The sequence below is a fragment of the Triticum aestivum genome, chromosome 7A (assembly GCF_018294505.1).
Source record: "Triticum aestivum cultivar Chinese Spring chromosome 7A, IWGSC CS RefSeq v2.1, whole genome shotgun sequence".
Lineage (NCBI taxonomy): Eukaryota > Viridiplantae > Streptophyta > Magnoliopsida > Poales > Poaceae > Triticum > Triticum aestivum.
In genome coordinates, this window is record NC_057812.1 from 302,824,156 (window position 1) to 302,896,244 (window position 72,089).

At 44.4% G+C, this 72,089-nt stretch overlaps 1 protein-coding gene and 1 long non-coding RNA gene across 3 annotated transcripts; one reads left to right on the forward strand and one right to left on the reverse strand.

Moving 5' to 3' along the window:
• Nucleotides 1–38,930: 38,930 nt before the first annotated feature.
• Nucleotides 38,931–41,039, reverse strand: LOC123153325 (uncharacterized protein At2g27730, mitochondrial). The gene is made up of 3 exons (XM_044572502.1): nucleotides 40,751–41,039; nucleotides 40,541–40,633; nucleotides 38,931–39,224 (listed from the first exon to the last, which is right to left on the reverse strand). The coding sequence occupies exons 1-3, from the start codon at nucleotides 40,895–40,897 to the stop codon at nucleotides 39,204–39,206; spliced, it is 261 nt and encodes an 86-aa protein (XP_044428437.1). The 5' UTR covers nucleotides 40,898–41,039; the 3' UTR covers nucleotides 38,931–39,203.
• A 31-nt stretch (nucleotides 41,040–41,070) lies between these two features.
• Nucleotides 41,071–43,192, forward strand: LOC123153326 (uncharacterized). 2 transcript variants are annotated; one of them, XR_006476433.1, is made up of 3 exons: nucleotides 41,078–42,145; nucleotides 42,504–42,851; nucleotides 42,922–43,192. It is a non-coding gene; the product is annotated as an uncharacterized lncRNA (long non-coding RNA). The 2 variants fall into 2 exon arrangements; XR_006476432.1 differs by having other exon boundaries at nucleotides 41,071–42,145; nucleotides 42,504–43,192.
• Nucleotides 43,193–72,089: the final 28,897 nt, after the last annotated feature.

The window sequence follows — 72,089 nt, forward strand, 5'->3', positions numbered from 1 at the left end:
AGTTTTTGCGAAAAGCCAATTTTTCCCTACTACAAAGGAAGAAATTTTATTTAACTATCATGGTGGTTGTTGAACATTGAGAATGGTTGACAGCATTCTCAATCCCAATTAAATAACATCATTAAACCCAACAAACTTAATTTAAAGTAACGTGATGAGATCAACATGATAATCCAGGTACTAGATACTCAAATTGTCCATAACCGAGGACACGGCTAATCATGATTAGTTTATACACTCTGTGGAGGTTTGCGCACTTTTCCCCATAAGACTCGATCGCCTCCGTTTGGTTTCTCGCACTACATGGTGTTTGAGAAGACGGCTGACCGAGACATAGTCTTTCAGAAGTGCTAGCACCTTACGATCGGGTAGACCGTACCACCTACATCCCCTACATCTGCTAGTCTACCACTGTAAGAGTTCGCACGACTTAGTCAACTATGCTAGAGCCCATAATAGCTTGTGGCTGCACACGGAAGTTTCTAGCATGAATAATCTCATGATCCCTTTGAGCCTGGGTGGCGGTCCAAAAGAAAACAGGCAATCCTGGTCTACCCAGGTGCCTAGACAGGCAATCCTAGAATAACCAGGTGCCTCAATCCACCCAGATGTGTGTTTAAGTTGCCACCTTAATTAAACCATTAATTAACAATCTCACATCTGTCATGAATACTCTCAAAACCCAATCCACGTCTACGAGCATAGCATGGCACTATAAGCATAACGTAATAGTAACTCCCAAGGTTTGATAATAAACAGGTAATAGGTACTACCTCAACTACTTCCCATCCCACAATTTAATTAGATCCTAATCATGCAATGTTGGAGGTTTTGATCTAATGCAATAAAAACTGGGTATGAAAAGGTATGATCAAAGTGTGAACTTGCCTGCAATGTTGATGAAGATGATTCGCACTCAAAACTCTTGATAGATCTACTCATCTCACTCCGGTCAATCTATCGTAAGCAAACAATAGTAACCACACATAAGCAATCACTCAAAAGATCAGAAAGAACGAAGAAGACGATTCGGAAACATCAAAACCAAGCAAATAACTCTTGCAACATAAAACAATTTATAACAGTACCAAAATTATGTGAATTTGGCCTTATCAGAAAGTTTAGGTCAAGAGCTTCGATTTGCAAAAAGAATCAACTCAAACGGAGCTACGAAACTCAAGTTATGATCAAACGAAGTTTGAATTCAAATCTGATCTAATTTAAATTTTAAACTTTTCAAAAACATGTTTGAGTTGGATTAGTGGATAGAGGGGATCATAACGAAGATGTGAGCGTTGGTTTCGTTGGATTTGGACTAACGAGTAAAAAGTTACGGTGTTTTGAAGATCAGGGGCTATTCTGTAAATAAGTTATTCACAAACGGGTCCCTGGCCGAAAATAACTGAAAAAAAGAAAAAGACTAAAAAGCGAAAGTTCGCTCTAGAAGCTTATAAGACAAAAACCGTTCGCTGCAAACACTAAACAATGAACGTTCACTACTTAAAGAAAACGGTTGGAGAGAAAAAACAACAGCATGATCTAATCCTATCCGTTGACCCTAGATCTAACGGGCGAGGGAGGAGCCGGGCTTACCGCGGCGGTGGCCGTCGGCGTCGCCGGAGAAGATGGTGGCGGCGGTTTCGAGCGGGCGGCGGCTCCGGTGGTCAGGGGCGACGGCGGAGCGGTCGGGGAGGGGCGGAGCGGAGCGGCGGAGTCGTCGGCGGGGCCAGCTGCGGTCGAGGGCGACGGGACGGTGCGAGGCGACAGCGGCGGATCTCGAACTCCGGCGAGTGCGGGCGGTGGCTGCAAACGGCGCGGCGGCGGCTCGGCTTCGAGCGGCGAGATGCGGGAGAGAGAGGGGTGTCCGGGCGGCGGCTTTATAGGAGGAGGGAAGGCCCGGTGGCGTGGGAAGGGGCGGCCAGTGATGGGGCGGCGTCGGACTCCGGGAGGAGTGCCGGTCGGGGACGATGGGCGAGGCGGCGCGGAGCTGGGCCTTGGCCTGGCTTCGGCTGGGCCGGCCCAGTGGGCGGAGAAAGAGATTTTTTTAAACATTTTTTTTGCAGGCAGTGAAATACAAAATAAACTATACAAAATAAATCATACTATAGGCATATAATATATCAAAATTTGTAGAAAAAGATTTCCTGCAACATGGACATTTTTATAATGCCAAATAAAATCCTCACAAATTCAGATAAATCAAAGAGTGCTACTGGTCTATTAAAATCCAACAAAAATCATTTTTAAAATACCAAAATGATTTCAAATTAATTTTTCTCCAATTCTCTATTGTAGGGAATCATGTTACCCTAATTTCCATATATTTTATTTTTGGAGAAAAACAATTTGATTAAAACTCAAATAACTCCAAATTGAAAATAAATTCAAAAGAACTTTGAATTTAATTCTTTGAAACTCCCAACTCATATTTCATATAATTTGAAGAAGTCATTTTATCTTCTCTCATGAAAATCATTGAGCTTCATGAAGTTTCTGAATTGGAAATATTTTCCAAATGAAATTCAAATATTTTCAACACCCCGTGTCATCTTCTCTCCAGGGTTTTGTGATTGAAAAGAATTTGAATTCAAGAGATCATAAAAATGCAAATGTGAAAGTTTGGGAAAGTCCTTTTATTCCCTCTCATTTAACTTTCAAAAAGTTTCGAATTTCACTCAATCAGACTCAATCAAACAAATCTATCTATTTAGTATAACATTCCAAAATTTAGAATTTTGGGATGTTACAGTGCCAAATCCATTGCTTGTCATCAATTTAAATTGGTGAAGGATAATCATAACATAATTCTTATTCTTGTTTTATGCAAGTGATAAATCCCTTCCTTCGGAGTTTGTTCATGATGAATAAATTCTTGATTTTCTTTTGTTCATCTTTTCTTTCTCAGAGTTCCATGCTCTAATTATCACGGGGGTCCATCTAAATCATTACAAGGTTTCACCTTGTGTTTTCAACTTCTCTTTCCTTTAGTTTGATCATCCTTTTATTACCGGAGTTCTTCATGGAGGTTCTACATGATGGTTCACCAAGGATTTAGTTCTTTCTCGAAGTGCTCATCAAGATTCTTTTCAGAGGAGTTCAAGCATTCTTCATCTTGCTATCTGGAGTGCAATTCTTTCTTCCATATCATTTGAGGTGGTGTGATGTCATTCTTGATAATTTGAGTTCATGTTTCATGATTCACATGTTATTAAGAATGAGGTATTTTAAATCCATCAATCTCATCATTGGAGTTATCTTGGGTTATATTTCAACTAAAGCTTTCCCTAAGGACTGTTGCTATTTATGGTGCTTATAAATGATCCAAGTTCTTCATTTATCCTCCCGGTGAGATAAGTTTCTCGTCTCCTCATTCATATCAATCCAATTCTTTTCCCGTAAGTGGCTGGTTCTCACCTCATAATTTGAGATGTATTCCATAAGACCATATCAAGGTTATTCTTTTCATTGTTGGTGTTCCAACAACTCCGTTCGACCCGTCTCCTAAGGATGCCTTCTCAAGCTCTTTTGTGGCATAAGTTGGCATTTTCTTCTCAATTCTCCTATTCAATTATCTATCTTCTATTTTTTCGTTTCGGAGGCATTGCGATGTTGTTCTTTTCACCCATCATCTCGTTTTATCTAAGACCTTGTTTTTACCTAAGTTCATGCCATTCCATTCTTTCTTTTGTTCCGGAGGCATTGTGATGTTGCTCTCTTCAACCCATCTTCTTGTTTTGTCAGGATCGTGTTCTTTTATTGGTTTATCCATTTAACCGGAGTATTGTGCCCTTTGCTCAAGCTCTTTCATTTTATCAAGTCTTTCACCTCTTTTCAACCGGAGTGCTACTCGAATCGGTTCTTTCTTTTCCTCTTCCTTAACGGAGTGCTTTCATTTTCGTTCATCGTTGTTGCTTTCTTTGTTTCAATTTGTGTAACCTTTTCAAGGTTCTTTGGTTTCACTCGTTGTCAAAGAAGCAACTTAGTTTTACCCCTTCTCTTTCTCTTCCATTTGCCCTCCGGTGCCATTCTAGATCTCGGGACGAGATCCTCTCGTAGTGGTGGAGTGTTGTGACGCCCCGAGACCGTTGCACTAGGTGTCGTCCAGTTATTCACTGTTGTTGCCTTGTCATTTGCTTGTGTGTCATGCATTCCATATCATGTCATCATGTGCATTTCATTTGCATACATGTTCGTCTCATGCATCCGAGCATTTTCCCCGTTGTCCGTTTTGCAATCCGGCGCTCCTATCTCCTCCGGTGCCCCTTTCTACCTCTTTTCGTGTGTGGGCATTAAACATTTCCGGATTGGACCGAGACTTGCCAAGCGGCCTTGGTTTACTACCGGTAGACCGCCTGTCAAGTTTCGTGCCATTTGGACTTCGTTTGATACTCCAACAGTTAACCGAGGGACCGAAAAGACCTCGTGCATGTTGCAGCCCAACACCCTTCCAATTTGGCCCAATACCTACCTAAACCTCCTCCATCATCTCAGTCGTTCGATCATGATCGCGTGGCCGAAAACCGCACCTCATTTGGACTCTCCTAGCTCCCTCTACCTATATATATGTGATCTTCTCCAAAAATTCGCGGTACAACCCTACCCTAACCTTCCCCGCCGCCGCTGGACATTTCATCCCGCGCCGCCGGACATGTCCGCGCCGCCGGCCACCTCACCTCCACCAATCCGGACTCGCCACGTCGCCCTTCACCGCCGCCGCAGCCAATAGGCACCCGCCATCTGGCGCGCGCCGCCTCCCACCACCACACTGCACCGCGCCCGGCCCGCTGAGGCCCGGATCTGGCCCTCCGGCCCCGTGCCGCCCATCCCGTCGCCGCCGGCTGCCCGCGGCCGCCTCTTGTGCGTAGCGCCCCGCGCCGGGGAGCGCCTCGGCCGCCAGCTCCTTCCTCAAGTCCGGTCGGCACCGGTCGGCGCCACCGCTCCGCCGCCTCGCCATCAACGCCCCACCGCGGCAAGCTCCGCCGACCGCCCGAGCCGGTCGCCGCACCACCGTGCACCGCCGCCCTTCGCGACCACCGCTGGCGACTGCCGCTCCAGCGACCTCGCCGCACCACCGCGTCCCTCGACGTCCAGTGACCTCCAGCTTCCTCTCCGGTGAGTTCGACATTCCGGCAAACCTCGTTTTCCGCGCCGGCCCGATCTGGATCTCAAATCCAAAATCACCTCGAGTTGACTTTTTCCTCTGAACCCTAATCTTTTTGCATATTTCATCACATCGTAACTCATTATCCGTAGCTCCGTTTTGTGCGTGTAGCATATCAAAATGTTCATCTCGACGAGTACATCATTTCATCTCATTGTATCATTTTCATTTGAGCTCACCTTGATGCCCGAAATGTTGTTGGAAGAGGGCTATGTGAGTCTGTTGTCAGATCTGTTTCAGCAAATAGCTATTTGTCATTTTTGCCATGATTAATGTGTGCATGATATGATCCTGAGCTCTACATGTGTTTTGTTATATGCCATGCCATCTTTATAGGGGTGTATGCCATGTATTTTTGTGATATTTGTGGTACTAGCACAAGCTTGCACAGTAGCGTAATCGGTAATGCTGATTTCAGGGACTTAGAATTTCTCTAAGTCCTTGTCCTGATTTTGTCGTTATGCCATATGTTCATGTTGTTTCCTAGTGATTCGTGCCTCTTTTGAGGATGATCAGTAAGAATGATTTGTTAATATTGTGGTGCTCTATCCATCCATGTCTTTATTTGCATTTATGGAGCACCGTAGTTTGAGTCAATCGAGCTCTGCTTTTGATATATCGTGAATCCTGGCAGATTGTTGACTTGTTAGCGATTTTGCCGAGGATGTTGCTATTGATCCGTGCATGCTATGTTGTTGTTCTTGCCATGTCTAGCTTCTATGCCATGCATTCTTGATGGGTGTATGCTTAGTTTGTCATGTCATGCTCTGTAGTGAGTGCATCGAGCTCGTAAACATGCCTACTCGTTAACTGTTTTCCATGCTCCAGTTTTTCACAAAGTGTGAGATTTGTTTATGTTTTTGCCATGTTCACATGCTTGCAATTGTATTGTCTGATCCCTTTTAGCTCAAGATCACTAAGGGACTTTTGTTAAGTTCTTTGAGTAGATCTGTGCCATGCCTTGATTTTTCATGTTAAGTTCCTGTAGCATGTACTTTTCATGCTCTAAAGTGTGCTTCCTGATGATAAATTCCAGACTTGTGTTAATTTCACTAAGTCTGAAACCTGTTATCATTTGCACTTTTGCCATGCTTGTTTGAACCTGTTAATGGATGAATTAGCCATAGCTCAGTGTTCATCTTTTGTCAAGCATCATGAGTGGATCCCTGCCAGGTATTGTGTTGTCTTGTTTGGGTGCTATAGCTTATTTATCTTGATGCATTTAGATGGCTACTTGCTGTTTACCGCAGACCGGTGCCATATTTGTTTTGCTTGCCATTTCCAAACCGTGCATCCGATTCCGGTGATCTTTATATCGTTTTAAACTAAAATCACCTCACCTTTCTAGTGGCACTCTTGGATTTCCATGTTGAGGCCAGGTTAAATCATTCCTTTCCAAATCATGCATATGCATCGCATATCGCATCCCGCATATCATACCATGTTCATGTGTTGGTTGTTTACTATGTTGTGTGCTTCTTTCCGGTGTTGCTTCTTCGGGTTGGTTCCGATAACGTCGCGTTTGTGAGGACCCGTTCGACCACGTCCGTTTGTCTTCTTCATGGACTCGTTCTTCTTCCTTGCGGGATTTCAGGCAAGATGACCATACCCTCGAAATCACTTCTATCTTTGCTTGCTAGTTGCTTGCTCTTTTGCTATGCCTATGCTGCGATACCTACCACTTGCTTATCATGCCTCCCATATTGTTGAACCAAGCCTCTAACCCACCTTGTCCTAGCAAACCATTGTTTGGCTATGTTACCGCTTTGCTCAGCCCCTCTTATACCGTTGTTAGTTGCACGTGAAGACTGAAGTTTGTTCCTTGTTGGAACATGGAGATGTTGTTCTTTGTGGGAACATGTTTACTTGTTGGGATATCACAATATCTCTTATCTAATTAATGCATCTATATACTTGGTAAAGGGTGGAAGGCTCGGCCTTATGCCTGGTGTTTTGATCCACTCTTGCCGCCCTAGTTTCCGTCATATCGGATTTATGTTCCTGGATTTTGCGTTCCTTACGCGGTTGGGTTATAATGGGAACCCTTTTACAGTTCGCCTTGAATAAAACTCCTCCAGCAAGGCCCAACATTGGTTTTACCATTCGCCACCTAGCATTTTCTTTCCCTTGGGTTCTGCAGACTCAAGGGTCATCTTTATTTAAACCCATGGGCCAGTGCTCCTCTGAGTGTTGGTCCAACCTGTCAGCTGCCGGTGGCCACCAGGGGCAACTCTGGGCTGGCCTACCGGAACCTTGGACAATCCGGTGTGCCCTGAGAAAGAGATATGTGCAGCTCCTATCGGGATTTGTCGGCACATTTGGGTGGCTTTGCTGGTCTTGTTTTACCATTGTCGAAATGTCTTGTAACCGGGATTCCAAGTCTGATCGGGTCTTCCCGCTAGAAGGAATATCCTTCGTTGATCGTGAGAGCTTGTGATGGGCTAAGTTGGGACACCCCTGCAGGGATTTGAACTTTCGAAAGCCGTGCCCGCGGTTATGGGCAGATGGGAATTTGTTAATGTCCGGTTGTAGAAAACCTGAAGTTGACCTTAATTAAAATACATCAACTGCATGTGTAACCGTGATGGTCTCTTCTCGGCGGGGTCTGGGAAGTGAACACGGTGTTGGAGTTATGCTTGATGTGGGTTGTTCTAGGATCACTTCTTGATCATAGTTTCTCGACCGTGCTTTTGCCTTCTCGTCTCTCTCTCTTTTGCGAATATGTTAGCCACCAAATATGCTAGTCACTTGCTGCAGTTCCACCTCATACCTTTTCCCTACCCATAAGCTTAAATAGTCTTGATCGTGAGGGTGCGAGATTGCTGAGTCCCCGTGACTCACAGATACTTCCAAAACCAGCTTGCAGGTGGCGTTGAACCGTGCAGATGACGCAACCAAGCTCAAGGAGGAGCTTGTTGAAGATCTTGCCCTTTATGTGGTTTCGTTCTAGTTGATCAGTAGTGGAGCCCAGTTGGGGTCGATCGGGGACCGTGTCACTTTTGGGGTACTCTTCTTTTATTTTGGTTCCATAGTCGGACCTTGATTGAATTTGGATGTTGTAATGCTTTGTTCATGTAATTGTGTGAAGTGGCGATTGTAAGCCAACTATGTTTCTCTTTCCCTTTATGTATCACATGGGTTGTGTGAAGATTACCTCACTTGCGACATTGCTATCAATGCGGTTATGCCTCTAAGTCGTGCTTCAACACGTGGGAGATATAGCCGCATCGAGGGCGTTACACCATGGCATGATGTCATGTTGCCAAAGCGTGTCAACAGATTAAGATTTGTGGAAATATTATTCTCTCTACGGTGGTATGTGGAATTTATTTTGCAGGGTCGGACACTATCCTGGTATTCAAACTCTTCTGTGATATGTTCGGAGGAGGAACCCACCTTGCAATGCCGAAGACAACACTGCGCGCCGGACTCATCGTCATTGAAGCCTAGTTCAGGGGCTACTGAGGGAGTCCGGGATTAGGGGTCTCCGGACAGCCGGATTATATCCTTTGGCCGGACTGTTGGACTATGAAGATACAAGATTGAAGACTTCGTCTCGTGTCCGGATGGGACTCTACTTGGCGTGGAAGGCAAGCTAGGTAGTACGGATATGGATATCTCCTCCTTTGTAACCGACCTTGTGTAACCCTAGCCCCCTCCGGTGTCTATATAAACCGGAGGGTTTTAGTCCGTAGGACACAATAACATACAATCATACCATAGGCTAGCTTCTAGGGTTTAGCCTCTCCGATCTCGTGGTAGATCAACTCTTGTAATACCCATATCATCAAGAATAAATCAAGCATGACGTAGGGTTTTACCTCCATCAAGAGGGCCCGAACCTGGGTAAAACATCGTGTCCCCTGCCTCTTGTTACCATCCGCCTTAGACGCACAGTTCGGGACCCCCTACCCGAGATCCGCCGGTTTTGACACCGACAATGGGCATCTCCATAGCCCGTTGATATGCCTAGTTGATGTGAGACTATGTTCTCCATTTTGTCTTCTCCACAACCACCATTCTATTCCACCTATAGTGCTATATCCATGGCTCAAGCTCACGTATTGCGTGAAGATTGAAAAAGTTTGAGAACATAAAAAGTATGAAACAATTGCTTGTCTTCTCATCGGGGTTGTGCATGATTTAAATATTTTGTGTGATGAAGATAGAGCATAGCTAGACTATATGATTTTGTAGGGATTGCTTTCTTTGGCCATGTCAATATTAAACTTTTGTCTTGAATCTTTCGGATCTGAATATTCATGCCACAATAAAGAGAATTACATTGCAAATTATGTTAGGTAGCATTCCACATCAAAAATTCTATTTTTATCATTTACCTACTCAAGGACGAGCAGGAATTAAGCTTGGGGATGCTTGATGCGTCTCCAACGTATCTATAATTTTTTTATTGTTCCATGCTATTATATTATCTGTTTTGGATGTTTAATGGGCTTTAATATGTACTTTTATATATTTTTGGGACTAACCTATTAACCGAAGGCCCAATGCAAATTGATGTTTTTTGCCTATTTCAGTGTTTCGCAGAAAAGGAATATCAAACGGAATCCAAATGGAACGAAACTTTCGCGAGGATATTTTTTGGAAGAAACGCAATCCAGGAGACTTGGAGTGGAGGTCAAGGAAGCAACAAGGCGGTCACGAGGTAGGGCGGCGCGCCCAGGGGGGTAGGCGTGCCCCCCACCCTCGTGGGCCCCACGGAGATCCACCGACCTACTTCTTTTGCCTATATATACTCTTATACCCTGAAAACATCCAGTGGCGCCATGAAACCACTTTTCCACCGCTGCAACTGATGCGGAGCATCCTACCGTCATCCCCATGGACCTACCATCGCCTCAACAAGAGCCAAAAGGACCCATGACACGAGCTAGAGCTAGAGCTGTCGAGAATGAGGTGACTTCCTTCAGTGATATTACATATGATCCTCTCGAGACATGGCTACTACCTAAGTCCGAGATGTTGTGCATGATTAGGTACCAAGAGGACCCTCCCGAAGATGAACGTGAAGGTGAACAAGTCCCCAAGTTCATGGATGAAGAGAACTCGTGGAAGGAGTCAAGAACACCTCCCAGGACCCGGACATCCGGCCACGACCCCGGACGTCCGGCCCCTAGAGCGTCGTCCACCACTAGCTGCACAGCCGCCAAGCATCTACAAGCCCCGGACATTCGGCCCCGCCAACCCGGACATCCGGCCATTCCCGAGCTCCCGGATATCCAGCCTCCAGCCCAGAAATTCGAACCCCTCCGAACCCGAGAGCAACAAAGCCCACCGCTCCAGCCTAGACATCCGGCCTCCCCAGCCCGGACATCTGGCCCGACGCCCGGACGTCCGGCCTCCCCTGTCTGCGCATAGTGAAGGGTCGAGGCCCGTGTACCCCTTCAACCCCCTAGACTATATATACACCTCCTCGTCCCTCATTTTAGGGTTAGCATTGGTTTAGCTCATATTTAGGGATAGAGCATTGCTCATCCACATCGGATCTACTCCACGAGAGAGACTGCGACCCCTCGACAGAGAAGATCCCTTTGGATTCAAGACCCCGCTACGGGAAGATCCCCTTGTCGATTCAAGACCTCCTCACGGAGAAGACCGGCTACCTTTGTATCGTCCTTAGTTATCCGTGGATCGTGTGATTTCCTATGTACTTGAGGATCTAGCACATGTGTGACTATTTCTTGTTGGTTTAGTGTTTCTCTTGTGTTTCCCCCGTGTTTTCCCTCATTTCCCTCCTCGTGTTCTTAGTGTTCTTCGCGGGATCCGCTCCTTTCGTGAAAGATCGGCCGATTAGGGTTCTACCCTACATCATCTTGGTATCAGAGCCACATTGATCATGATTTCGGAGCCTCCCCATTGCGTTTCTAGCCTTGTTTTTGTTGATTTTGTCCCTAATTCGAAAATTCCCCACAAAAATAGCCCCAAATTTTTTTGTGATTTGTTGGTGTGATGAAGTTTTGCTGGATTAGATCCGCGGATTTCGTGTGTTGCAGGTAGATCTAGATTTCCTTCCACTTTTCCCCAATTTCCATCCACAAATTCCTCCGAATTTTGCCCGGATTTGACCTCTCCACGCGGTGTTCCTCACGTTCGTCCCTAGATCCAGAGCCCGGACATCCGGCACCCTGGACATCCGACCATCAAGCCCGGACATCCGGCCCCTGGCAGCATCACTTCCTCTCCACCACCCGCTTTCCATCCATATTTCGCCAAATTTGTTCCGGTGCCCACATATATGTAACGCCTCCGATGTAACTTGTCATATTTGCATTCCAACTCTTGCCATTTTCAGCTCTAAGTTATGATATTCCCTCGTGGTTGGGTTTTGGCTTCGTTTTGCTTTTTGTCCATGTCATGCATCTCATATCATGTCATCATGTGCATCGCATTTGCATACGTGTTCGTCTCATGCATCCGAGCATTTTCCCCATTGTCCGTTTTGCATTCCGACACTCCTACGTCCTCTGGCGCCCCCGTTTGCCTCTTTTCGTGAGCGGGCGTTAAACATTCTTGGATTGGACCGAGACTTGCCAAGCAGCCTTGGAACACCACCGGTAGACCTCCTGTCAAGTTTCGTGTCATTTGGAGTTCGTTTGATACTCCAACGTTTAACCAGGGAACCGTAAAGGCCTCGTATGTGTTGCAGCCCAACACCCCTCCAAAGTGGCCCAAAACCCATCCAAATCCCCTCCATCCTCTCGGTCGTTTGATCGCGATCGCGTGGCCGAAAACCACACCTAATTTGGACTCTCCTAGCTCCCAGAATCTATAAATAGGTGCTTCTCCCTGAAAATCCGGTGATCCTCAATTTCCGCGCCGCCCAGATCTAGATCAGGTCAAACCCTAGGTTGACCCTGAAATATCTAAGTCCTTTTATTTTTGCATTTTCAAGCACTTTTCATCATGTCATATATCTGCCATCGAAGCTCCGTTTTGGGCGTGCCATATATCAAAATGTTTGTTAGGATGTCCTCTTCATTTTGTTCCATTGCACCATGCTTGTTTGAGTCCATCTTGATGCCCAAATGTCTGTTGCAAGAGTGCTATAAAATGTTAGTTTCAGTTTCTTATCAGATTATGAGCATTTGTCATTTTTGCCATGATTATTGTGTGTTGCATATGGACTTGAGCTCTACATGTGTTTTGGGCTATGTCATGCCATCTTTACAGGGGTGTATTCCATGTATTTTTGTGATCAATGTGGTGACTAGCACAAGCATGCAAAGTAGCTCTCGTGATGTTGCTGATTTCAGGGCCCTAGATTTTCACCAAGTCATTTCCCTGCTGTTATTTTAATGACATGTATTCATGTTGCTACAGAGTGAATCATGCTTCTTTTGAGTATGTTCAGTAAGGATGATTTGGGCATATGGTTATGCTATATCCATCCATGTCCTTGTTTTCATTTATGGAGTACCCTAGCATGACTCAATCTTGCTCTACTTTTGCTATAAAATGTTCCTGGCAGATTGTTTACATGTTATTCAATTTTGCCAAGGTTGTTGTAGTTGATCCATGCATGCTATGAGATGGATTTTGCCATGGTTAGCTTCTAGAACATGTCTTCTTGCAGGGTGTATGCTTAGTTTGTCATGCAATGCCTTGTGGTGAGTGCATTGAGCTCGCAAATGTGCCTACTTAACTCTATTTTTGCCATGTCCAGTTTTCTTCTAAGTCTGAATCTGTTAATGAAACTTGCTATGTTTACATGGGTGCCATCATGTTTTTCTGTGCCCTTTTGGCTTATGGTCAGTAAGGGACTTTTGTTATATGCTTTGAGTAGATTCATGCAATGCCTTTGTTTGCTATGTCCTGTTCCTGTAGCATGTTGTTATCTTGCTCTAAACATTGCTTGCTGATGTTAAATCCTGACATGTTAGTATTTTCACTAAGTCTGTGATGCTGTTATCTTTTGCACTTTTGCCATGCTTGTTTGAACCTGCTATTGTGTGATTTAGCCGTAGCTCAGTGTTCATCTTTTGTCAAGCATCTTGATTAGATCACTGCCATTTGCTTTGTTGCTATGTTAGAGTGCAGTAGCTTAGTTTATTGTTGCATTCTAGATGGCATCGTGCTGTTAATCGCAGAATCGTGCCATTATTGTTTTGCTTGCCATTTGCAAACCGTGCATCCGATTCCGGTGATCTTTATACCGATTTAGACCAAAATCAACTCATCTTTCCAGCGGCACTCTTGGTTTGCCAAGTTGAGGCCTGGTTCAATCTTTTCCTTCCGGAGCACGCATATGCATTGCATATTACATCCCGCATATCATGCCATGTTTTGCATCATGTTGCTTGTGCATTGCACCGTGGTTGATTGTGGTTTCCTTTGCTTGTGTTCTTGTCTTGGGTAGAGCCGGGAGACGAGTTCGTGGTCGTGGAACCCGTTGAGTACGCTTACGAGGATCAAGCTTATGTCAACTCGGAGAACTTTGCAGGCAAGATGACCATACCCTCGAAATCACTTCTATCTTTGCTTGGTAGTTGCTCGCTCTATTGCTATGCCTATGCCGTGATACTTACCACTTAGTATATCATACCTCCCACATTACCATGTCAAGCCTCTAACCCACCTTGTCCTAGCAAACCGTTGTTTGGCTATGTTACCGCTTTGCTCAGCCCCTCTTATAGCGTTTCTAGTTGCAGGTGAAGGTGGAGTTTGTTCCTTGTTTGGAACATGATTATTGTTGGGATATATTATTATATCTTGTTTACTTTAATGCACCTATATACTTGGTAAAGGGTGGAAGGCTCGGCCTTATGTCTGGTGTTTTGTTCCACTCTTGCTGCCCTAGTTTCCGTCATACCGGTGTTATGTTCCGTGATTTTGCGTTCCTTACGCGGTTGGGTTATAATGGGAACCCCTTGACAGTTCGCCTTGAATAAAACTCCTCCAGCAAGGTCCAACCTTGGTTTTACCATTTGCCACCTAAGCCTTTTTCCCTTGGGTTCCGCGGCCTCAAGGGTCATTATTTTAAACCCCCGGCCCAGTGCTCCTCTGAGTGTTGGTCCAACTTGCCAGCCGTCGGTGGCCACCAGTGGCCAACTCTGGGTTGGCCTACCAGAAGTTTGGACAATCCGGTGTGCCCTGAGAACGAGATATGTGCAGCTCCTATCGGGATTTGTCGGCACATCCGGGTGGTTATGCTGGACTTGTTTTACCATTGCCGAGATGTCTTGTAACCGGGATTCCGAGTCTGATCAGGTCGTCCTGGGAGAAGGAATATCCTTCGTTGACCGTAAGAGCTTGTGATGGGCTAAGTTGGGACACCCCTGCAGGGTTTTGAAATTTCGAAAGCCGTGCCCGCGGTTATGGGCATATGGGAATTTGTTAATATTCGGTTGTAGAAAACCTGACACTTAACTTAATTAAAATGAATCAACCGTGTGTGTAGCCGTGATGGTCTCTTTTCGGCGGAGTTCGGGAAGAGGACACGGTCTTGTGTTATGCTTGAACGTAAGTAGTTCTACGATCACTTCTTGATCATAGTTTATCAACTGTGCTTTGCTCCTTTTCTCGCTCTCATTTGCGTATGTTAGCCACCATATATGCTAGTGCTTGCTGCAGCTCCACCTCACTACCTTTTCCTACCCATGAGCTTAAATAGTCTTGATCGCGAGGGTGTGAGATTGCTGAGTCCCCGTGACTCATAGATGACTTTCAAAACCAGATGTAGGTGCTGGTGATGCCATTACAGGGGATGCGACCGAACTCAAGTGGGAGTTCGACGAGGATTCGGGACGTTACTATGTTTCCTTTCTAGACGATCAGTAGTGGAGCCCAGTTGGGGTGATCAGGGATCTTATGCATTTGGGGTTGTCTTTATTTTGGTTCCGTAGTCGGACCTTGATTCTATTCTGGATGATGTAATGCTATATTTATGTATTGTGTGAAGTGGCGATTGTAAGCCAATTCCTTATCTCTTTCTTATTCAGTACATGGGATGTGTAAAGGTTACCCCTCTTGCGACATGCCTACAATGCGGTTATGCCTCTAAGTCGTGCTTCGACATGTGGGAGATATAGCCGCATCGTGGGTGTTACAAGTTGGTATCAGAGCCTTTCCCGACTTTGGAGCCCCCTACTTGATCGAATCGTTGGCGTTGTTGAGTCTAGAAAAATGTTTTGAGTCTTATAGGATTATATATCTGAGAGTAGGATTCTTTTACTCCTCAGTCCCTTCATCGCTCTGGTGAGGCTTCCTGGCGTAGAGTTTTGACTCTTCTCTTCTCAAATTTCACGAAAAAAAATTAGGATCATGCGGGTATTTTGGAATCATTCTGATGGTTTTGTGACGAGAACATTGTTCTTCGTGCCTCCTAACATTTAGGGTTGTGGCAGTGGCCCGGGGAGTTGAGATCCGAGGTGTTGTCATCACAATTTTATCGTTGCAGTTCTGGAATATCTGAGTTTCGTCGACATCGAAAATCTCTTTTATGCAGTTGTTGGTGAGATAACCTCGATGCCACCCAGTACTGGGGCGGGAGTTCGGGAGTATTGCCATAACTCGTATAACGTATGCTTTTCAAAGGTTGAGGTAAATGATTTCCGAAGGTTTCTTGGTTATGTGTTGAAGGATGGATATAGCTGGATGTAGGATTTGCTAGTTTTGGGTGAGATATTATGCTTCCCCTGTATCCCCAACACCTGATTGCATAACCGGAAAGTTTCGGGAGTTTCATAGGTGGGAATTCATGTAGCTCTAGTATTTCTTCCGCAGATATTTGGTTTGTGATTGGGTAATCCTTACCAATTATTTGTTCATATGCGTACGTTGTTGTTTTATTCATGTACCTCTATCTAAGTGGCTTCTCAATTTATGGAAGTGTGATCATTTACTTTGGAATTCATTCGTTCATTCTTGTTCGAATGTTAAGGCTATATGTTGCAATTTCGATCCATTTGATTCAACTTGAATATGTCTTTCCAGATGCTAACGGATGTCACCCTCTTCAGGATGGCTCCTCCAACGTGTCAGAATCTGGAACCTCCGCCACCACCTCCACCTCCGGAGGCATGGCAAGCTGTGATGGCCACCACCAACGCCAACACGTAGATGCTTTTGCAACTCTTGCAAGAGCGTAACCAAGGAAATCAAGGCCATGGCAACAATCAAACTCAGTTTCCTGCCCTCAACCAGTTCCTCGCAAACCAATCGAAGTCTTTCAGTAACTGTGTCGAGGCCACAGACGTTGACGATTGGCTCGTGGATATCGGCAAACAATTTGAGTGTAGCAACGTCAGGCCTGAGGACTTTGTCAAGTTTGCTTCGTTCCAACTCAAAGACCAAGCTGCTGAGTGGTGTCAACAATACAAAGATTCCAGAGGAGGTCGTGTGATTACCTAGGATGATTTCCGCCAAGACTTCAAAGCTCACCACATTCCTCATAGCGTTGTTGAGAGTAAACGTGAGGAGTTCCACAATCTGAAGCAAGGCAGCTTGTCTGTTTACCAATACAACATCATGTTCTAGAGGCTCGCTCGCTTCACCAAACAAGACGTCCCTGATGAGAAGATCATGATTTATCAATTCAGAGGTGGCCTCAGAGAAGATCTGCAACTAGCTCTCGTGCTTTTTGAGCCGAAACAGTATGATGAGTTCTACAACATGGCACTAAAGCAAGAGGCTGCTCAGCTCAAGTGCGATGCTTCCAAGAAGAGAGTCAGGGATGCAACTCCTTCTTCTTCTTCAACTCAAGTGGTAGCTAAGCAGCAAAAGTACTGGTTGCCTCCTCCTCCTCCGTTCCGTCAGCCTTATCAGCAGAAGAGCAAAGGTGGCAATGGATCTTCCCACCCACCCAACCCAGCCTTTCAGAACAAAGCTTCGTCTCATGCTCCAAGGTCAAGTGCTCTGTATCATCGTCCGCTTTCAGAGGTTACGTGCAACAAGTGTCAGCAGAAGGGTCACTATGCAAACAAATGCTTCAACCAGAGGCGTCTTCCACCTCCTCCCCATGTGAGATCTGCCAGCAATGTAGTGGTCAAGCATAATCCCAAGTTTGCAAAGGTCAACATGATGAACGCAGCTCAGGCAGAGGACTCTTCAGAAGTGATCATGGGTAACCTTCCTGTTAATGATATTCCTGCAATAGTTCTTTTTGATACTGGTGCATCACATTGTTTCATCTCAAGACCATTTGCATCTAAGCATGAGTGGGTTTTCCAAGATTTTCCTAGTCTGTTAGCAGTTGTCTCACCGGGTAAATGCTTGCACACAAGCTACATGGTTCCGGATGTTTCTATTAAGATGGGTGACTATAAGTTTCTGTCTTCTCCTATTGTTCTTGGTGACTCGAATATTGATCTTATTCTCGGAATGGACTGGCTTTCTAAGCACAAGGCTCAGCTTGACTGTGCTGCCAGGCAGATTCAGTTGACACACTCGTCTGAGGATGTGATCATCTATGCCACTCGTGACGATACCATTCGACTGTTTTCTCTCAATGAGAAGGGCAAGCTGAATGGCATCTCTCAGATTCCAGTCGTTTGTGAATATCAAGACGTCTTTACAGAAGAGCTTCCAGGAATGCCTCCTCACCGGCCAGTTGAATTCGTCATCGATCTTGAGCCTGGCACGGAACCTGTTTGCAAACGTCCTTACAAGCTTAGACCAGAAGAGTTGAAGGAGATGAAGAAACAACTCGATATACAAGAGCATATGGGTCTGATCCGACCGAGTTTTTCTCCATGGGGTTGTGGTGTTCTTTTTGTCAAGAAGAAAGGTGGCACGGACCGACTTTGTGTCGACTACCGTCCATTGAACAAGAAGACCATAAAGAACAAGTACCCACTTCCCAACATCAATGAGCTTTTCGAACAACTCAAAGGTGCTCAAGTATTCTCCAAGCTTGACCTCCATATGGGTTATCATCAGATTCGCATTCGTGAACAAGACATCCCCAAGACAGCATTCAAAACAAGCTATGGTTCTTATGAATACACTATCATGTCTTTCGGCCTTGTCAATGCTCCTCCAACATTCTCTCGCATGATGAACTTCATCTTCAACCCCTACACAAATGACTTCGTCTTGGTATATCTCGACGACATTTTGGTCTTTTCCAAGAACAAGGAGGATCATGCCAAGCATTTGAGATTGGTGCTGGACAAACTCAGAGAACATCAGTTCTATGTGAAGTTTTCAAAGTGCGAGTTTTGGCTCGATGAGGTTCTCTACCTTGGGCATATCATCTCAGCCAAGGGTAGAGTTGTTAATCCTGAGAAGGTGTCTGCAATTGTGAATTGGGAACCGCCTTAGAATGTGAAGCAACTCCGCAACTTTCTTGGGCTTGCAAGCTATTGTCGAAGATTCATTGAGAATTTCTCTAAGATCACGAAGCCTCTTTCCAACCTTCTCCAGAAGCATGTGAAGTATGTCTGGACACCTGAATGTGACATCGCTTTCAACACCCTCAAAGAGAAGTTAGTCACAGCTCCAGTTCTGACTCCTCCTGATGAATCCAAACCATTCGAGGTTTCCTGTGATGCTTCCTTGCAAGGTCTTGGTGCTGTGTTAAGGCAAGAGAAGAAAGTTGTGGCCTATACCTCTCGCCAGTTGAAGCCCAACGAAAAGAACTACCCCACTCATGACCTCGAGTTCGCGGCAGTTGTCCATGCTCTTTTAACATGGAGACATCTCTTGTTGGGAAGGAAAGTGGACATCTTCACTGATCATAAGAGTCTCACGTACATCTTCACTCAACCCAACCTCAACCTTAGGCAGACTCGTTGGGCCAATGTCATTGCTGACACTTTAAGTAGGAAGGCTTACTGCAACAGTTTGATTCTCAAGCCCTACCAACCGGATCTTTGTGAAGCTTTCCGCAAACTTAATCTCCAAGTTGTTCCTCAAGGATTCCTTGCCAACCTCCAAGTCTCTCCTACTTTGGAAGATCAGATTCGTGAGGCACAACTTCTTGATGCAATGGTGAAGAAGGTGAAGATTGGGATTGCCAAGAGCCAACCCAAGTACAAGTGTTATCGCCTCGATGACAAAGATACTCTATTCTTCGAGGATCGCATTGTTGTTCCTAAAGGTGACCTTTGTAAAATCATTATGAACGAGGCTCACAATTCACTCCTATCTATTCATCCTAGAAGTACAAAGATGTACCATGACCTCAAGCAGTCGTATTGGTGGACTCGAATGAAGCAAGAGATTGCTCAGTTCGTGAATGAATGTGATGTCTGTAGAAGACTGAAAGCAGAACACCAACGGCCAGCTGGTCTCCTCCAACCTCTTGCCATTCCAGAATGGAAGTTTGATCATATTGAGATGGACTTCGTGACTGGATTTCCCAAGTCCAAGCGTGGAAATGATGCTATCTTCGTCATCATCGACAAGCTTACTAAAGTGGCTCATTTTCTTCCTATCAAAGAATCAATCACAACAACTCAGTTGGCAGAGCTATATACCTCCAGGATTGTCTCTTTGCACGGCATTCCGCAGTTGATATCTTCAGATCGTGGAAGCATCTTTACCTCTAAGTTCTGGGATTCCTTTCAGAAGGCCATGTGCACCAACATTCGCTTCAGCACAGCCTTTCATCCTCAAACCAGTGGACAAGTCGAGCAAGTAAATCAAATTCTTGAAGATATGCTCAGGGCTTGTGTCATTTCTTTCGGTATGAAGTGGGAAGATTGTCTTCCATATGTCAAGTTCTCCTACAACAACAGCTTCCAAGCGAGTTGGGGCAAGGCCCCATTCGAGGTTCTCTATGGCAGAAAGTGTCGTACTCCTCTTAATTGGTCAGAGACTGGTGAACGCCAACTTCTTGGAAATGACTTAATCGCAGAAGCTAAAGAAATGTGCAAAGTCATTCGTGAAAATCTCAAAGCCGCGCAATCACGCTAGGAGAGTTACTATGATAGCAAACATCGTGACTTGGCTTTCGAGATCGGAGACCATGTCTACCTCCATGTCTCTCCAATGAAAGGTACTCGTCGCTTCGGTATCAAAGGGAAGCTTGCCCCTAGATACGTGGGTCCTTTCAAGATCATTGGCAAAAGAGGCGACCTCGCCTATCAACTTGAGCTTCCATCCAACTTTGCAAACGTGCATGACGTGTTTCACGTGTCTCAGCTTTGCAAGTGTTTCAAGACTCCTGACCGCACCATCAACTTCGAAGATATTAATCTCCAAGAAGACATGTCTTATCATGAGCATCCCGTTGCTATTCTTGAAGAAACTGAGCGCAAGACTCGCAACAAGTCTATCAAATTCCTGAAAGTGAGTGGTCACATCATTCCGACTGAGAGGCCACCTGGGAACGCAAGGACCACCTCCGTTCCGAATATCCGGAGTTTTTCCAGTCCTAGATCTCGGGACGAGATCCTTTCGTAGTGGTGGAGTGTTGTAATGCCCCCGATGTAACTTGCCATATTTGTATTCCAGCTCTTGCCATTTTTGGCTCTAAGTTATGATATTCCCTCGTGGTTAGGTTTTGGCTTCGTTTTGCTTTTTGTCCATGTCATGCATCTCATATCATGTCATCATGTGCATTGCATATGTGTTCGTCTCATGCATTTGAGCACTTTGCCCATTGTCCGTTTTGCATTCCGGCACTCCTACATCCTCCGGTGCCCCCTTTTGCCTCTTTTCGTGGGTGTTAAACGTTCTCGGATTGGACCGAGACTTGCCAAGCGGCCTTGGTACACCACCCATAGACCGCCTGTCAAGTTCCGTGCCATTTGGAGTTCGTTTGATTCTCCAACGGTTAACCGGGGAACCGTAAAGGCCTCATGTGTGTTGCAGCCCAACACCCCTCCAAAGTGGCCCAAAACCCATCCAAACCCCCTCCATCCTCTCGGTCGTTCGATCACGATCGCGTGGCCGAAAACCGCACCTAATTTGGACTCTCCTAGCTCCCAGAATCTATAAATAGGTGCTTCTCCCCGAAAATCCGGCGATCCTCGGTTTCCGCGCCGCCTAGATCTGGATCGGGTCAAACCCTAGGTTGACCCCTAAATATCTAAGTCCTTTTATTTTTGCATTTTCAAGCACTTTTCATCATGCCATATCTCTGCCATCCTAGCTCCGTTTTGCGCGTGCCATATATCCGAATGTTCGTTAGGATGTCCTCTTCATTTTGTTCCATTACACCGTGCTTGTTTGAGTCCATCTTGATGCCCAAATGTCTGTTGCAAGAGTGCTATAAAATGTTGGTTTCAGTTTCTTATCAGATTATGAGCATTTGTCATTTTTGCCATGATTATATGTGCTGCATATGGACTTGAGCTCTATATGTGTTTTGGGCTATGCCATGCCATCTTTACAGGGGTGTATCCCATGTATTTTTGTGATCAATGTGGTGACTAGCACAAGCATGCAAAGTAGCTCTCATGATGTTGCTAATTTCAGGGACTTAGATTTTCACTAAGTCATTTCCCTGCTGTTATTTTAATGCCATGTATTCATGTTGCTACAGAGTACTACATGCTTATTTTGAGCATGTTCAGTAAGGATGATTTGGGCATATGGTTATGATCTATACATCCATGTCTTTGTTTGCATTTATGGAGTACCCTAGAATGACTCAATCTTGCTCTACTTTTGCTATAAAATGTTCCTAGCAGATCGTCTACATGTTATTCAATTTTGCCAAGGTTGTTGTAGTTGATCCATGCATGCTATGAGATAGATCTTGCCATGGTTAGCTTCTTGAACATGTCTTCTTGCTGGGTGTATGCTTAGTTTGTCATGCAATGCCTTGTGGTGAGTGCATCGAGCTCGCAAACATGCCTACTTAACTCTGTTTTTGCCATGTCCAGTTTTCTGCCAAGTCTGAATCTGTTAACGAAACTTGCTATGTTTACATGGGTGCCATTATGTTTTCTGTGCCCTTTTGGCTTATGGTCAGTAAGGGACTTGTTTTATATGCTTTGAGTAGATTCATGCAATGCCTTTGTTTTCTATGTCCTGTTCCTATAGCATGTTGTTATCTTGCTCTAAACATTGCTTGCTGATGTTAAATCCTGACATGTTAGTATTTTCACTAAGTCTGTGATGCTGTTATCTTTTGCACTTTTGCCATGCTTGTTTGAACCTGCTATTGTGTGATTTAGCCATAGCTCAGTGTTCATCTTTTGTCAAGCATCTTGAGTAGATCACTGCCATGTGCTTTGTTTCTATGTTAGAGTGCAGTAGCTTAGTTTATTGTTGCATTCTAGATGGCATCGTGTTGTTAATCACAGAATCGTGCCATTATTGTTTTGCTTGCCATTTGCAAACTGTGCATCCGATTCCGGTGATCTTTATATCGATTTCGACCGAAATCAACTCATCTTTACAGCGGCGCTCTTGGTTTGCCAAGTTGAGGCCTAGTTCAATCTTTTCCTTCCGGAGCACGCATATGCATTGCATATTACATCCCGCATATCATGCCATGTTTTGCATCATGTTGCTTGTGCATTGCATCGTGGTTGATTGTGGTTTCCTTTGATTGTGTTCTTGCCTTGGGTAGAGCCGGGAGACGATTTCGTGGTCGAGGAACCCATTGAGTATGCTTACGAGGATCAAGCTTACGTCAACTCGGAGAACTTTGCAGGCAAGATGACCATACCCTCGAAATCACTTCTATCTTTGCTTGCTAGTTGCTCGCTCTATTGCTATGCCTATGCCGCGATACCTACCACTTGCTATATCATACCTCCCACATTACCATGTCAATCCTCTAACCCACCTTGTCCTAGCAAACTGTTGTTTGGCTATGTTACCGCTTTGCTCGGCCCCTCTTATAGCGTTGCTAGTTGTAGGTGAAGATGGAGTTTGTTCCTTGTTTGGAATATGATTATTGTTGGGATATAATTATTATATCTTGTTTACTTTAATGCACCTATATACTTTGTAAAGGGTGGAAGGCTCGGCCTTATGCCTGGTGTTGTGTTCCACTCTTGCCGCCCTAGTTTCCATCATACCGGTGTTATGTTCCTTGATTTTGTGTTCCTTACGCGGTTGGGTTATAATGGGAACCCCTTGACAGTTAGCCTTGAATAAAACTCCTCCAGCAAGGCCCAACCTTGGTTTTACCATTTGCCACCTAAGCCTTTCTCCCTTGGGTTCCGCTGACTCAAGGGTCCTTTATTTTAAACCCTCGGGCCAGTGCTCCTCTGAGTGTTGGTCCAACTTGTCAGCCGTCGGTGGCCACCAGGGGCAACTCTGGGTTGGCCTACCGGAAGTTTGGACAATCTGGTGTGCCCTGAGAACGAGATATGTGCAGCTCCTATCGGGATTTGTCGGCACATCCGGGTGGTTTGCTGGATTGGTTTTACCATTGTCGAGATGTCTTGTAACCGGGATTCCGAGTCTGATCGGGTCGTCCTGGGGGAAGGAATATCCTTCGTTGACCGTGAGAGCTTGTGATGGGCTAAGTTGGGACACCCTGCAGGGTTTTGAACTTTCAAAAGTCATGCCCGCGGTTATGGGCAGATGGGAATTTGTTAATATCCGGTTGTAGAAAACCGGACACTTAACTTAATTAAAATGAATCAACCGCGTGTGTAGCCATGATGGTCTCTTTTCGGCGGAGTTCGGGAAGAGAACACGGTCTTGTGTTATGCTTGAACGTAAGTAGTTCTAGGATCACTTCTTGATCATAGTTTATCGACCGTGCTTTGCTCCTTTTCTCGCTCTCATTTGCGTATGTTAGCCACCATATATGCTAGTGCTTGCTGCAGCTCCACCTCACTACCTTTTCCTACCCATGAGCTTAAATAGTCTTGATCGCGAGGGTGTGAGATTGCTTAGTCCCCCTGACTCACAGATTACTTTCAAAACCAGATGCAGGTGCCAATGATGCCATTACAGGGGATGCGACTGAACTCAAGTGGGAGTTCGACGAGGATTCAGGACGTTACTATGTTTCTTTTCCAGATGATCAGTAGTGGAGCCCAGTTGGGGCGATCAGGGATCTTATGCATTTGGGGTTGTATTTATTTTGGTTCCGTAGTCAGACCTTGATTGTATTCTGGATGATGTAATGCTATATTTATGTATTGTGTGAAGTGGCGATTGTAAGCCAATTCCTTATCTCTTTCTTATTCAGTACATGGGATGTGTAAAGGTTACCCCTCTTGCGACATGCCTACAATGCGGTTATGCCTCTAAGTCGTGCTCCGACACGTGGGAGATATAGCCGCATCGTGGGTGTTACAATATACTTCCGCATACCACCAACACCTCCGCATAGCACCACTCTATATCACATACACCACCATCGCTTACCATTTCCAACTCTGACAACTTTGGTCCAATTTTGCTTTTAGAATTTGAATTGCGGTTTCGTGTCCTACTTGTGTTTCAGCTATTTACGTTCGGTTCGACATCAACATCACCGCCGCTCATCTTCACCACGGACGCGTCATCAACAACGACCACCTGGACTACATCTTGGTATTCATGCCACCATTTTGACACCATACCGTACACAAGAACGGTAACCTCACCTTGGTATTGGACGTATCATTCTTGCCATTACATTGATAGCCATCATAGCCTTACTCCTTTACGTCGCTTACCCACCGAGACTAGCCATTGAGTATTGCCGTCAACGAGACTTGTGCACATTAGTGACAATACTTCCCATAGCATACATACATAATTGTTGCATATCTTGGTATCATCTCTTGTCTCACAAGGTTGTCATTGCATACACAATTGCTATCTTGGTTCGTGAAGCATTGCATGAGAAAAGAGCTCAAACAACAAAGAGCCAAACAAGCTTTTAAGCAAAAGGGAAAGATAAGCAAAGAGCTTTTAAGCAAGAACCATAGCATCATACAACATTAAGATTGTCATATCAGATCATCTTGGATCATTTCATCGAAACACCTTGCATAGAGCATACTTGGGATACAAGTCGTTACATTTTTGCTTAGTAGGTTGTGCACAAGTCTTGTATCCGCCTATTATGCAATCGTGCTAGCATCTCTCTAGTGTTGTGCAACAAGAGCATTTTTGTGGATTCCACATTATGGCTCACCCTTGGTTGCACGACCCCACTTACCTTTTTGTGTGTGTGTTTCCGTGTACCGTATATTGTTTGGTCTACTTGTTGCATTGAAATCTTGCGAATCTTTTCCAACATTATTGAAGCTCACTTACAATTGCAACAAATTTTGTGCCACCATCCTAACCAAGCTCCACCATAAGCTTTTACTTGTGTAGGTGTGAGAAACTAACAAGAATTGGTACCAATTGTGCTATTTCCTTGTCCACATTGGAGTGATCATTGATCCACCTTCAACTTTGGTCAAGGTACATTTGGTATACGTTCTTCTCTTTCTACCACTCACATTTTTCCCTTGGAATGATGGATAGGCCAAGTACTTCTACCAACCCACTCTTCATTGAGAACGACGACGACATGAACTCCTATGTCACCAAGAGCCACCTCTTTGGTGTAAAACGTGCTTTGCATCAAGAGCAACAAGCAATGAGTGAACGCATCGACAACCTCGCCGCCGACTTGCGACTCTCCGAGAAAAGTACAAGGGACTACTTAGATCACAAGCTCTATGATCACAAGCAAGAGAATGACGCAAGAATGGACGAGATTCGCGCTTTGTTGCTCAACCGCTCTTCTTCCACTTCATCCTCTTCAAGAAGGAGCCGCTCAAGTTGACACTCCGACTTCACCCTCTCCGGCTCAAGTACACCGACATCGAACACTCTTCGACGTGCCACACACAACAATCGTCAAGCAAGCCTCAATCCCCTATGCAACACCGACTCTCAAGAGCACCGACAACGTCAAACCCAAGAGGCGTTCGCGCTAGCACGAGAACATCAACAACAACGCCAACATGAAGAGGAAGAGCGAGCGCGGCTACACCAAGTTGCACAAGATGTCGAGGCACAATGTCAAGAACAACAACTCCGTGAAGCTCAAGCACTTGAGGTGCAACAAGCCCTCCAAGATGCAAGTCGAGCCGTAGCCAACCGAGGTCGACAAGCTCGTGAACATGAAGAAGCACTTCGCAAAGAAGCTCACGAACGACGACATCAAGCTCGTGTGCAACGTCAAGCTCGACAAGTTCCTCCACAAGTTCACCAAGAGCGTGAAGACAATGGGAATCCTCCATGACAAGAGCAACATGAGGTTGACAACCCCCCTCATCAAGAGCAACACGAGCTTGACAATCATCAACAACATGGGCGTCATCATCCCGACCCCAACACAATAAAGATCAATGCTATGGCAAGCTAAAGTTCACCATGCCCAAGTTTTCCGGAAGCAATGATCCCGAAGAGTACCTATCATGGGCATTGAAGGTCGACAAAATCTTCCGCTTGCACAACTATGACAAAGAGAATAAGATCGCGATGGCATCCCTTGAGTTCCAAGACTATGTCCTCATTTGGTGGGAACAAGTTATCAAGCGCCGAGAGGCAAGAGGTGAACCACCCATCACTACTTGGGCGCAAATGAAAGATCTCATGAGAGCACGCTTCGTGCCTACCTGCTACAACCGCGACCTCTTCAAGAAACTTCAACTACTCAAGCAAGGAACCAAGAGAGTTGAAGAATACTATAAGGAGATGGAGATTGCCATGATAAGAGCCAATGTCACGGAAGATGATGAGCAAACAATGGCACATTTCTTGAATGGACTCAACCATCCTATCAAGAAGATCACCGACTTCCAACCATGCTCGAACCTCATCGAGCTCATGCATCAAGCTACAAAAGCGGAACGTCAAGTGCAAGACGATTACAAGTATGCCAAGTTCTCATCCAAGTCCTACGGCTTCTCCGACACCCAAGCTTCAACGACTCCAACAACGTCTACCAAGCCTTCTACAAGCAACATCGACAAGTCGAGTTCCAAGAAAGCTTCATCAACTCCAAGTCATCCCGCTACTACAAGCAACTTCAAGCCGGGAGCTTCATCATCATCAACCCCCACCGATGATATCGTCAAGACAAGTTCCTTCAAATGCTTCACATGCGGAGGCCGAGGCCACAAGTCCTATGAGTGCACCAACAAGCGGACCATGATCCTCAATGACAATGACACTTATGACTCAATGAGTGAAGGATAAATGGATGCTATTGAGCAAGTCTCCATGTACCGGCAAGTGAATGATGAAGAAGAACAAGTATTTTGCGATGAAGATTCAAGCCCTGCTCTTGTTGTCTCCAAGGTCTTGACTCTCCAACATCACCAAGAAGAAGACCAACGATGCCACATCTTTCATACCAAGGCCGGCATCAATGGACGATTCGTCAAGGTCATCATCGATGGAGGGATTTGTCATAATCTCGCAAGTGAAGAACTTTGCTCCAAGCTCCAATTTCCCAAGACGAAGCACCCACATCCATACAAAGTGCAATGTCTTAGCGACTCCGGCACTATCCAAGTCGAGCATCGAGTAAAAGTCTCCTTCAAAATTGGTGCCTACGAAGACACCTTAGAGTGCGACGTCGTTACAATGACCGTTTTCCACCTTCTCCTTGGACACCCATGGCAATTCAATAGAGGTGTGATCCACAACGGCCGAATGAACCACTACATTTTCAAAATGAAAGGAAAGGAGTACGTACTTCGCCCCATGTCGCCAAGCCAAGTGATCACCGACAAGCAAGCCAACCATCGTGGAGAGAATAGTGAGAGAGCTTGCCACCAAAAAGAGTGAGAGCCATAAGCCCAAATTGAGTGCCTCCACGATGAGCGACAAGAAGAACTTAGTTCTATTTGCCACCAAAAATGAGATAAGAGGAGTGTGTGAGAACCCATCTAGTGTCCTACACTACATCCTTTTGTGCAAGGACAATGCAACACAAGCTAACACTTCTCACACTCTACCTTCAGTGTTGTCTTCTCTTTTGCAGGAATTTGAAGATGTTTTCCCTGATGAGCTACCTCCGGGACTACCTCCACTACGAGGCATCGAGCACCGCATCGACCTCATCCCCGGAGCACCTCTTCCGAACAAAGCTCCCTACCGCGTCAACCCCGAAGAAACCAAAGAAATACAAAGGCAAGTAAAGCATCTCATAAACCATGGACATGTGCGTGAAAGTTTGAGCCCTTGTGCCATCCCAGTCATTCTTGTGCCAAAATGAGACGGTAGCTTTTGCATGTGCTCCGATTGTAGACCTATCAATGCTATCACCGTTCGCTATAGGTATCCCATTCCATGCCTTGATGATATGCTTGATGAACTTAGTGGTGCCACTATATTTTCAAAAATTGATCTTAAGAGTGGTTACTATCAAATCTGCGATGAATGGAAAACCGCTTTCAAAACCAAGTTTGGCTTGTATGAGCGGTTAGTCATGCCTATGGGTCTATCGGAAGCACCGGGTACTTTTATGCATCTTATGAATCATGTCTTTCGCCCTTACATTGGTGTGTTTGTTGTGGTCTACTTCGATGATATCCTTGTTTTAGCAAGTCTCTCAAAGAGCATGTCACCCATGCCCGAACCGTTTTACAAACTCTTCGAAAAGAGCGTCTCTATGCTAATATGGAGAAATGCCTTCTTGGCATTGATAAGCTTGTTTTCTTGGGTTTTGTTGTATCTTCTAAGGGTGTTCATGTAGACGAGTCCAAGATCAATGCTATTAAGACTTGGCCCCAACCAACCAACTTGCTTCAAGTGCGTAGCTTTCTTGGCCTTGCGGGTTTCTATCGTCGCCTTGTGAAAGATTTTGGCACCATTGCATCACCCTTGCATGCTTTGAGCAAGAAGAATGTGCCTTTTGTTTGGGGACCATCCCAAGATACCGCTTTCAATGAGCTTAAGAATTTGCTTACTCATGCTCCCGTGCTTGCATTACCCAACTTTGACAAACCCTTTGAGATTCATTACGATGCTAGCGGTAATGGCATAGGAGGTGTGTTAACGCAAGAGAAGAGCCCCATAGCTTACTTTAGTGAGAAACTCTCTGGAGCGCAACTCAATTACCCCATATATGACAAAGAGCTATATGCTTTAGTCTGTGTTTTGCATGAATGGGAACACTATCTTCGCCCTCATGAATTTATCATTCATACCGATCATGAAACGCTTAAGTACCTTAAAGGTCAAACCAAGTTGAACAAGCGTCATGCTAAATGGAGTGAATTTATTGAATATTTTCCTTATGTCATCAAGTACATCAAAGGTAAGGACACCGTTATGGCGGATGCCCTTTCCCGCATATGCATGCTTGTTACTCAACTTGAATTGGATGTTATTGGCTTTGAGCACATAAAATACTTATATGAGCATGACCCTACTTTTGCTACTCCTTATGCCAAGTGTTTGACGCACACATCTTGGGAACGCTATTACATCAAAGATGCATATCTTATGAGAGCTAACAAGCTTTGCATCCCCGAGTCTTCTCTTCATTTGTTGCTTTTGCAGGAATCTCATGGAGGAGGATTAATGGGACATTTTGGATGCGACAAGACGTTCGCTACGCTCTCAAAGAACTACTATTGGCCCAAGATGTTTCGTGACGTCAACCGCTTCATCAACTGATGCTCTACATGTCAAAAAGCTAAGTCTAAAGCTCAACCCCATGGCCTTTACATGCCTCTCCCAATTCCATATCAACCATGGGAAGACATTAGCATGGATTTTGTACTTGGCTTACCTAGGAATAGAAATGGGAAGGATTCGGTATTTGTCGTTGTGGACCGATTCTCTAAGATGGCACATTTCATTCCTTGCAACAAGATAGACGATGCTTCACATGTTGCCAATATCTTTTGTAGGGAAATATTGCGTCTTCATGGAGTTCCAAAGATGATCATCTCGGACCGCGACGTCAAGTTCCTTAGCTACTTTTGGAAGACCCTATGCGCCAAGCTCGGAATCAAGCTACTCTTCTCCATGGCGTATCATCCACAAACCGAAGGCCAAACGGAGGTGATCAACCGCACACTCTCTGCTCTACTCCGAGTGCTCATCAAGAAGAACATCAAGGAGTGGGAGCAGTGTCTACCTATCGCCGAGTTCGCCTACAACCGAGCAAGACACTCAACAACCGGCAAGTCCTCCTTCGAGGTCGTCTACGGATTCAACCCATTGTCACCATTGGACATTCTTCCTCTACCGCTACAAGAGCGCATCAATATGGACGCAAGTGCACGTGTGAACCATCTCAAGAAGGTGCATGAAGATACAAGGCACACCATCGAGCACCAAGTACAACGACTTGCGACCAAGCTCAACATCAACAAGCACCATATGATATTCAACATTTGAGATCTTGTGTGGCTACATCTTCGCAAGGACCACTTCCCCCACGAACGCAAGTCCAAGCTTCGACCACGAGCGGATGGACCTTTCAAGGTGCTTGCACGCTACAACAACAACACATACAAGATTGACATCCCGCGCGACAAGTACGCCGTGAGCGACATCTTCAACATCAAAGATCTCTCTCCCTACCATGGTTATGATGATTTCGATCCGAGGTCGGATCTTCCCCAAGGGAGGGGATGATGCAGAGCATCCTACAGTCATCCCCATGGACCTACCATCGCCCGAACAAGAGCCAAGAGGACCCATGACACGAGCTAGAGCTAGAGCTCTCGAGAACGAGGTGACTTCCTTTCTTAGAGATATTACATATGATCCTCTCGAGACATGGCTACTACCTAAGTCCGAGACGTTGTGCGTGACTAGGTACCAAGAGGACCCTCCCGAAGATGCACGTGAAGGTGAACAAGTCCCCAAGTTCATGGATGAAGAGAACCCACGGAAGGAGTCAAGAACACCTTCCAGGACCCGGACATCCATCCATGACCCTGGACGTCCGGCCCCTGGAGCGTCGTCCACCACTAGCTGCACAGCCGCCAAGCATCTACAGGCCCCGGACATACGGCCCCGCCAGCCCGGACATCCGGCCCTTCCCGAGCTCCCGAATATCTAGCCTCCAGCCTGGAAATCCGGATCCCTCCGAACCCGAGAGCAACAAAGCCCACCGCTCCAGCCCGGACATCCAGCCTCCCCAGCCCGGACATCCGGCCCCGCGTGAAAGCCCGGACATCTGGCCCGATGCCCGGACGTCCGGCCTCCCCTGTCTGCGCACAGTGAAGGGCCGAGGCCCATGTACCCCTTCAACCCCCTAGACTATATACACTCCTCCTCGTCCCTCGTTTTAGGGTTAGCATTGGTTTAGCTCATATTTAGAGATAGAGCATTGCTCATCCACATCGGATCTACTCCACGAGAGAGACCACGGCCCCTCTTCGGAGAAGATCCCTTTGGATTCAAGACCCCGCTACGGGAAGATCCCTTTGTGGATTCAAGACCTCCTCACGGAGAAGACCGGCTAACTTTGTATCGTCCTTAGTTGTCCGTGGATCGTGTGATTTCCTATGTACTCGAGGATCTAGCACATGTGTGACTATTTCTTGTTGGTTTAGTGTTTCTCTTATGTTTCCCCCGTGTTTTCCCTCATTTCCCTCCTCGTGTTCTTTGCGGGATCTGCTCCTTTCATGAAAGATCGGCCGATTAGGGTTCTACCCTACATCAGCAACCTTCTGTACCCGTGAGATCCCATTTGGGGACCTTTTCCGACGATCTGCCGGAGGGGGATTCGATCACGGAGGGCTTCTACATCAACACCATAGCCTCTCCAATGATGTGTGAGTAGTTTACCACAGACCTTCAGGTCCATAGTTATTAGCTAGATGGCTTCTTCTCTCTCTTTTGTTCTCAATACAAAGTTCTCCTCGATGTTCTTGGAGATCTATTCGATGTAATACTTTTTGGGTGTGTTTGCTGAGATCCAATGAATTGTGGGTTTATGATCAAGACTATATATGAACAATTTTTTATTCTTCTCTGAATTCTTATATGAATGATTTGATATCTTTGCAAGTCTCTTCGAATTTTCAGTTTGGTTTGGCCTACTAGATTGATCTTTCTTGCAATGGGAGAAGTGCTTAGCTTTGGGTTCAATCTTGTGGTGCTCGATCCCAGTGACAGAAAGGGAACCGACACGTATTGTATTGTTGCCATCGAGGATAAAAAGATGGGGTTTATATCATATTTCTTGAGTTTATCCCTCTACATCATGTCATCTTGCCTAATGCGTTACTCTGATCTTATGAACTTAATACTCTAGATGCATGCTGGATAGCGGTCGATGTGTGGAGTAATAGTAGTAGATGCAGAATCGTTTCGGTCTACTTGTCACGGACGTGATGCCTATGTTTATGATCATGCCTGGATATTCTCATAACTATGTGCTTCTCTATCAATTTCTCGGTAGTAATTTGTTCACCCACCGTAATATATGCTATCTTGAGAGAAGCCACTAGTGAAACCTATGGCCCCCGAGTCTACTTTACATCATATAAGTTTCCGATCTACAATTCTATTTTACTATTTATTTTATTTTGCAATCTTTACTTTTCAATCTATACAACAAAAATACCAAAAATATTTATCCTGTTATCTTTATCGGATCTCACTTTTGCAAGTGGCCGTGAAGGGATTGACAACCCCTTTATCGTGTTGGTTGCAAGGTTCTTATTTGTTTGTGCGGGTACTAGGCGACTTGCGTGTAGTCTCCTACTGGATTGATACCTTGGTTCTAAAAAACTGAGGGAAATACTTACGCTACTTTGCTGCATCACCCTTTCCTCTTCAAGGGAAAATTAATGCATGCTCAAGAGGTAGCACACGGCACCTCCGCAATCTGCACACGTTCAGCTGGGTGATGTCCCTCGTACTCGTGATCTAGCTGAGGCCGAGGGAGAGTTTCATCAGCATGACGGCGTGATGATGATGATGATGATGAATTTACCGATGCAGGGCTTTGCCTAAGCACTACAATGATATGACCGAGGTGGAATTCTGTGGAGGGGGGCACCGCACACGGCTAAACAATCAACTTGTGTGTCTATGGGGTGCCCCCTCCCCTGTATATAAAGGGGTGGAGGAGGGGCCGGCGGACCACCTTGGGCACGCCCCCAAGGGGGGATCCTACTCCTACTAGGAGTAGGTCCCCCCCTTTCCTAGTTGTACTAGGAGGGGGAAGGAAGGGAGAGAGGGGAGGAAGAAAAGGGGGGCCGGCCCCCCTCCCAATTCGGATTGGGCTTGAGGGGGGCACCCCTCCTCTTGGCCTTCTCCTCTCTCTTCCACTAAAGCCCATGTAGGCCCATTAAGCCCCCGGGGGGTTCCGGTAACCACCCGGTACTCTGGTAAATGCCCGAACTCATCCGGAACCATTCCGATGTCCAAACATAGCCTTCCAATATATCGATCTTTTTGTCTCGACCATCTCGAGACTCCTCGTCATGTCCGTGATCACATCTAGGACTCCGAACTACCTTCGGTAGATCAGAACACATAAACTCATAATACTGATCGTCATCGAACGTTAAGCGTGCGGACCCTACGGGTTTGAGAACTATGTAGACATGACCAAGACTCTCTTCCGGTCAATAACCAATAGCGGAACCTGGATGGTCATATTGGTTCCTACATATTCTACGAAGATCTTTATGGGTCAAACCGCATAACAACATACGTTGTTCCCTTTGTCATTGGTATGTTACTTGCCCGAGATTCGATCGTCGGTATCTCAATACCTAGTTTAATCTCATTACCGACAAGTCTCTTTACTCATTCTGTAATGCATCATCCCGCAACTAACTCATTAGTCACATTGCTTGCAAGGCTTATAGTGGTGTGCATTACTAAGAGGGCCCAAAGATACATCTCCGATACACGGAGTGACGAATCCTAATCTCGATCTATGCCAACTCAACAAACACCATCAGAGACACCTGTAGAGCATCTTTATAGTCACCCAGTTACGTTGTGACGTTTGATAGCACACTAAGTGTTCCTACGATATTTGGGAGTTGCATAATCTCATAGTCATATGAACATGTATAAGTTATGGAGAAAGCAATAGCAATAAACTAAACGATCATAGTGCTAAGCTAACGGATGGGTCAAGTCAATCACATCATTCTCTAATGATGTGATCCTATTCATCAAATGACAACTCATGTCTATGGTTATGAAACTTAACCATCTTTGTTTAATGAGCTAGTCAAGTAGAGGCATACTAGTGACACTCTGTTTGTCTATGTATTCACGCATGTACTAAGTTTTCGGTTAATACAATTCTAGCATGAATAATAAACATTTATCATGATATAAGGAAATATAAATAACAACTTTATTATTGCCTCTAGGGCATATTTCCTTCAGTTCTCCTTTTGAAGATCTTCATGAGACTCTCTCAGGTTCTCAAGTTCTTGCTTCCTTTGAAGATAATCATAGGAAGCTTCTCATGAGTAGCTGAGAGTGTTTCATGACGACTTTCAATTTCTTCGTACTTAATGCGAAGATTTTTAATGTCTTCAATTAAGGACTGAGTTCGAGCCCAACAGGTCATCGCTTTTGTCTAGCAACTTTTGAATGTGTTCCATAGCATTTTGTTGTTCCGTTGCAATTTTAGCAAGTGTTTTGTAGCTAGGTTTAGATTCACATTTAGAGTCATCTTCACTAGATGTTTGAAAGTAAGCATCGCGTGAGTTTACCTTGGCACCACGCGCCATGAAGCAGTAGGTAGGAGCAGAGTCATCATCATCACCAGCATCAGTGTTGGCAACGATGTCATTGTCTTCGGCGTTGAAGATGGACTTGGCGACATAAGCTGAAGCTAGAGCCAGGATTGCCACGCCTGAATCGGACTCCTCCGACTCCACCTCCGCCTCCTCAGAAGCAGACTCCTCTGAATCCATCTCCTTGCCAACAAACGCACGAGCCTTGCTTGATGAGCTCTTCTTGTATGATGAAGGCTTTAATGAAGACTTTGAAGAAGACTTTGAGGATTTCTTCTTCCTCTTATCATCAGAATCATATTCCTTGCTCCTCTTCTTCTTCTTGGTCTCATTGTCCCATTGAGGACACTCAGAGGACCAGGTTTCTTGCATTTGTGGCATGTTCTCTTCTTGTAGTCACGAGTGGAAGCTTCGTCATTTCTTGAGCTAGATCTTGAAGACTTTCTGAAACCTTTCTTTTTGAAGAACTTCTGGAACTTCTTCACGAGCATAGCTAGCTCCTTTCCAATGTCTTTGGGATCCCCAGAGCTACAGTCATATTCTTCTTCAGATGAGGACACAACCTTTGCCTTAAAAGCCCGGGTTCAGCAATAGTTGGGGCCATAGATATCTCTCTTCTTAGATAACTGGAACTCATGTGTGTTGAGCCTCTCAAGTATGACAGACGGATCGAGAGTCTTGAAGTCAGGACGTTCTTGAATCATCAGGCCCAGAGTGTCAAATGAGCTGTCAAGTGATCTCAGCAGCTTCTTGACGATTTCGTGCTTGGTGATCTTAGTGGCGCCAAGTGCTCGAAGCTCATTTGTGATATCAGTGAGGCGATCAAATGTGAGCTGGACATTCTCATTGTCGTTTCACTTGAAGTGCTTGAAGAGGTTGCGAAGAACATCAATCCTCGAATCTCTCTGAGTTGAGATGCCTTCGTTGACCTTGGAGAGCCAGTCCCAGACCAGCTTCACAGTTTCTAGTGCACTCACACGGCTGTACTATCCTTTGGTCAGATGACCACAGATGATGTTCTTGGCAGTCGAATCCAGATGAATGAACCTCTTGACATCAGCAGCGGTGACACCTTCACCGACCTTGGGAACGCCATTCTTGACGACATACCAGAGGTCAACATCAATGGATTCAAGATGCATACGCATGTTATTCTTCCAGTAGGCGTAATCAGTGCCATCGAAGACTGGGCACGCAGCAGAGACCTTGATTCTCCCTGCAGTCGACATAGCTAAAACTCCAAGTGGTTAAACCGAATCACACAGAACAAGGGAGCACCTTGCTCTGATACCAATTGGAAGTGCTTGTTATCGACTGGAGGGGGGTGAATAGGCGATTTTTATGAAAGTCTTCAAAATACGAGGTCTTGAAGACAAACAGTAGAAATAAGCCTATTGATATGCAGCGGAAGGAAGACTACACTAGACAAGCCATAGTCAAGAATGCAATAAAGTGAAAGCACGAAGACTGTCAGCAACTAGGTAGAATGGATCATGATGGAAGATAGTATGAAGCCAAACAGTAAACAGTCTTCACTTAGTGAAGTCAATTAGATCAGACAAGCAGGCAATGAATTCACGAAGACAAACTGTAAAGTAAAGGGAAGTGGGAGATAGAACCAGTTGCTTGGTGAAGACAGAGATTTGGTAGACCAGTTCCAGTTGTTTTGACAACTGTACGTCTCGTTAGAGAGGCTGAGATTTAACTCAGAAGACCGTGTCTTCACCTTATTTCCTTGAGCTAAGGACACCCATTCCTCGCCCAATCACTCTGGTAAGTCTTCAAGGTAGACTTCCAAACCTTCACATACTTGGTTCACTGGCAATCCACAATGGCTCCTGGATGCTCAGAACGCGACGCCTAACCGATTGGAGGATTCACAGTCCTCAAGTGTAACAAGTCTTCAGGTCACACGGACAGAAAGACTTCAGTGATGCCTAACACTCTTTGGCTCTGGGTGTTTTGGGCTTTGTCCTCGCAAGGATCTCTCTCTCTCAAATGCTTCGGAGGTGGGTTTCTCTCAAACGACAAAAGCCGTGCACTAACTTTGAGCAGCCACCAATTTATGGTGTAAAGGGTGGGCTATTTATAGCCCAGAGGCAACCCGACATGATATGTCCGAATGACCCTGGGTCACTAAGGAACCGACATGTGTCCAACGGTCGGATTTCAAACACATGCGGCAGCTTGACTTGGGCTACAAGTAAAGCCGACTCATCCAACTCTGGATAAGATTTTCTCTCATTGTCTTCACTCGAAGACATAGGATTTTGGTTGAGCATCACTTCAGTCACTCTGACTTTGTTCACTTGGACCCCACTTAACAGTACGGTGGTTCCTATGACCCAACAAAGAAGAAAAGGAAACTACGAAACAACTATGTCTTCGCACTCCATAGTCTTCACATGAATGTCTTCTCACGTCATAATCTTCACTGTGAATGTCTTCACAGACCACCATTGTCTTCAATGTCTTCACACACTTTTAGGGGTCATCTCTGGTTCATAAACCGAATCAATAAGGGACTACTACCTGTGTTATCCTATAATTCTCACAAACACATTAGTCCTTCAACCAAGTTTGTTATCAATACTCCAAAACCAACTAGGGGTGGCACTAGATGCACTTACAGATTGCATGTTTGTTTAGCGTGGGGTGATGCTCTAGCCAATGTTGCTTTAACTTTTTTTTTGCAAAAAGATCAGATCTATTACAAAGATTCACTGGAAGTACAAAACATCTCAAGCATAATAAAAATTACATTGAGGTCCATGGACCACCTAATGACCATTGTCGTCGCCAGAACGAGCCGACGACGCGCCATTGTCGGCACTCCCATATCAAAGCCGGCCCGACCTTGTCGATGACAGCCAGGAAGTCTTCGTGCACGCGCCCCTAAGGACCAGCGTCCAGAACCGCAGTCGTTGCCGTTGAATCCTTGAATCAATCTGAAGAATTTGATACCAAATATCGCCGCTGCATACGCACTGCGAGAAACCCTAACCTCACCGCCCCAAGGAGCTGGCAGGAATCTACGCCGGAGCTCCGTCTAGTCTGTCCCAGCGGAAGAACATGAGGAGGATCAGAGCCCGAAATACTGACTCGAAGAATAAGTGCCGCCATCCGTCCAAACACCGCCCCTGAGAGAACTAAACCCCTACCTATCTACTAGCCGGTGACGAGGAACTAGAAATCCCCTCCCCGCCACCGGCCGCCTGAGTGTTAGGAGGAGGGGAGGCAAATTCACGGGCTCGCTAGCGGGGATCGAGGGGAGGAAGGCTTTCCCTAGTCGCCTGGCGAGAGGGGAAAGAAAAGCAATCTCACGTTGTATCTTCTTTAATGCTTCAACGACTTATTGATCTCGTCTCAAGGGATGTTCTGCATAGGTGATGCTCTAACCGATGTTAGTTAAATGATTTATATATCTCGTGTGTGAGTGGCTATTGCGGTATTCAAAACTTGATATGACGAGGGTGTTTGCAGGTGTCGCCTTACTTTATTGTTCTCTTGTGGGCACTGTACAATCAGAGGAAAAATATGCTCTTCAATGTAATTCTTGTTTTTATTGGTTGTTCAAAAATGCGTCTAATTTATCCATTGTACTGGCCTTTTGCTTTCCTCGATATTAATCAGATTTAAGATGCCTTTGGGTGTTTTTATTAAAAATAATATCATACATAACATTGCTAAAATAGCGGCATTGCACATGTCTTAAGTAGGCCGCTGCTTGCATATTTTCGTCCAAGGATGCTTCGAACACGTCACTTGCTTGCTTGCAAGACTAATTGGTTTGATGTCAAATGTTAGCATGTCAAAGTCACTTGCTTGCTTGCAAGGCTAATTAGTTTGATACCAAAAATTGGCATGTCAAATTTTGGCAACGGCCAAAGCCACTTGCTTGTTTGCAAGACTAATTAGTTTGATGCCAAAAGTTGACATGTCAAATTTTAGCAACTGTCAAATGTTGGCTAAAGATGGTTGCACATCAATTATCGCTGCCAATCTCACAAAAGGTTGTCAAATGTTGGCAACTTTTAATTTTACCAGTTATTGGCTTGCCAAATGTTGGCAATGCCAAATGTTTGACCAAGGATGCTTCGAACACGCCATTTACAAAGAGGTTAACCCTAAACCGTCAAGATTCAGAACCAACGATAACATGTCTCTCCAAATATATGGGCTGGCAGTGCAATCTGCATTCTGCAAGACAAAAGAAAAACGAGAACCATGTGGTGGTGACCCATACCATACAACCAAATGCGCAAAAGGGCGACAAATATTTGGTCCAGCAACGATACAAAGTTCCCAGTTATCAATGTTTATGGTCCCTGGATTATATCCTGAACAAGCGCGGCAAACCGAAAACAAAGCAAAGATAGCGCTATCAACGCTTTACAGAATTTATTCTTCCATCTCTGGACATCTATAAACACAAATGTCCCCCAGATGCGTCCAAGATGGGGTCACCTTCAGGCAGGCGAAGATCGCTCCTAGTTAGTTCCCTCGGCCTTCTGTCAGGATGAAGAGATGTGTTAGTAACAGCGCAGACTAATGTTGCAGTGATAAGAGTGCAAAAGGCAGCGCAAATCGCATATATATAAAGGGCAGCAATTACTTAGAAACTGGTAAACTGCATTACTCTACAAGAAGCATGGCATGCCCATAAATCAAGGGAAAATCTGAGCATTTTGCTTTTCTTACATCAAAAGGGCCAAAGCCCTGCTCCATTTCATTGAAATGAAACATCATATAGTAAGTGGTCGTCAAAATCTGCCAAACAATGCTCCACATTTGGAGGAATCCACACATTATGCTAAAAGGGTGTTTGCGACATAAATCAGATTTGATACACTAGAACACGATTAAGAACTTGTTTTAGCAAATGACGTGAACCTTTCCCAAACAAACATAATTGGATTGCCTTTTCTTTTCAGAATTATGTAAATAGATGGATATTAAGAATCAATATTACCTGAATTCCAGGAAAAAGGAAGATTTCATGGTATTTCAAACACATTGATGCTGATGAATTGATTAGAAAAGGTTTTACTCGGAAAAAATTGTGTTGCTTTCGTCAGATTATAGTGTGCACGGTAAACCATTCCCAAATAAACACAATTGGACTGTTTCCCCTTTTCCAGGATTATGTAAATAGATGGACATTAAGAACCAATATTTTCTGATTATAGCGGGAAGAAAAGACTTCACAGTATTTCAAACACATCGATGTATTGATTAGAAATAGTTTTACTCAGAAAAAATAGAGAGTGTTGCTTTCATCAGACTATAGTGTGTACGACGGTGTATCAACATGTACTTAGCCAAATCATATCACAGCTGAACTCAAAATAGATAATCATCAATGCTTCACTTGAGCACACAATGTCTTTCAGCTCAAACACTTCATTGACCTTTCCATCTACTCTATCACAAAGTTAACCATTAAACAAGCCGTTCCCATGATGCAACCATCTTTGTAGGTAACACATGATCAAAACATTCACATACCCTCCATAACAAAACTTGGAAGGTATTCTTGCCAAAAGCTGGTAACATTCCTAAACACTTTTCTCAGGGATGGAGGAGTTCCCGCACCTTCTAGCCACATCGACTTGGCATCTACCATTCAGAGAGCAAGTGGTTTGACACTTGGCACTTGTAATATTACAGAATTGCAATAACTTCAAATGACCCACGCAGCTGCAGTTACCCCAAATGTATGGGTAGCAGAAAGTGCATACATAGTACTCTTTTTATTTATGTTAGTATTCCTAAGCCATTGAGAGTCTACGCAATAAACTGTAACCTAGAGGGCAGTGTCGTATACCTTGCCGTCGGCGCCGGACTTAGCCTTGTCGGCCGCATCCTTCTCCTGTTCGAGCTTTTTCTTGAGCTTCTCCTGCCTCTCCCTCTCCATCTTCTGCTCCCAACCGCAAAATCAAAACGAAACACCACCATGTTACAGATGAGTATCAGATCGGACGACGAAGGATTAAGGGCATGTGTTAAATAGGGCTTTGGGTGGGGTGCGACCGACCTGGATGTAGACGTTCTCCTTGGCGCGCTCCTCCTCGCTGAGCACGCGCCCCTTCCCGTCACTCAGAAGGCGCCGCGTCCCGCTGGCTACCACCGCCGGGGACCGGAGGCGCGCGGGGAGCGAGGTCAGCGCGCATCTCATCGCCATTTTGGTCGCACTCTCTCGAGCTCTCGCGAATCTGTCGGGTCTTTGGGCCTTTGGGGTATCTCGGTGTTGGGTGGGGTTGTTGGTGCATCTCTGAGTCGATGATAGTCTTCACAGTTTATTATCGTTCCATCATTTTTAACTGTTTTTTTTCACTGGTTTTTTAGTCCCCTCCCCACCCCACAGGCAGCAAAAAAACACCCGAAAAGAAAACACTCCCATCGATCCCCTTCCAATCGATCCCTTTGTCGCCGCCCTCGCACTCGCGTCAAGCGCCCTCGATCCCTGCGCTACCTCCCTTCGCCGCCGCTGCCACAGATCCCTTCCCCGCTTCAGGAGCCGCCGATGATCCCTTCCAGGAGCCACGGGTATCTTCTCTCTCGGGACGCTGCTCCGACACGATCCGGTAAGGAGACAGGCCTCCGTGTGCGGCAACGAAGGCGGCGAGTGGCGGGCGACGGCCGACCCTTCACTCCGCCTCCGGCCCTCTCGGCCTCTCCTCCGCAAGTCCGCCTTCACCCACATGCGCCCTCCACGGCTCCACGGCTGACGGCTCCAGTGCTCCACTCCCGGCAGTATGGCACTGCCTTCGTCGCTGCAGTGGACTGCGTAGCCGTCAGACTTCGTCGCTGCAGTGGACTACATCGATCCAACCATCCCTCATACATCTACTGATCTACAAGCATCAGCTATCCACTCTGTTTTTAAACAAATCTGATTTTTTTTGTAAATTACCACTGCCACTGATTGCTAGAAGGAGTAGAACTCCATACGTGACATTAGATTCGGCACCAGCTTCTAACCCGGTGTATTACTAATAGAATTTGTTCACGGGATCGCATTCTGAGCATGAGCTTGCCATGCATTTTCTCTGTTTCCGGCGTTGCCAGTTTACATGTGGTCCTCCTATATCAGCCCGGTAGTTTCAGCAACGCGATATATATGTGGCCTCTTCGCCCACTTGAAATGGTAGTACATCTATATGTTTTGGCAGGCATCTATTTTGTATGCTTGATTAAAAATGAGTTTTGAGTATACATTGTTTTGAGTATACATTGTACGTAGTGGAAGGAGCCGGCGCTGGAGCTGCGCGCTCCTGGACGGGGACGGCGGCCTGGACATGCTCCAGGAGATGTTCGTCGTGTCGAGCATCCTACCCATTGGCAGCCAGAGATCCTCGACGGTTCCGTGTGGCCTTAACCGTCGCTAGGCTCCCTGCACGCATGCCCCAACTCTTCTACCTCCTCTCAGGTATATGTTATGTCTTCTTTCCTTTATTTTTCTCTTTTGTGGTACTTCCGACGGCTGTTGGTATGTGTGTCGGTAGCTGCATAAGGATGGGATTGCAGGTTAGGATGTAATTTTTCTGTTAAAGTGACACTCCATGGTATGTTTGCTTTGAGAAATTTGTTCCTATTTTTCTTCTTCTACATGTAGAGCACAGTTTACACATGTTTCCTTTCTTAAATCAATCTACTCCTGAAACTTTATATTGATATGGCCTTGGTGGTCTCTAGTTTTGGTAATTAATCTGAAGGTCTACCTTTCTGATTTTAATTACTTATGTGTGTATAGATGCCCATCTTTTCACAACGTGTTGTTCTTGCAGGCATGATGTTATATCAATGAAAACCTTGCAAGGTAAAATGATGGTCCTGAATGGGTTAGACACATATACTGCATCAATGGAAACAAAGGCGACACCTCTCTCTATTGTGCTTCTATCTGTTCTGTGGATCAATTCAAAATGTTGATCGTTATGGGTCGATAAAAAATGTCCAAAATCTGATGTGTGGTGATCAGCTGGTCAAAAAAGTGACGGTGTGTGACGATCGGACGACCGGATAATCGGACGTCTTCTTCTTCAAGCTCCCAGCATGTCGTACTCTCCATCTCTTGTCTCTTTCGCACGGCGGGGCAGAGGGAGTTGATTGAGGACCGCATCGTTGGCGACCCAGTTATCTTCTTCTCCACTATCTCGGTCATGCACCCTTTGTCTAATATGCAATGACACATGGCATTGACAGGTGCAAGCACGTGGCAGCGACTACGATGCACATTAGGCTACTGTTCTTCTACCGGTGCGCAGCGGCCGTGTGCCGCCGCCGAGCTCTTCATTGGCGTCCTCCTGGTACACCATCATGCAGCACCAAGGTTAAAAAAAGCGCCATATTGTTGGTCCCTTTCAATTGAAATATTCCTTTTATATGATCAGGTCATAAGTATGTGATCTGCAAGGTTTATATAAAAAAGGATTTCCAATTATGATAAGTTGTAGCTTATTGATCCCAACTGTTAGACCATGTGTGCTCACTGATTTCCCCATCTGAATGTCCGTACACCGAAACAAACGTAGCAGTCGTATGCCAACTGCTTGTCGAGTTGCATCATTAGCCTAAGCAGATAGCCATCTTGCATATTGTTTGCCCCAATAATATTTCTCATTTTTGCTGATGCATCTTTTGCCCCCATTGGAGTTATGGTTATCTTCTTACATGGTTAACATGTCAATTTTGTAAACAAGGAACCATTCATAACCAGCAATCTTGATTAGCTTATGCCCGTTGTCTCGTATCAATTTTGAGTCTTAGTTTGTTCACCATCATCAATAAGTGGGACCTTTCATTTCTTCACAAATGTCGGCGAACTCACCAAATCGTTCAACTCATCAACTCACAAAATGCACGACCATCAAGCAAGCTAGCACATGCTATTTAACTAAAGAAAAGTCAGTCTGTAATGTGACTAGAAATTAGATTACAGAGGGAAGTTTGCAAATCACTAGCTCTGAAAGCATAAAATATATTTCAATTTCTAGGCCGCTACATAATTTGAAACATGAGCTTTTTTAAAAGTGAGTGTTTGACGTAGCTTGTTGTTATTGTTAAACTGAAATAGCGAGTATATGTTGCTTTTTGTTTAGGGAAGTGAAAAAACCAAGCTGCCGTTTGTATGCTAGGAATGGCATATGTGAACGACTCGGGTGGCAGTTTTTAGGGTAGTGGCAGGGGGAATTTTTTACAAACTGCCATGACAGTTCTTTAATTTTACTATAATTTTTTGAGAAACTGCCATCCACAGGATCTTGATTGTGTAGTTTCAGGGAGCCCCGTCGCATTCTCATTGAATTTTGTTCAGATATAAATTTGTCTGTTACCAACAATACATTGAATTATAATTATACTATTGCAGGAACAAATGTCATGTGAAGCAAATAATTTCCTTAGAAAAAAAGTAAGCTCCGTTTGCACTATTAATTAGGTTCCTGATTTATTTTGCTTCACAAGAGAAATGGTGTTGGGGAACGCGGTATTTCAAAAAATTTACCTACGATCACGCAAGATCTATCTAGAAGATGCATAGCAAAGAGAGGGGAGGGTGTGTCTACATACCCTCGTAGACCGAAAGCGGTCGCGTTTAGTAACGCGGTTGATGTAGTCAAACGTCTTCTTGATCCAACTGATCCAAGTACCGAACACACGGCACCTCCGCGATCAGCACACGTTCAGCTCGATGATGTCCCTCGAACTCTTGATCTAGTTGAGGTCGAAGGAGAGTTTCGTCAGCACGACGGCGTGGTGACGGTGATGATGAAGTTACTGACGCATGGCTTCGCCTAAGCACTACAACGATATGACCAAGGTGTGTAACTGTGGAGGGGGGCACCGCACACGGCAAAAAGATCAACTTGTGTGTCTTTGGGGTCCCCCCTCCCCACATATATAAAGGGGGGAGGAGGATGTCGGCCAAGGTGTGACGCGCCAAGGGTGGGAGTCCTACTTGGACTCCCGGTCCAAGTAGGATCCCCCCCTTCCTATTCCTACAAGGAGAAGGGGGGGAAGAGGAGAAAGAGAGAAGGAAAGCCCCCCAACCCTAACCCAATTAGGATTGGGCTTGGGGGGGGGGGGGGCGCCTCCACCTGTCTGCCGCCTCCTCTCTTTCACTAGGGCCCATGAAGGCCCATTAACCCCCCGGGGGGTTCTGGTAACCCCACAGTACTCCGGAAAATGCCCGAACCTATCCGAAACCATTCCGGTGTCCAAACATAACCTTTCAATATATCAATCTTTATGTCTCGGCCATTTTGAGACTCCTCGTCATGTCCATGATCTCATCCGGGACTCCAAACAAACTTCGGTTCATCAAAACACGAAACTCATAATACAAATTGTCATCGAACATTAAGTGTGCGAACCCTACGGGTTCTAGAACTATGTAGACATGACCGAGACATATCTCCGATCAATAACCAATACAGGAACCTGGATGCTCATATTTGTTCCTACATATTCTACGAAGATCTTTATCGGTCAAACCGCATAACAACATGCGTTGTTCCCTTTGTCATCGGTATGTTACTTGCTCGAGATTCGATCGTCGGTATCATGATACCTAGCTCAATCTCGTCACCGGCAAGTCTCTTTACTCGTTCCATAATGCATCATCCCGTGTCTAACTCATTAGACACATTGCTTTGCAAGGCTCATAGTGATGTGTGATACGTCTCCGTCGTATCTACTTTTCCAAACACTTTTGCCCTTGTTTTGGACTCTAACTTGCATGATTTGAATGGAACTAACCCGGACTGACGTTGTTTTCAGCAGAATTACCATGGTGTTATTTATGTGCAGAAACAAAAGTTGTCGGAATGACCTGAAACTTCACGGAACGTCTTTTGAAAATAATACAAAATCCTTGCAAAAGATGAAGACCAGGGGGCCACACCCTAGCCACGAGGGTGGGGGGGCGCCTGCCCCCCTGGGCGCGCCCCCTACCTCGTGGGCCCCCTGGAACTCCTCCGACCTCAACTCCAACTCTATATATTTGCTTCCGGGGAGAAAAAAAATCAGAGCGAAGGATTCATCACGTTTTACGATACGAAGCCGCCGCCAAGCCCTAAAACCTCTCGGGAGGGCTGAGCTGGAGTCCGTTCGGGGCCCCGGAGAGGGGGATTCGTCGCCGTCATCATCATCAACCATCCTCCATCACCAATTTCATGATGGTCACTGCCGTGCGTGAGTAATTCCATCGTAGGCTTGCCGGACGGTGTTGGGTTGGATGAGATTTATCATGTAATCGAGTTATTTTTGTTAGGGTTTGATCCCTAGTATCCACTATGTTCTGAGATTGATGTTGCTATGACTTTGCCATGCTTAATGCTTGTCACTAGGGCCCGAGTGCCATGATTTCAGATTTGAACCTATTATGTTTTCATCAATATATGAGAGTTCTTGATCCTATCTTGCAAGTCTATAGTCACCTACTATGTGTTATGATCCGACAACCCCGAAGTGACAATAATCGGGACCACTCCCGGTGATGACCGTAGTTTGAGGAGTTCATGTATTCACTATGTGTTAATGCTTTGGTCCGGTACTCTATTAAAAGGAGGCCTTAATATCCCTTAGTTTCCATTAGGACCCCGCTGCCACGGGAGGGTAGGACAAAAGATGTCATGCAAGTTCTTTTCCATAAGCACGTATGACTATATTCGGAATACATGCCTACATTACATTGATGAATTGGAGCTAGTTCTGTGTCACCCTAGTTTATGACTGTCACATGATGAACCACATTCGGCATAATTCTCTATCACCGATCCATTGCCTACGAGCTTCCCATATATTGTTCTCCGCTTATTTACTTTTCCGCTGCTATTGGTACAATCACTACAAAATACCAAAAACATTACTTTTGCTATCATTACCTTTTTTTACCATTACCACTACTATGATATTACTTTGCTACTAAACACTTTGCTGCAGATGTTAAGTTTCCAGGTGTGGTTGAATTGACAACTTAGCTGCTAATACTTGAGAATATTCTTTGGCTCCCCTTGTGTCGAATCAATAAATTTGGGTTGAATACTCTACCCTCGAAAACTGCTGCGATCCCCTATACTTGTGGGTTATCAATGTGCATTACCAAGAGGGCCCAGAGATACCTCTCCGAAACACGGAGTGACAAATCCTAATCTCGATCTATGCCAACTCAAAAAACACCATCAGAGACACCTGTAGAGCATCTTTATAATCACCCAGTTACGTTGTGACATTTGATAGCACACAAGGTGTTCCTCCGGTATTCGGGAGTTGCATAATCTCATAGTCTGAGGAACATGTATAAGTCACGAAGAAAGCAATAGCAGAAAAACTAAAAGATCATTATGCTAAGATAACGGATGGGTCTTGTCCATCACATCATTCTCTAATGATGTGATCCCGTTCATCAAATGATAACACATGTGTTGGGGAACGCAGTATTTCAAAATTTTCCTACGATCACGCAAGATCAATCTAGGAGATGCATAGCAACGAGAGGGGGAGAGTATGTGTACGTACCCTCATAGACCGAAAGCGGAAGCGTTATGAAACGAGGTTGATGTAGTCGAACGTCTTCGCGATCCAACCGATCAAGTACCGAACGCACGTCACCTCCGCGATCTACACACGTTCAGCTCGGTGACATCCCTCATACTCTTGATCCAGCTGAGGCCAAGGGAGAGTTTCGTCAGCACGATAGTGTGATGACGGTGATGATGAAGTTATCGACGCAGGGCTTCGCCTAAGCACTACAACGATATGACTGAGGTGGAATTCTGTGGAGGGGGCACCGCATACGGCTAAACAATCAACTTGTGTGTCTATGGGGTGCCCCTCCCCCGTATATAAAGGGGTGGAGGAGGGGACCGGCTGGCCGGCCACCTTGGGCGCGCCCCCAAGGGGGGAATCCTACTCCAACTAGGAGTAGGTTCCTCCCTTTCCTAGTCCTACTAGGAGGGGGAAGGAAGGGAGAGAGGGGAGGAAGGAAAGGGGGGCCGCCCCCCTCCCAACTCGGATTGGGCTTGGGGGTAGGGGCGCGCCCCTCCGCTTGGCCTTATCCTCTCTCTTCCACTAAAGCCCATGTAGGCCCATTAAGCCCCCGAGGGGTTCTGTAACCTCCCGGTACTCCGGTAAATGCCCGAACTCATCCGGAACCATTCCGGTGTCCAAACATAGCCTTCCATTATATCGATCTTTATGTCTCGACCATTTCAAGACTCCTCATCATGTCCGTGATCACATGCGGGACTCCAAACTACCTTCGGTACATCAAAACACATAAACTCATAATACTGATTATCATTGAACGTTAAGCTTGCGGCCCCTACAGGTTCGAGAACTATGTAGACATGACCGAGACTCACTTCCGCTCAATAACCAATAGCGGAACCTGGATGCTCATATTGGTTCCTACATATTCTACGAAGATCTTTATCGGTCAAACCGCATAACAACATACGTTGTTCCCTTTGTGATCAGTATGTTACTTGCCTGAGATTCAATTGTTGGTATCTCAATACTGTTGGATCGAAAGTATGTACAGAGGGGGGGGGGGTGATTAGACTACTTGACCAAATAAAAATCTAGCCTTTTCCCAATTTTAAGTCTTTGCAGATTTTAGCAACTTAGCACTAGTCAAGCAAACAACCTACACATGCAAGTCTAAGAGTATAGCAGCAGAATGTAAAACATTGCACATGAAGGTAAAGGGAGGAGTTTGGAGGGAGCAAACGCAATGTAGACACAAAGATTTTTGGCGTGGCTCCGATAGGTGGTGCTATCGTACATCCACGTTGATGGAGACTTCATCCCACCAAGGGTAACGGTTGCGCGAGTCCACTGAGGGCTCCACCCACGAAGGGTCCATGAAGAAGCAACCTTGTCTACCCCACCATGGTCATCGCCCACGAAGGACTTGCCTCACTAAGGTAGATCTTCATGAAGTAGGCGATCTCCTTGCTCATACTAACTCCTTGGTTCAACTCCACAATCTTGACGGAGGCTCCCAAGTGACACCTAACCAATCTAGGAGACACCACTCTCCAAAAGGTAATAGACGGTGTGTTGATGATGAACTCCTTGCTCTTGTGCTTCAAATGATAGTCTCCCCAACACTCAACTCTCTCTCTCTCTCACTGATTTGGATTTGGTGGAAAGATGATTTGAGTGGAAAGCAATTTGGAGAAGGCTAGAGATCAAGATTCATATGATTGGAATGAAATATCTTGACCTTAACACATGAGTAGGTGGTTCTCTCTTAGAAAATGTATGATGGAAGTGTAGGCATGTTCTGATAGCTCTCCTCACGAATGAAGAGTGGGTGGAGGGGTATTTACAGCCTCCACACAAAATCTAACAGTTACACACAAATCACCAAACTCGGTGGGACCGAATAATGAAACTCGGTTGGACCGATTTAGTTCAAAATATGAATGTTAGGATTTTCGGTGGGACCGACATGTCAACTCGGTGAGACCGATTTCATTAGGGTTAGAGCATAATGTAATCTTGGTGAGACCGATTACAGAAACTCGGTGGGACCGATTTTGGTAATGAGCTAACCAGAGAGTTGGTCAGGCAAACTCGGTGGGACCGATTCGCTCACCTTGGTTGGACCGAAACATTACGAAGGGGAAACAGAGAGTTTGCATTGCGAACTCGGTGGGATCGATCGCTCATTTCGTTTGGACCGAAACATTACGAAGGGAAACAACGAGTTTGCAATCCCATCTCGGTGAGACCGAGATCCCTATCGGTGAGACCGAAAAGACTAGGGTTTTGTGGCAATGGCTATGTCAACTAAACTTGGTGGCGCCGGATAGAAAGTTTCAGTGGGGCCGAGTTTGACTTTTGGTTTGGGACATATGTGGATATGATAAAGTGGTTGAGGGTTTTGGAGCATATCACTAAGCATTTTGAGCAAGTAACTCATTAAGCAACACCTCATACCCTTTTAATAGTATTGGCTTTTCCTATGAACTCAATGTGATCTTGGATCACTAAAAGGTAATCTGTAGAGTCTTGAGCTTTAGAGCTTGAGCCAATCTTTTGTCCTTACCATTTTGAGGGGTCCACATTTCTAATCCATGCCATGCCAATCATTGAGCTTTCCTAAAATATTTATCTTGAAATAGTATTATCTCAATGAGCTATATGTTGTTATGAATTACCAAAACCACCTAGGGATAGTTTCACTTTCAATCTCCCCCTTTTTGGTAATTGATGACAACATATAGATCAAAGCTTCAACAAATTATTATAAGATTGAAATACATCGTCGCTTTGAGAAGTATGTGATAAGCAAGAGCTCCACCTAAATTTGTGCATTATTTAAAATTTGCTTTTTAATACAAATGCACAATCGATTAGGATCATGGGTCACTCTTCCATGTCACATACATCTTGGTGGAGCGCTCAAAATGATAAATATTAAAAACATGCACTCATCACCAAGCAAAGTGAATGATCATATATGGAATATAAGAGATAGATAATACCATCCAAGCAAGCATTAAGGTAGCATATGATCAATCACATGATCAAACAAGTATCTCACACAGACAAAGACATAGTGTATCAACCAAGTGCATAAAAAGGTTCAACCAAAAACAAGAGAGATAAAAGGCAAAACACTCTCTCTCGAAGCCTATGATCTATACATATTTCTCCCCCTTTGGCAACAAGTTACCAAAATTTTTGAAAATGCACAATGCTATGCGTCTCTCAGGCTCGGTCTTCGGGAGGTGGTGTAGATAGAACTCTAAGGACGAAGGCATCTGTCAATGTAGTTGGAGCTGGTGGAGTGGCTGCTGGAGGTGGTACTGAGGCTGTAGCTGCTGGTGCTGACAAAGTAGTTCTAGAAACTGGTACTGGCACTGCAGCAGACCTCTGACCTCGTGGCACATGCTGAAAAGCATCAGTAATTGCCTTCCCTTTCCTCTCTTCTGCTTCGTCCTGGAGCTGCTCAACTGCAGTTTGTATCTCAGTTACTTTGAGGTCAAGATCATAAAACTTTCTCTCAACAATCCTTTCCAGGCTCTCCTGATTCTGAGTCAGGGCGGCCAAGCCCTTCTCAATCCTAAGTGTAGCTTGAATCAGATAGCCCAATTGATATTGTTTTGAGGAACACCTGGGATGCTTCTTCTGCACTTGGCATCCTTGCAGCTTTAGCTGCCTTAGCTTTGTCTCTCTTCTCCTGTGCTTGAGCTGATGATGGTTCATTCTCATTCATGACAACTTCATTATCTTCAAATTCAGGATATAGGGGTAGATGCTCCCTGTCCAACAAGTATGTTCCTGTGCCCATCTTAGAATTGATGAGCTCCTGAATATGTGGAGCATACCCACAACTTCTCTTTTTGTCAGCAGTTGTCCTTTTGATTGTCTCTACAATCAGACTCATGACTTTGAACTTTTGAGGGACATCACAGATTTGCAGCATGTTGATGGAGTGTCCTCTAACCATCTTGTGATCTCCAGACTTTGGTAGCAATGTGTGCCTAAGGATCCAGTTGATGGTAGGCAGACCAGACAACAAGTAATGTACTGATCCAAACTTGTGAGTCTCCAAAGCTTTATTAGGGATCTCTTTGTACATGTTTGCCATGGAGTTGTGGTCTTTCTTCTTCTTGGCATACACATCCAAGTCATCCTCATGTTCCTCTGCGGCATTGATCAGCTTGGCCCATTCTTCAACAGTGGATTGGTACCTAGTACCTTCAGACATCCATATGATCTTCCCATCTGGGTACAAGTGAGCAGTGGAGTAAAACTGCATGATCAGCTCATCATTCCATTTAGTGAGCTTCTGTCCAATAAACTCATCTACTCCACATGCTTTGAAGCTGTCATATACTCCTGGGAAATGATCTTCATTCTCCTTGATGTATTCCCAATCAACCCATCTCATGTCACAAACAATGGGCTTCTTGTCAAGAAAAATTGTCTCATAGAAGTCTTGCTGTTCTTTTGTATGAAATCTGTAATCAACTATAGTCCTCCTCCTAATAGCATAGGGATCAAACTGTCTCCATAATCTCAGTCTAGCATCTTTTCTGATGTGCATATCTTTAGCTACTGGATGAGCATCATTGTGGTTTGGGATCTTGGGTTTCAATTTCCTCAAAACAAGAGACTCATCATCCTCTTCTTCAGCTTGAGGCACTGGGGCCTTGTTCTTCTCTTCAGTAGGAATACTTCTAGTGTTCCTCTTGGGCTTTGACTTCTGAGCTTGAGCTTTGGGAGTAGACTTGGGCATTGATGTTGCAGCCCCTGACTTGATAGCATCTCCCATAAGCTTCTGAGCTTTGGGTGCTGGAGCATCCTCTTCCTCTTCCTCTTCTTCTGCTGGATCCTTAAACATGGATGATCTCCCTAGGACTCTGGCAGTGGTCTTCTTGACCCTCCCTTTTCTCTTCTTGCCTTCTCCAGCCTCTTTGGGTTCAAGAGTGAACTCCATAGTTTCTTCCAAGGCTGCTTTCCTAGGCTTGGATGTTGGCCTTCTCTTGGTAGGTGCCTTCTTGTGCATCCCTGGCTTTGTTGTAGCAGTTGAGCCATACTCCTTCTTCAGCACTTTCTTCTTTGAGGTGGCCTCATCCTCAACAGCCACATAGTCTTCATCCTCAGAGTCTGAGGTTTTCTTCTTCCTTGCTCTAGTGGCTGCCTTGGGCAAGTTACTGGGTGTGCTTCTACTGCCCTCATCATAGTTGCTTGAGGGATCTGAACCCTCACTTAATTGCACATGTTCCTCAGATTTGTTCTGACTGTCACTCTGGTCAGACATCTTGGCAATCACTGAGAGCAAACTCTGTGAATAGATGTAGATGAGGTAGAGTGGATGAGCATCACAAAGTACAGAGTTTTTGCAAAACAGATGACTTAAAAACTTAGTCTTAGTTCTCCATAGAAAGCATTTAGGAGCTACCGATTTGATAAACTTTGTGATACTGAAGCAGCTTTTGGAACCTAAACTAGTGAACTCGGTTAGACCGAGTTACAGTTCGGTGGCACCGAGACTGTTAGGGTTTCACAGAGAATCGAACTTGGTCAGACCGAAAATGCATGTTCTATGGCCTAAGCCAAATCGGTGAGACCGATTTCTACAATTCGGTCGGTCCGAGATGAATTCGGCAGAGACCTAACCCTAAATTTTCAAATCCAATCTAACCTAAAGGAAGTTTTCAGTGGATGGATGGTTTGCATACGTGGTCATGATCATGGCAAAGTAATGTGCTACGAATCGAAGTTAAGGAATTAGCACATAGAGTCGAACCCATACCCTAGTTCGGCGGAGGTTCGCTACGGTGGCAATGGTGGAGCAGATTTCCGTTGACGGTGTTGGGAACCAGCAGCGGGAGGTCGCTAGCGGTGAGGAGACGATCCGAAGACCTGAGGAGGCAGAGCAGGACACACGCGCGGGCTGAGGAGTTTGAAGAAATTTCCAAAATCTCACCCGTGGGTATATATATCCCGACCCTGTTGGTGTGACCGAGTGGAACAACTCGGTGGCACTGAGATGCAGAATCGTGGGCGGTTACTGCAACTCGGTGTGACTGACAAGTTCAAATCGGTTGCACCCAGATGGAAAACCTAGATCAACTTAGTGAACTCGGTGTGACCGAAGTGGATGACTCGGTCATACCAAAATGCACAAAGAGGTTTTGGAAATTTAAGTCTATGATGAATCGGGGACTCCGAGTGCTCCTCACACAGAGTGGTTTGAATCTGACTTGATCAAACTTTGTGATGTGGCATGAATAGAGTGTGAGACGAGTAAAGCATAGATAGCTAGAGGGGGTTCTTAGGCATTCTTGTCCATCCACTTGGCAAAGGAGAAAAACGCCAAAAAAATCAAGACAACAAGTGGATGTCCTCGAATGAGTAAAATATGCAACCAACATGCTCACACAATAAAATAGCAAATGAAATATGTGGCAAAGCATGCACAAAAACTCTAGCATCTATCAAGCAATTGGCGATGACTAGGTCATCTATATATGAGTATATTGACTGAGGAGTCAAATGAGAACATTTGAACGTAGGTCATACTCATCGTTTAAGCACAAGTGGGGTTGCCACTTTTACATAAAGCATTGTTGTGTTCACACCATTAGAGTTGCTTTTAGCTCAATTGATTAGAATAAAGCTCCCCTAGATGTGATATCCCCCCTAAGAGGGATGAACTAACCTTGGGTTTTGTCAATGATGACTTCATGTAGGTGTTGAAGATGTAGATGCTCAATGTTGATGTAGATCATTTGGAGCAATCCATTGGAGTGAGTTGCACTTTCAATACCTACATGGGTTAGTCCCACAAGGAACAAACAAGGATATCCATAGACATAGAGTGATCACATAAGATGATGTCCATGTAAGCATTAGGTTACCTTGTCCCTTGTCTTACCAATAAGAGGGTTTGTGACTCCTTGAACTAGTGCAAGATATGGAAGTTGTTTGCACATGTCCTTGCCAAAAGATATGAATGAAGTATGTTGGCGGAGTCACCCTCAAGAACTCTATAGTTCCTTTTCTTTGGGATCCACACCATCTTTATGGTAATCCTTGGAGTTGTAGTCGTACTTGATGAAGTGGAACTTGATGTAGTCTTGGTAACCCACTTGACCAAGGCCTTGGGAGCTTCTTCAAATGCATCAATCTCCTCTTGAAGCTTGTCCTTGCCTTTTTTCTTGTGGTCTTGTGGTGGAAGATCATCTTGAGCTTGTGTTCCTTGGAAAGAAGTAGCATCATACTTCTCTTGTTGAGGAACAAATTTTGTCTTGGGGTATTGATCTTCTTCCCACTCAACTCCATTGGCATTGAACCTCCGTTCAAAACCAATTCCTTGATTCTTCCGGTGTCTTCCTTGCTTGCGTACAATTTCCTCAAATTGCTTACTTCCGGCAAGGCTCTTGTAAACACCTTTCTCTATAATTCCCTTCAATAAGCTATTTTCTTGCTCAAGTGTAACTTGGCTAAGAGAATCATTAGTGGAATCAAGATAACTACTAGAAGCAACAACATTGGATTTAGCATGATTATTGTTACTACTAGAAGAAGAATCTTTCTTACTCTTGTTGCTAGATTTAACTTGTGGCATGTAAGTAGACAAGAGTAAACGCTTGGCAATGTAAGAAGAACTTGTCTTGCGAAGATCATCATTGACTGCTTTTAAGAACCCATGCTCTTGCTCAAGGTTGAGCTTTTCAAAGCGTAACTTTTCATGAGTCTTTAAAAGCTCTCGATGATTTTCCAAGGTAGTTTCATGAGCTAACTTAAGAGTGTTTAGTTCTTTAGTTAGATGCTCAATCTCCTTCTTATCATCATCATTCGTTTTATCTTGATTAGCCTGATTAATAGCAAGTTCATCATAGTTTTCATCACTAGAATTGTGAACAAGTAAATCATCATCACCTAGCAAATCATCTTCATCACTATTGAAATCAACATACTCGGGGTGAGATACCTTTGGGCCTTTAGCCATGAAGCATCTTCCAATTCCTTCATTTGGTGACTCAAATATGTCGTAGGAGTTGGTTGACACAAGTGCCAAACCGGCAACACCTTCATCTTGAGTATATTCGGAGTCGGGGTGATAACTTCTCTTGGAGTGATTGTCGGAGTCGGAGCCGGATACCCATTCACCAACATGAGCGTGATGTCTTCATTTTGTGTGGCTCCTTGATGATTTGTCCTTCCTTTCTGAATCCTTGCTTCTCCGTGATGTTCTTCGTTCATACCGGTCATCTCTACTCCTTCTCTCTCTTAGTGGTGATTTTCTCTTCTACTTCTTCTTTTGGGAGAATCTTCTCTTCTTTTGTAGGGAGCCGTACACTCATTGGAGTAGTGTCCAGGTCTTCCACAATTGTAGCAATTACGTTCACGACTCGAAGATCTTTTGTCATTGTAGGACCTTGACTTGTTGTGAAGCTCTTCCTTATCCTTAAGTGACATCTCATGAGCAACAATTCTTCCAATGACTTCTGTTGGCTTGAGATCTTTGTAATTGGGCATCATTTGGATCAATGTGCACACAATATCATATTTTCCATCCAAGGCTCTTAGGATCTTCTTGATGATGAATCTATCGGTCATCTCTTCACTTCCTAAGCCGGCAATCTCATTTGTGATGAGAGCAAGCCTAGAGTACATTTCAGCGACACCTTCACCATCATTCATTTTGAACTTGTCAAGTTGACTTTGAAGCACATCCAATTTGGATTCCTTGACGGAGTCAGTACCTTCGTGCATATCAATCAAAGTATCCCAAATTTCCTTTGCATTCTCAAGACAGCTAATTTTTTTGAATTCTTCGGGGCACAATCCATTGAAGGGAATATCACAAGCTTGAGCATTGTATTGCAACATCTTCAACTGTTCCGTGGTAGCTTTAGGGTTCGGTTCTCTCCCATCAAAGAACTCACCTTACAAGCCAATACACAGAATAGCCCAAACGGCGGGGTTATGTCCAAGAATATGCATTTTCATCTTATCCTTCCAACTAGCAAAATTAGTACCATCAAAGTAAGGACCTCTACGGTGGTAATTTCCCTCGCTAGACGCCATACGCTCATAGGTTGTGAAACCAAGGCTATGATCACCAAAAGCTATGGAAATCAAGGCAAATGGAGACCAAAGCTCTGATACCACTTGTAGGATCGAAAGTATGTCTAGAGGGGGGGGGTGATTAGACTAATTGACCAAACAAAAAATCTAGCCTTTTCCCAATTTTAAGTCTTGGCAGATTTTAGCAACTTAGCACTAGTCAAGCAAACAACCTACACATGCAAGTCTAATAGTATAGCAGCGGAATGTAAAACATTGCACATGAAGGTAAAGTGAGGAGTTTGGAGGGAGCAAACGCAATGTAGACACGGAGATTTTTGGCGTGGTTCTGATAGGTGGTGCTATCGTACATCCACGTTGGTGGAGACTTCAACCCACCAAGGGTAACGGTTGCGTGAGTCCACAGAGGGCTCCACCCATGAAGGGTCCACGAAGAAGCAACCCTGTCTATCCCACCATGGCCATCGCCCATGAAGGACTTGCCTCACTAAGGTAGATCTTCATGAAGTAGGCGATCTCCTTGCCCATACAAACTCCTTGGTTCAACTCCACAATCTTGACAGAGGCTCCCAAGTGACACCTAACCAATCTAGGAGACACCACTCTCCAAAAGGTAATAGACGGTGTGTTGATGATGAACTCCTTGCTCTTGTGCTTCAAATGATAGTCTCCCCAACACTCAACTCTCTCTCACCGATTTGGATTTGGTGGAAAGATGATTTGAGTGGAAAGCAATTTGGAGAAGGCTAGAGATCAAGATTCATATGATTGGAATGAAATATCTTGACCTCAACACATGAGTAGGTGGTTCTATCTCAGAAAATGTATAATGGAAGTGTAGGCATGTTCTGATAGCTCTCCTCATGAATGAAGAGTGGGTGGACGGGTATTTATAGCCTCCTCGCAAAATCTAACCGTTACACACAAATCACCAAACTCGGTGGGACCGAATAATGAAACTCGGTTGGTGTAGCGACGAGACCTCAAACAGTCTGATCTCTGTGCTTCAGTGTCATCCCTGGATCAGTAATGCTGACACCACACAGTACTCGGAGGATTTATAGCAGAGTAGCAATCACACACTTATTACATTGAGTGTCTCATAAGAGAACTTATTACAATAAATATGGCTTAAGGCCATCTAATAACGATAACAGCGGAAGGCTTGGAAGATAAGTGAGTCCATCAACTCCAACGGCATCACTGCGTATAGAACCACGACCTAAAAACTCCTTAATCGTCGTCTGAAAAGTCTACAACATTAACGTTGCAGTCCGAAAACGGGTCAGCACATGGAATATGCTGGCAAGGTAACACATAGAGAGTAATGGAATGAAATAGCTATACTATATGCACATTTGGCTGGTGGAAAGCTCTATGGTTACAGTTTTGCATAAAGCTAATTTTTCCCTACTTCAAAGGAATAGATTTATTTAACTATCATGGTAGTTGTTAAACATTGAGAATGGTTGACAACATTCTCAATCCCAATTAAACATCATCATTAAACATAACCCAACAAAATTAATTTAGAGTAACATGTTGAGATTCACATGATAATCCAAGTACTAGATACTCAAGATGTCCATAACCGGGGACACGGCTAATCATGATTAGTTTATTACACTCTGCAGAGGTTTGCGCACTTTTCCCCACAAGACTCGATCGCCTCCGTTTGGTTTCTCACACTACAAGGTGTTTGAGAAGACGGATGACCGAGACATAGTCTTTAAGAAGCGCTAGCACCTTACGATCGGGTAGACCGTACCACCTACATCCCCTACATCTGCTAGTCTACCACTGTAAGAGTTTGCACGCTTAGTCAACTACGCTAGAGCCCATAATAGCTTGTGGCTGCACACGGAAGTTTCTAGTATGAATAGTCTCATGATCCCTTTGAGCCTGGGTGGCGGTCCAAAAGAAAACAGGCAAGTCCTGGAATACCCAGGTGCCTCAATCCACCTAGATGTGTGTTTAAGTTGCCACCTTAGATAAACCATTAATTAACAAACTCACATCTGTCATGGATATCACTCACCCAATCCACGTCTACTAGCATAGCACGGCATAATAAGCAAACGTAGAAGTAACTCCCAAAGGTTTGATAATAAACAGGTAATAGGTACTACCTCAACTACTTCCCATCCCACAATTTAATTAGATCCTAATCATGCAATGTGTGAGGATTGATCTAATGCAATAAAACTGGGTAGTAGGAAAGGTATGATAAAAGTGTTACTTGCCTTGCTGATGATCCGCGAAACCTAGAGATTCGAAGTAACAGGCGGCGCACTCCGGGTATTCTATCGCAGACAAACAAACAAGCATACAATAAGTACTCATCTAATGCACGGGTAAAACTCAAATAAGAGATCTAACCAGAAGGTTCAACTTAAGAACTCTGGTTGGCAAAAAGAATCAAATCGAACGAAGCAACGGAAGTCAAACGGCGAAAGAAAACAACTTCATTCTACTAATCTGGATCTAGGGCAAATTTTACAGTAGCAAAATCTGGTTTAAGTTGGTTAAACGGATAGAGGGTTTCGAGACGAAACTCCAGGCGCTTGAATCGCGTGATTCCGATAAACGAGCGAAAAGTTATACTAAAACGAAAATCGGATCAGGAATCGCGATCAGAAAAATCGCGGATTTAATCCGAGAAAAAGAAAAACGACGAACGTCCGCTAGAACGAACGAACGAGCGCTCACTATTTAAATAAACCGGAAAAATCGATCTATTTAAAAAAACCGAATCTAAAAAAACGGCGGCACAGAAATCGAGGCGGCGGCGTGCAGCGAGGCGGCGGGCGGCGGGTGGCGGCGCGGGGCTCGAGGTGGGGCTGGCGGCTAGGGTTTGCCCCGGGTGGGCTGCCCCGGCTTATAAAGCCCTGGCGGGCCGGAGTCCTAGTCGGACACGGCCCGTAGGTCGGTTCGTTTTTTTACGCGCAGAAGAAAAATAAAAAGAAATACTAAACAGACTCCAAAAATTCCAAAATAAATTTTCACGGGCTTCTAAAATCAAGCCGCACAAGGTGAACATTTATTTGGGACCTAAATGCAATTTTGAAAAATGCACATTTTTCCTAAATTCAAATAAAACACCGAAAATTCCGAAATAAAAAATCTTATTTAATTTTATTATTTGATCCTCAATATTTCTTTATTTTGGGAAAGTCATTTTATTCCCTCTCTTATATTTTTGTAATAGAAATAATTGACGATAAAATAAATAAAATCAAATGATCCTATTCTCAAAATTTGAGAAAACTCAAATATGAAAATAACGAAATCCCCAACTCTCTCCGTGGGTCATTGAGTTGCGTAGAATTTCTAGGATCAACCAAAATGCAAAATAAAATATGGTATGCATAGATGATCTTGTGTATAACATTCCAAATTGAAATTTTGGGGTGTTATAATCCTACCCCCTTAAGACGAATCTCGCCCTCGAGATTCGGGTTGGCTAGAAAATAGGTGAGGGTGGTCCTTGAGCAAATCTTCCTCTCGTTCCCAGGTGGCTTCATCCTCCGTGTGGTGGCTCCACTGAACCTTGCAAAACTTGATAACCTTGCTGCGAGTAACTCGGCTGGCAAACTCGTGAATCTTAACTGGTTTCTCCTCGTAGGTCAAATTGTTATCCAACTGAATAGTTTCCAATGGCACGGTGTCTCTCAAAGGTATGTCAGCCATCTCCGCGTGACACTTCTTTAACTGAGAAACGTGGAACACATCATGAACTCCTGACAATTCTTCGGGCAATTCCAACTTGTAGGCCACTTCTCCCATACGCTCCAAAACTCGATATGGTCCTACAAATCGTGGCGCTAACTTCCCTTTAACTCCAAAACGCTTTGTTCCCCGAAGTGGAGATACTCGAAGATAAGCTCTATCTCCGACTTCGTAAACTGTCTCCTTGCGTTTAGAATCTGCATAACTTTTCTGTCTGGATTGAGCTACCTTAAGCCTATCGCAAATCAATTTCACCTTCTGTTCAGACTCTTTAATCAGGCCGGGTCCAAACAACTGGCGGTCTCCAACTTCGTCCCACGACAACGGTGTCCTGCACCTCCTTCCGTACAAAGCTTCGAAAGGGGCCATCTTCAAACTGGCTTGGTAACTATTGTTGTAAGAGAACTCTGCATATGGCAAATTATCGTCCCAACTAGATCCATAATCTAGTGCACAAGCTCTCAGCATATCCTCCAAAATCTGATTGACTCTCTCGGTCTGTCCATCTGTCTGTGGATGAAAAGCTGTACTGAATTCTAGCCTGGTACCCAAAGTTTCATGCAACTGCTTCCAAAATTTTGAGGTAAACTGGGTTCCTCTATCTGATACGATACTCCTTGGAACTCCATGCAGACATACGATCCTGGTCATGTATATCTTTGCCAACTTAGCACTGGTGTAAGTGGTCTTTACCGGGATGAAATGAGCTACTTTCGTCAACCGATCGACTACAACCCAAATTGAGTCATAGCCTGAACAGTCCTGGGTAATCCCGTGATAAAATCCATGCCTAGCTTATCCCACTTCCATTCGGGTATCGGCAATGGTTGTAACAATCCTGCTGGCTTCTGATGCTCTGCCTTTACTCTCTGACATACATCACAAATTGCTACATACTCCGCAATATCCTTCTTCATTCCAGTCCACCAGAAAATATCTTTCAAATCCAAATACATCTTGGTGTTTCCTGGGTGAATCGAATATGGTGAATCGTGTGCCTCTTGCAGTATCAACTTCCTGATCTCCGGGTCATTGGGCACGTAAACGCGGTCTTCAAACCATAGGGTATCGTGTTCATCCTCACGAAATCCCTTAGCTTTTCCTTTGCTAAGTTTCTCCTTTATAGCGGCAATCTCCTTGTCAGTCCTTTGAGCTTCTCTGATTCTATCCATCAATGTTGACTGAATCTCCAATGCTGCTACATAGCCTCTCGGAACTATTTCCAAACATAGTTCACGAAGATTTTCTTCTAACTCCTTGGGTATTTCTCCCGTCATTAATGTATTGACATGGCTCTTACGGCTTAATGCGTCAGCTACTACATTAGCTTTTCCGGGGTGATAATGCAATCTCATATCATAATCCTTGATGAGCTCCAACCATCTCCTTTGTCTGAGATTCAACTCCCTCTGTGTGAAAATGTACTTCAAACTCTTATGATCCGTGTACACCTCACAATGATTTCCAATGAGGAAATGCCTCCATGTTTTCAAAGCATGCACTACGGCTGCTAACTCCAAATCATGCGTGGCATAATTCAACTCATGAGGTTTCAGTTGTCTTGAGGCATATGAAACAACTCTCCCTTCCTGCATAAGCACTGCTCCAAGTCCTCGACGTGAAGCGTCGCAATACACCTCATAATCTTTGGTCTGGTCTGGCAAAATCAACACTGGTGAGGTAACCAAACGTTTCTTCAACTCCTGGAAACTAGCCTCACATTCCTCCGTCCATATGAACTTGGTATCTTTCTTCAACAACTCAGTCATAGGCTTCGCAATCTTTGAGAAATTCTCAATAAATCTTCGGTAGTATCCTGCGAGTCCAAGAAAACTCCGGATCTCTCCAACTGTTGTTGGGGCTTCCCACTTGGTCACGGTATCAACTTTAGTGGGATCAACTGCTATACCTTCTCCAGATATAACGTGTCCGAGGAATCCTACTTCCTTCAACCAAAACTCACATTTGCTGAACTTGGCATATAATTGATGTTCTGTGAGCTTTCCAAGTACCAAACGCAAATGATCCTTATGCTCCTCTTCATTCTTCGAATATACCAGGATATCATCAATGAACACCACGATGAACTTATCCAAAAATTCCATAAACACTTTGTTCATCATGTTCATAAAATAGGCAGGTGCGTTAGTCAGACTGAATGACATAATGGTATACTCGTATAGCCCGTACCTGGTGGTAAAAGCTGTCTTAGGTATATCCTGTTCTCGAATCTTCAACTGGTGGTATCCTGATCGCAGATCGATCTTGGAAAATACCTTAGCTCCTTGCAATCGATCAAACAGATCATTAATCATTGGTAGTGGGTACTTATTCTTGATTGTTACTTCATGCAATCCTTGATAATCAACAACCATCCTTAATGATCCATCCTTCTTCTCCACTAGAAGTACTGGTGATCCCCAAGGTGAAGAACTTGGGCGAATATATCCCTTATCCAGTAACTCCTTAATCTGCTTCTTAATTTCCACCAAATCCTTTGCTGGCATCCTATATGGTCTCTTTGATATTGGCCCTGTGCCTGGCAATAGCTCAATCAAAAACTCAATATCTCTATCCGGTGGCATGCCTGGCAACTCCTTTGGAAATACTTCAGGGAAATCCCTTACCACTGGTACTTCCTCCTGCACAACTCCTGTTAGGCAATTTACTTGAGTCCTCTTTGGCACATGTCGGGATACATACTTGATCCTTCTCCCTTCTGGGGTGGTAAGCAAAATTGACTTACTAGCACATTCAATATTCCCTTCATACTTTGATAACCAATCCATGCCTAATATCACATCCAATCCTTGGGATTCCAATACTATTAGGTCTGAGGGAAAAACATAGTTACCAATCCTTAATGGTAACCGATCACACCATAGACTAGCCACATACTCTGCTCCAGGCGAGGTTACTAACATGGGTGACCTAAGGGCTTGGATTGATAGGTTATACTTATCCACAAATCCCCTTGAGATGTATGAATGCGATGCACCAGTATCAAAAAGAACGAGTGCAGTAAATGAGTTAACCAAAAACTTACCTATTACTACATCAGGCTGAGCTTCAACCTCCTCCATGCTAACATGGTTCACCTATCCTCTGTTGAAAGGGTTCGGCTTCTTCCCAGAACTTCCATTGCCATTTTGGCCTTCAGGACATTCATTGGCATAATGTCCGGTCTTATGACACTTAAAGCAAGTGACTTGGATCAGGTCCTTCTTGGCTGGGGTTGAGGGGTTGGTGCGATTCTGGCCGTTGCTTCCTCCATTGCCATTACCATTCTTGGTGCCATTGTGATTGTGCGAGCTACCTCCTCCATGGGTATGCTGAAAATGTCCTCCCGGTCTAGGGGTAAAACGTGGCTTCTGCTGAGCTCCTGAATTGTACTTCCCTTGTCCATACTTCCTCTGGCGATTCTCAATTTGCTGTTGCTTCCCTTCAATCATAAGAGCACGATCTACCAACTCCTGGTAGTTGTTGAAGGTTGCTACCATCAACTGCATGCTCAACTCATCATTCAGTCCTTCTAGAAACTTCTCCTGCTTAGCTGCATACGTAGCGACGTCATCTGGTGCATAACATGCTAACTTACTAAAATCCTCCACATATTGGCCAACTGTCCGTCCTCCTTGGCACAAGTTGCGAAACTCACGCTTCTTCATGGCCATAGCTCCTGCTGAAACATGTGCAGTACGAAAAGCCTGCTGAAACTGGTCCCATGTGATAGTGTCAACTGGGAAAGTGGCTGTGAAATTCTCCCACCATGATGCTGCGGGTCCTTCTAGCTGATGTGTGGCAAACTTCACCTTCTCCGCATCTGTGCATCCTGCTGTGGTTAACTCCCTAGCTGTCTTGCGGAGCCAATCATCTGCTACTATCGGCTCGGTGCTACTGGAAAACACCGGCGGATTTAGCCTAAGAAAACGGGCTAAGTGGTCAACAGGTGGTGGTGGTGGTGGTGGGTTGTGGTTGTTGTTCCCCTGATTCTGATTTTGGACTAGCAACTGCATCAATGTTTTCTGCTGCTGGATCAACTGGGTGAGCTTCGGTGGAAAGGCAAATCCGGGGTCACGTCTCGGAGGCATCTGAGGGGTTTAGAAAAGATGAGATGTAAGAATAGAGGGGGTCTAAAGAGAAAAACTACCCATATGCACATGAGGCAAAAGCAAACAATTCACTTCATTCAATCAAACAAGGGCATACAATCGATCTATCTATCGAAAAAGTGCTCGGACTACTATATTTACATGGTGGACTACTACTACTGATGAGGTGGTCTACTAGAAATATTCTTTGGTGGCAGACTCCATGATATCTGCTCCAGCTTCATCAACATAGTCATCATCGCTACTATCTGGATCCGAGTCGGTGTCGTCGATGATGATGTAGTCTTCCGGGCTAATCTCCTTGGGTTCTTCGTCTTCATCCACTGGTGTAGGGCCTCCCATAAATATTCCAATCTTCTTGATTAGGTCGTCATTCTTCTATTCATAATCTTCACATGTAGCCTTGAGTTCTTCCTCCAGTTCCTTGATTCTTGTCCTTGCCTTCTTCAGATCTATCATGTCGGCGCACATCTGGTTCTCCTGTCGTCGAATGTGCTGGTTTAACTCCTGGATAAAAGCTGCGATTGATCTATCCTTCCCGGTGCTGATCATCTCCCAGTGTTCATCTTGGCGCCCACAAATCTGGTAGATAGTGTTCATCTCCCAGTGTTCATCTCGGCGCCCATGGCGATGTGAGCTGCCATGCTCTTTCCCAAACTCCAAGTTGGTACATCAAAAGAAAACTTTATGGGCTCAGTGACTAGCATGAACGTCCTTCCTGGAACTTGAACTTGAATCATCCAGCGCTCTTCTTCAGGTAAAGTGGCGTTGTAGGTTCCGGTGAAACTTGGTACTCCTATATTCAGGTATCTAGTGACTTCCTTCAAGTGACGTCCAAAGGGTGTATCTTCATCCGGTTGCGTGAACTTGTTCCTTGCATCTGCCATCCTAAAGAGTAGAAAAGATGAGAAGTCAGAAGAGAAGAGAGTGAAAAGTGATCTAGGTCTTTTAGCTTAGTGGTCGTGTCCTATAGTCAGCGTGTGCTCTGATACCATCTCTGTAGCAACCAGACCTCAAACAGTCTGATCTCTGTGCTCCGGTGTCATCCCTGGACCAGTAATGCTGACACCACACAGTACTTGGAGGATTTATAGCATAGTAGCAATCACACACTTATTACATCGAGTGTCTCATAAGAGAACTTATTACAATAAATATGGCTTAAGGCCATCTAATAACGATAACAACGGAAGGCTTGGAAGATAAGTGAGTCCATCAACTACAACGGCATCACTGAGTATAGAACCACGACCTAAAAACTCCTTAATCATCGTCTGAAAAGTCTGCAACATTAACGTTGCAGCCCGAAAATGGGTCAGCACATGGAATATGCTGGCAAGGTAACACATAGAGAGTAATGGAATGAAACAGCTATACTATATGCACATTTGGCTGGTGGAAAGCTCTATGGTTACAGTTTTGCGTAAAGCCAATTTTTCCCTACTTCAAAGGAATAGATTTATTTAACTATCATGGTAGTTGTTAAACATTGAGAATGGTTGACAGCATTCTCAATCCCAATTAAACATCATCATTAAACATAACCCAGCAAAATTAATTTAGAGTAACATGCTGAGATTCACATGATAATCCAAGTACTAGATACTCAAGATGTCCATAACCGGGGACACGACTAATCATGATTAGTTTATTACACTCTGCAGAGGTTTGCACACTTTTCCCCACAAGACTCGATCGCCTCCGTTTGGTGTCTCGCACTACAAGGTGTTTGAGAAGACGGATGACCGAGACATAGTCTTTCAGAAGCGCTAGCACCTTACGATCGGGTAGACCGTACCACCTACATCCCCTACATCTGCTAGTCTACCACTATAAGAGTTTGCATGACTTAGTCAACTATGCTAGAGCCCATAATAGCTTGTGGCTGCACACGGAAGTTTCTAGTATGAATAGCCTCATGATCCCTTTGAGCCTGAGTGGTGGTCCAAAAGAAAACAGGCAAGTCCTGGAATACCCAGGTGCCTCAATCCACCCAGATGTGTGTTTAAGTTGCCACCTTAGATAAACCATTAATTAACAAACTCACATCTGTCATGGATATTACTCACCCAATCCACGTCTACTAGCATAGCATGGCATAATAAGCAAACGTAGAAGTAACTCCCAAAGGTTTGATAATAAATAGGTAATAGGTAGTACCTCAACTACTTCCCATCCCACAATTTAATTAAATCCTAATCATGCAATGTGTGAGGATTGATCTAATGCAATAAAACTAGGTAGTAGGAAAGGTATGATCAAAGTGTTACTTGCCTTGCTGATGATCGGTGAAACCTAGAGATTCGAAGTAACAGGCGGCGCACTCCGGGTATTCTATCACAGACAAACAAACAAGCATACAATAAGTACTCATCTAATGCACGGGTAAAACGCAAATAAGAGATCTAACCAGAAGGTTCAACTTAAGAACTCCGGTTGGCAAAAAGAATCAAATCGAACGAAGCAACGAAAGTCAAACGGCGAAAGAAAACAACTTCGTTCTACTAATCTGGATCTAGGGCAAATTTTACAGTAGCAAAATCTGGTTTAAGTTGGTTAAATGTATAGAGGTTTTCGAGACGAAACTCCAGGCGCTTGAATCGCGTGATTCCGATAAACGAGCGAAAAGTTATACTAAAACGAAAATCGGATCAGGAATCGCGATCAGAAAAATCGCGGATTTAATCCGAGAAAAAGAAAAACGATGAACGTTCACTAGAACGAACAAATGAACGAATTCTCACTATTTAAATAAACCGGAAAAACCGATCTATTTAAAAAAACCAAATCTAAAAAAACGGCGGCACGGAAATCGAGGCGGCGAGGAACCTCGGGGGGCGTGAGGCGGCGGCGGCGGGCGGCGGGTGCCGGCGCGGGGCTCGAGGCGGTGATGGCGGCTAGGGTTTGCACCGGGTGGGCTGCCCCGGCTTATAAAGCCCTGGCGGGCCGGAGTCCTAGTCGGACACGGCCCGTAGGTTGGTACGTTTTTTTACGCGCAGAAGAAAAATAAAAAGAAATACTAAACGGACTTCAAAAATTCCGAAATAAATTTTCGCGGGCTTCTAAAATCAAGCCTCACAAGGTGAACATTTATTTGGGACCTTAATGCAATTTTGAAAAACGCACATTTTTCCTAAATTCAAATAAAACATCGAAAACTCCGAAATAAAAAAAATCTTATTTGATTTTATTATTTAATTCTCAATATTTCTTTATTTTGGGAAAGTCATTTTATTCCCTCTCTCATATTTTTGTAATAGAAATAATAGATGATAAAATAAATAAAATCAAATGATCCTATTCTCAAAATTTGAGAAAACTCAAATATGAAAATAACGAAATCCCCAACTCTCTCCGTGGGTCATTGAGTTGCGTAGAATTTCTAGGATCAACCAAAATGCAAAATAAAATATGGTATGCATAGATGATCTAGTGTATAACATTCCAAATTGAAAATTTGGGATGTTACAGTTGGACCGATTTAGTTCAAAATGTGAACGTTAGGATTTTCGGTGGGACTGACATGTCAACTCGGTGAGACCGATTTCATTAGGGTTAGGGCATAACGTAATCTCAGTGAGACCAATTACACAAACTCCATGGGACTGATTTTGGTAATGATCTAACAAGAGAGTTGGTCAGGAAAACTCGGTGGGACAGATTCGCTCATCTCGGTTGGACCGAAACGTTACGAAGGGGAAACAGAGAGTTTGCATTGCGAACTCGGTGGGACCGATCGCTCATTTTGGTTGGACCGAAACATTACAAAGGGAAACAGAGAGTTTGCAATCCCATCTCGGTGAGACCGAAAAGACTAGAGTTTTGCGATAATGTCTATGTCAACTGAACTCGGTGGCGCCGGATAGAAAGTTTCGGTGGGGTCGAGTTTGACTTTTGGTTTGGGACATGTGTGTATATGAGAAAATGGTTGAGGGTTTTGGAGCATATCACTAAGCATTTTGAGCAAGTAACTCATTAAGCAACACCTCATCCCCTTTTAATAGTATTGGATTTTCCTATGAACTCAATGTGATCTTGGATCAGTAAAAGGTAAACTGTAGAGTCTTGAGCTTTATAGATTGAGCCAATCTTTTGTTCTTAGCATTTTGAGGGGTCCAAATTTCTAATCCATGTCATGCCAATCATTGAGCTTTCCTGAAATATTTATGTTGAAATATTATTAGCTCAATGAGCTATATGTTTTTAGGAATTACCAAAACCACCTAGGGATAGTTGCACTTTCAAATACCTGGTTCAATCTCACTACCGGCAAGTCTCTTTACTCGTTCCGTAATGCATCATCCTGCAACTAACTCATTAGTTACATTGCTTGGAAGGCTTATAGTGATGTGCATTACCGAGAGGGCCCAGAGATACCTCTCCGATACATGGAGTGACAAATCCTAATCTCGATCCATGCCAACTCAACAAACACCATCGGAGACACCTATAGAGTATCTTTATAGTCACCCAGTTACGTTGTGACGTTTGATAGCACACTAAGTGTTCCTCCGATATTCAGGAGTTGTATAATCTCATAGTCATAGGAACATGTATAAGTTATGGAGAAAGCAATAGAAATAAACTAAATGATCATAGTGCTAAGCTAACGGATGGGTCAAGTCAATCACATCATTCTCTAATGATGTGATCCCATTCATCAAATGACAACTCATGTCTATGGTTAGGAAACTTAACCATATTTGATTAACGAGCTAGTCAAATAGAGGAATACTAGTGACACTCTATTTGTCTATGTATTCACACATGTACTAAGTTTCCGGTTAATACAATTCTAGCACGAATAATAAACATTTATCATGGTATAAGGAAATATAAATAACATCTTTATTATTGCCTCTAGGGCATATTTCCTTCAGTCTCCCACTTGCACTAGAGTCAATAATCTAGATTACATTGTAATGATTCTAACACCCATGGAGTCTTGGTGCTGATCATGTTTTGCTCATGAGAGAGGCTTAGTCAACGGGTCTGCAACATTCAGATCTGTATGTATCTTACAAATCTCTATGTCTCCCTCCTTGACTTGATCGCGGATGGAATTGAAGCATCTCTTGATGTGTTTGGTTCTGTTGTGAAATCTGGATTCCTTTGCCAAGGAAATTTCACCAGTACTGTCACAAAAGATTTTCATTGGACCCTATGCACTAGTTATGACACCTAGATCTGATATGAACTCCTTCATCCAGACTCCTTCATTTGCTGCTTCCGTAGCAGCTATGTACTCCGCTTCACACGTAGATCCCACCACGACGCTCTGCTTGGAACTGCACCAACTGATAGCTCCACCATTCAATAAAAATACGTATCTGGTTTGTGACTTAGAGTCAGATGTATCGGTGTCAAAGCTTGCATCGACGTAACCATTTACGACGAGCTGTTTGTCACCTTCATAAACGAGAAACACCTCCATAAACGAGAAACACATCCTTAGTCCTTTTTAGGTATTTCAGGATGTTCTTGACTGTTGTCTAGTGATCCACTCCTGGACTACTTTGGTACCTCCCGGCTAAACTAATAGCAAGGCACACATCAGGTCTGGTACACATCATTGCATACATGATAGAACCTATGGCTGAAGCATAGAGAATGACTTTCATTTTCTCTCTATCATCTGCAATGGTCGGGCATTGAGTCTGACTCAACTTCACACCTTGTAACACAGGCAAGAACCCTTTCTTTGCTTAATCCATTTTGAACTTCTTCAAAACTTTATCAAGGTATGTGCTTTGTGGAAGTCCAATTAAGCGTCTTGATCTATCTCTATAGATCTTGATGCCCAATATATATGCAGCTTCACCGAGGTCTTTCATTGAAAAGTTCTTATTCAAGTATCCTTTTATGCTATTCAGAAATTCAGTATCATTTCCGATCAACAATATGTCATCCACATATAATATCAGAAATGCTACAGAGCTCCCACTCACTTTCTTGTAAATACAGGCTTCTCCAAAAGTCTGTATAAAACCATATGCTTTGATCACACTATCAAAGCGTATATTCCAACTCTGAGATGCTTGTACCAGTCCATAAATGGATCGCTGGAGCTTACACACTTTGTTAGCACCTTTTGGATCGACAAAACCTTCTGGTTGCATCATATACAACTCTTCTTTAAGATATCCATTAAGGAATGCGGTTTTGGCATCCATTTGCCAAATTTCATAATCATAAAACGCGGCAATTTCTAACATGATTCGGACGGACTTAAGCATCGCTATGGGTGAGAAGGTCTCATGGTAGTCAACTCCCTGAACTTGTCAAAAACCTTTCGCAAGAAGTCGAGCTTTGTAGACAGTAACATTACCGCCATCGTCAGTCTTCTTCTTGAAGATCTATTTATTCTCTATGGCTTGCTGATCATCGGGCAAGTCAACCAAAGTCCATACTTTGTTCTCATACATGGATCCCACCTAGAATTTCATGGCCTCAAGCCATTTTGCAGAATCTGGGCTCAACATTGCTTCCTCCTAGTTCGTAGGTTCATCATGGTCAAGTAACATGACCTCCAGAATAGGATTACCCTACCACTCTGGTGCGGATATTACTCTAGTTGACCTATGAGGTTCGGTAGTAATTTGATCAGAAGTTTCATGATCATCATCATTAGCTTCCTCACTAATTGGTGTAGGGATCACAAGAACTGATTGTTGTGATGAACTTCTTTCCAATAAGGGAGCATGTACAATTACCTCATCAAATTCTACTTTCCTCCCACTCACTTCTTTCGAGAGAAACTCCTTCTCTAGAAAGGATCCATTCTTAGCAACGAATATCTTGCCTTCGGATCCGTGATAGAAGGTGTACCCAACAGTCTCTTTTGGGTATCCCATGAAGACACATTTCTCTGATTTGGATTCGAGCTTGTCAGGTTGAAGCTTCTTCACATAAGCATCGTAGCCCCAAACTTTAAGAAACGTGTTGGGGAACGCAGTAATTTCAAAATTTTCCTATGCACACGCAAGATCCATACAGGTGATGCATAGCAACGAGAGGGGATAGAGTTGTCTATGTACCCTCGTAGACTGTAAGCGGAAGCATTTTGACAACATGGTTGATGTAGTCGTACGTCTTCACGATCCGACCGATCCTAGCACCGAAGGTACGGCACCTCCGCGATCTGCACACATACAGCTCGGTGATGTACCATCAACTCTAGATCTAGCTGAGTGTTTGATAACGCACAAGTATAGGGGATCACAACAGTTTTCGAGGGTAGAGTATTCAACCCAAAATTTATTGATTCGACACAAGGGGAGCCAAAGAATATTTGCAAGTATTAGCAGCTGAGTTCTCAATTCAACCACACCTTGAAACGTAATATCTGCAGCAAAGTGTTTAGTAGCAAAGTAATATGATAGTAGTGGTAACGGTAGCAAAATTAATGTTTTTGGTATTTTGTAGTGATGATATCAATAGCAACGGAAAAGTAAATAAGTGAAGAACAATATATGGAATGCTCGTAGGCAATGGATCGGTGATAGAGAATTATGCCGGATGTGGTTCATCATGTAACAGTCATAACCTAGGGTGACACAGAACTAGCTCCAATTCATCAATGTAATGTAGGCATGTATTCCGAATATAGTCATACGTGCTTATGGAAAAGAACTTGCATGGCATATTTTGTCCTACCCTCCCGTGGCAGCGGGGTCCTAATGGAAACTAAGGGATATTAAGGCCTCCTTTTAATAGAGAACCGGACCAAAGCATTAACACATAGTGAATACATGAACTCCTCAAACTACGGTCATCACCGGTAAGTATCCCGATTATTGTCACTTCGGGGTTAACGGATCATAACACATAATAGGTGACTATAGACTTGCAAGATAGGATCAAGAACTCTCATATATTGATGAAAACATAATAGGTTCAGATCTGAAATCATGGCACTCGGGCCCTACTGACAAGCATTAAGCATAGCAAAGTCATAGCAACATCAATCTC

Excerpts from the sequence above, each read along its gene's own strand:
- LOC123153325 (XM_044572502.1), bottom strand. The coding sequence starts at position 40,897 with ATGGCGATGAGATGCGCGCTGACCTCGCTCCCCGCGCGCCTCCGGTCC. Across the intron at positions 40,634-40,750 it reads AGGAGAACGTCTACATCCAG|AAGATGGAGAGGGAGAGGCA; the intron begins GTCGGTCGCACC and ends GGTTGGGAGCAG. Across the intron at positions 39,225-40,540 it reads AGTCCGGCGCCGACGGCAAG|AAGGCCGAGGGAACTAACTA; the intron begins GTATACGACACT and ends TCATCCTGACAG.